The 71839-nt window shown below is 45.3% G+C and overlaps 1 protein-coding gene and 1 long non-coding RNA gene across 2 annotated transcripts; one reads left to right on the top strand and one right to left on the bottom strand.

Moving 5' to 3' along the window:
- Positions 1 to 21003: 21003 nt before the first annotated feature.
- Positions 21004 to 44767, bottom strand: LOC112412699 (uncharacterized). The gene is made up of 3 exons (XR_003005847.1): positions 44650 to 44767; positions 34906 to 35586; positions 21004 to 21136 (listed from the first exon to the last, which is right to left on the bottom strand). It is a non-coding gene; the product is annotated as an uncharacterized LOC112412699 (long non-coding RNA).
- Positions 44768 to 44885: 118 nt separating this feature from the next.
- INO80C (INO80 complex subunit C) lies at positions 44886 to 67201 on the top strand. Its single transcript, XM_024764361.1, has 5 exons — positions 44886 to 45189; positions 59647 to 59757; positions 60722 to 60833; positions 61585 to 61652; positions 66824 to 67201. The coding sequence occupies exons 1-5, from the start codon at positions 45034 to 45036 to the stop codon at positions 66953 to 66955; spliced, it is 579 nt and encodes a 192-aa protein (XP_024620129.1). The 5' UTR covers positions 44886 to 45033; the 3' UTR covers positions 66956 to 67201.
- Positions 67202 to 71839: the final 4638 nt, after the last annotated feature.

Here is a 71839-nt window from a genome sequence, read left to right as displayed (position 1 = left end):
CCGCCTGCCACAACTAGAGAAGGCCCATGCACAGAAACGAAGACGCAACACAGCAAAAACAAACAAATTAATTAATAAACTCCTACCCCCAACATCTAAAAAAAAAAAAAAGTCTAGTCCAGGGACTTCCCTGGGGGTGCAGTGGTCGAGAATCTGTCTACCAATGCAGAGGACATGGGCTCCATCCCTGGTCCGGGAAGATCCCACATGCTGCGGAGCAACTAAGTCCATGCGCCACAACTACTGAGGCTGTGCTCTAGAGCCCGTGCACCACAACTACTGAAGTCCATGTGCCTAGAGCCCATGCTCCACAACAAGAGAAGCCACCTCAATGAGAAGCTCATGCACTGCCACGAAGAGTAGCCCCTGCTCACCACAGCTAGAGAAATCCCACACGCAGTAATGAAGATCCAATGCAGCCAAAAAAAACTTCTAATATCAAAATATGTTTATATCAATGGACAAATCATGCAGACAGAAAATCAATAAGGAAACACTGGCCTTATATGAAACATTAAACCAGAAGGACTTGATAGATATATAAAGAATATTCCATCCAAAAGCAACAGAATACATATTCTTTTCAAATGCACATGAAGCATTCTCCAGCATAGATCATGTGCTAGGGCACAAAACAAGTCTCAATAAATTTAAGAAGACTGAAATCATATCAAGCATCTTTTCCAACCACAAGTATGAGGCTAAAAATCAGCTATAGGGAAAAAACTGCAAAGAACACAAACAATATGCTACTATACAACTAATGGGTCACTGAAGAAATCAAAGAAAGGAAACACAATAGTCCAAAATCTATGGAATGCAGCAAAAGTAGTTCTAAAAGTGAAGTTTATAGTGATGCAAGCCTACCTCGGGAAAGAAGAAAAACCTCAAATATACAACCTAACCTTCCACCTCAAGAAACTAGAAAAAGTAGAATAAACAAAACCCAAAGTTAGTAGAGGGAATGAAATAATAAAGATCAGAGAATAAATAAATGAAATAGAGACTAAAAAATGATAGGAAAGATCAATGAAACTAAGAGCTAGTTCTTTGTAAAAATTGATAAACTGTTAGCCAGATTCATTAAGGAAAAAAAAAGGAGGACCCAAATAAATAAAATCAGAAATGAAAGGGAATTCCCTGGTAGTCCAGTGGTTAGGGGACTCGGCACTTTCACTACTGAGGGCCTGGATTCAATCCCTGGTCAGGAAGCTAAGATCCCACAAGCCCGTGGCATGGCCAAAAAAAAATAAGAAATGGAAAAGGAGAAATTATAACTGACCACAGAAATACAAAGGATCATAGGAGATTACTGCAAACAATTATAAGCCAATAAAATAGACAACCTAGAATAAATTGATAAATCCCTAGAAATGTATAATCTCCCAAGACTGAATCAGGAAGAAACAGGAAATAGGAACAGACAAATTACCAGTAGTGAAACTGAATCAGTAATAATAATAATAAAACCTCCCAAACAAAACACCAGGACCAGACAGCTTCAGAGGTGAGTTCTACCAAATATTTTAAAAAGAGTTAACTCCTATCCTTCTCAAACTATTCAAACAACTTAAGAGGAAGGAATGCTTCTGAACTCATTCTATGAGACCAGCATCAGCATGACACCAAAACCAGACAAAATCATAGTCCAATACCCCAATGAACATAGATGCAAAAATCTCCAACGAAATATTAGCAAACCAAATTCAACAGCACATTTAAAGGCTCATACATGTGATCAAGTGAGATCTGTTCCAGGAATTCAAGGATGGTTCAATATTCACAAACCAATCAACGTGCTACACTACATCAACAATTTGAAAAATAAAAATCTTATGAACATCTCAATGGATGCAAAAAAGCTTTTGACAAAATTCAACATCCATTTATGATAAAAATTCTCAGCAAACTGGGTATCGAAGTAACATGCCTCAACACATGAAGAGCCATATATGACAAACCCATAGTTAACACCATACTCAACAATAAAAAGCTGAAAACATTTTCTGTAAAATCAGGAACATGGGGTGGGGAGAACCTTCAAGATAGCAGAGGAGTAAGACGTGGAGATAACCTTCCTCCCCACAAATACATCAAAAATACATCTACATGTGGAACAACTCCTACAGAACACCTACTGAATGCTGGCAGAAGACACCAGACTTCCCAAAAAGAAAGAAACTCCCCATGTACCTGGGTAGGGCAAAAGAAAAAAGAATAAACAGAGACAAAAGGATAGGGACGAGACCTGCACCAGTGGGAGGGAGCTGTGAAGAAGGAAAGGCTTCCACACACTAGGAAGCCCCTTCGCAGGTGGAGACTGTGGGTGGCGGAGGGGGGAACCTTTGGAGCCGCGGAGGAGAGCATAGCAACAGGGGTGCAGAGGGCAAAGGGGAGAGATTCCCGTACAGAGGATCAGTGACAACCAGCAGTCACCACCCTGAGACACTTGTCTGCTCACCTGCTGGGGTGGGTGGGGACTGGGAGCTGAAGCTTGGGCTTCGGAGGTCAGACCCCAGGGAGAGGACTGGCGGCGTGAACACAGACTGCAGGGGGTTAGTGCACCACAGCTAGCCGGGAGGGAGTCCAGGAAAAAGTCTGGACCTGCCGAAGAGGCAAGAGACCATTGTTTTGGGGTGCGCAAGGAGAGAGGATTCCTTCCCAGTGTGCCCACAGAAGGCAGAGCGCTTCCTAAGTAAGCTCCAGAGACGGGCGTGAGCTACAGCTATCAGCTCAGACCCCAGAGATGGGCATGAACTGTTAATGCTGTGGCTGCTGCCACCAAGAATCCTGTGTGCAAACACAGGTCACTATCCACACCCCCACCAGGAACCTGTGCAGCACGCCACTGCCAGGGTTCCGTGATCCAGGGACACCTTCCCCAGGAGAATACACTGTGTGCCTCAGGCTGTTGCAATATCACGCTGGCCTCAGCGGTGGTAGACTTGCCCTGCATTCCAATTATGACTGCCATACCCCTCCCTCCCCTCCAGCCTGAGTGAGCAAAAGAGCCCTAATCAGCCACTGCTTTAACCTCCTCCTGTTTGGGTGGAGAACAGATGCCTGAGGGTGACCTACACACAGAGGAAGGGCCAAAACCAAAGCTGAACCACAGGATCTGCGTGAACAAAGAAGAGAAAGGGAAATTACTCCGTGCAGCCTCAGGAGCAGCAGATTAAATCCCCACAATCAACTTGATGAACACTGAATCTGTGGAACACCTGAACAGACAATGAATGTTCCCAAAATTGCGGTGGTGGATTTTGGGAGCAACTGTAGACTTGGGGATTGCTGTCTGTGATGATTTGTTTCTTTTTTTTTTTTTTTTAATTTTTGGATTTTATTTATTTTTTTATACAGCAGGTTCTTATTAGTCATCAATTTTATATACATCAGTGTATACATGCCAATCCCAATCGCCCAATTCATCACACCACCACCCCCAACCCCTGCGGCTTTCCCCCTTGGTGTCCATACGTTTGTTCTCTACATCTGTGTCTCAACTTATGCCCTGCAAACTGGTACCATTTTTCTAGGTTCCACATACATGCGTTAATATACGATATTTGTTTTTCTCTTTCTGACTTACTTCACTCTGTATGACAGTCTCTAGATCCATCCACGTCTCAACAAATGACCCAATTTCGTTCCTTTTTATGGCTGAGTAATATTCCATTGTATATATGTACCACATCTTCTTTATCCATTTGTCTGTTGATGGGCATTTAGGTTGCTTCCATGACTTGGTTATTGTAAATAGTGCTGCAATGAACATTGGGGTGCGTGTGTGGTTTTTTTTTCTCTCTTTTTTTTTAACATCTTTATTGGAGTATAATTGCTTTACAATGGTGTGTTAGTTTCTGCTTTATAACAAAGTGAGTCAGTTTTACATATACATAACTCCCCATATCCCTTCCCTCTTGCATCTCCCTCCCTCCCACCCTCCCTATCCCACCCCTCTAGGTGGTCACAAAGCACCGGACTGATCTCCCTTGCTATGCAGCTGCTTCTCACTAGCTATCTATTTTACCTTTGGTAGTGTATATATGTCCATGCCACTCTCTCACTTTGTCACAGCTTACCCTTCCCCCTCCCCATATCCTCAAGTCCATTCTCTAGTCGGTCTGTGTCTTTTTTCCTGTCTTGCCCTAGGTTCTTCACGATCCTTTTTTCCCCTTAGATTCCCTATATATGTGTAAGCATACGGTATTTGTTTTTCTCTTTCTGACTTACTTCACTCTGTATGACAGACTCTAGGTCCATCCACCTCACTACAAATAACTCAATTTCGTTTCTTTTTATGACTGAGTAATATTCCATTGTATATATGTGCCACATCTTCTTCATCCATTCATCTGTTGATGGACACTTAGGTTGCTTCCATGTCCTGGCTATTGTAAATAGGGATGCAATGAACATTTTGATACATGACTCTTTTTGGATTATGGTTTTCTCTGGGTATATGCCAAGTAGTGGGATTGCTGGATCATATGGTAATTCTACTTTTAGTTTTTTTAAGGAACCTCCATACTGTTCTCCACAGTGGCTGTACCAATTCACATTGATTTTTCATCATTAGTGTATAGGAATGCAAGAGATTTTTGTACATCAATTTTGTATCCTGAAACTTTACAAAATTCATTGATTAGCTCTAGTAGTTTTCTGGTGGCATCTTTAGGATTCTCTCTATATAGTATTATGTCATCTACAAACAATGACAGTTTTACTTCTTCTTTTCCCGCTTGGATTCCTTTTATTTCTTTTTCTTCTCTGATTGCCGTGGCTAGGACTTCCAAAACTATGTTGAATAATAGTGGTGAGAATGGACATCCTTGTCTTGTTCCTGATCTTATAGGAAATACTTTCAGTTTTTCACCATTGAGAATGATGTTTGCTGTGGGTTTGTCATATATGGCCTTTATTATGTTGAGGTAGGTTCCCTCTGTGCCCACTTTCTGGAGAGTTTTTGTCATATATGGGTGTTGAATTTTGTCAAAAGCTTTTTCTGCATTGAGATGATCATATGGCTTTAATTCTTCAGTTTGTTTATATGGTGTATCACATTGATTGATTTGCATATATTGGAGAATCCTTGCATCCCTGGGATAAATCCCAGTTGATCATGGTGTATGATCCTTTTAATATGTTGCTGGATTCTGTTTGCTAGTATTTTGTTGACGATTTTTGCATCTATATTCATTGGTGATATTGGTCTGTAATTTCCTTTTTTTGTAGTATCTTTCTCTGGTTTTGGAATCAGGGTGATGGTGGCCTCATGAATGAGTTCCTGAGGTGTTTCTGCCTCTGAAATTTTTTGGAAGAGTTTGAGAAGGATGGGTTTTAGCTCTTCTCAAAATGTTTGATAGAATTCACCTGTGAAGCCATCTGGTCCTGGACTTTTGTTTGTTGGAAGATTTTTAATCACAGTTTCAATTTCATTACTTATAATTCGTCTGATCATATTTTCTCTTTCTTCCTGGTTCAGTCTTGGAAGGTTATACCTTTGTAAGAATTTGTCCATTTCTTGCATTTTATTGGCATAGAGTTGCTTGTAGTAGTCTCTTAGGATGCTTGGTATTTCTGCGGTGTCTGTTGTAACTTCTCCTTTTTCATTTCTAATTTTATTGATTTGAGTCCTCTCCATCTTTTTCTTGATGAGACTGGCTAATGGTTTATCAATTTTGTTTATCTTCTTAAAGAACCACCTTTTAGTTTTATTGATCTTTGTTATTGTTTTCTTTGTTTCTATTTCATTTGTTTCTGCTGTGATTTTTATGATTTTTTTCCTTCTGCTAACTTTGGGTTTTGTTTATTCTTCTTTCTCTACTTCCTTTAGGTGTAAGGTTAGATTGTTTACTTGAGATTTTTCTTGTTTCTTGAGGTAGGCTTGTATAGCTATAAACTTCCCTCTTAGAACTGCTTTTGCTGCATTCCATAGGTTTTGGATTGTCATGTTTTCATTGTCATTTGTCTCTAGGTATTTTTTTGATGTCCCCTTAGATTTCTTCAGTGATCTCTTGGTTATTTAGTAACGTATTGTTTAGCCTCCATGTGTCTGTGTTTTTTACATTTTTTCCCCCTGTAATTCATTTCTAATCACATAGCATTGTGGCTTGAAAAGATGCTTGATATGATTACAATTTTCTTAAATTTACTGAGGCTTGATTTGTGACCCAAGATGTGATCTATCCTGGAGAATGTTCCATGCGCACTTGAGAAGAAAGTATAATCTGCTGTTTTTGGATGGAATGTCCTATAAATATCAATTAAAGGTATCTGGTCTATTGTGTCATTTAAAGCTTCTGCTTCCTTATTTATTTTCATTTTGGATGATCTGTCCATTGGTGTAAGTGAGGTGTTAAAGTCCCCCACTATTATTGTGTTACTGTCGATTTCCTATTTTATAGCTCTTAGCAGTTGCCTTACGTATTGAGGTGCTTCTATGTTGGGTGCATATATATTTACAATTGTTATATCTTCTTCTTGGATTGATTCCCTGATCACTATGTAGTGTCCTTCCTTGTCTCTTGTAACATTCTTTATTTTAAAGTCTATTTTATCTGATATGAGTATTGCTACTCCAGCTTTCTTTTGGTTTCCACTTGCATGGAATATCTTTTTCCATCCCCTCATTTTCAGTCTGTATGTGTCCCTAGGTCTGAAGTGGGTCTCTTGTAGACAGCATATATGTGGGTCTCGCTGTATCCATTCAGCAAGCCTGTGTCTTTTGGTTGGAGCATTTAATCCATTCACGTTTAAGGTAATTATCGATATGTAAGTTCCTGTGGCCATTTTCTTAATTGTTTTGGGTTTGTTTTTGTAGGTCCTTTTCTTCTCTTGTGTTTCCCACTTAGAGAAGTTCTTTTAGCATTTGCTGTAGAGCTGGTTTGGTGGTGAATTCTCTAACTTTTGCTTGTCTGTAAAGCTTTTGATTTCTCCATCGAATCTGAATGAGATCCTTGCCGGGTAGAGTTATCTTGGTTGTAGGTTCTTCCCTTTCATCACTTTCAGTATATCATTCCACTCCCTTCTGGCTTGTAGAGCTTCTGCTGAGAAATCAGCTGTGAACGTTATGGGAGTTCTCCTGTATGTTATTTGTCATTTTTCCTTTGCTGTTTTCAATAATTTTTCTTTGTCTTTCACTTTTGCCAATTTGATTACTATGTGTCTAGGCATGTTTCTCCTTGGATTTATCCTGTATGGGACTCTTTGTGCTTCCTGGACTTGGGTGCCGATTTCCTTTCCCATGTTAGGGAAGCTTTAGACTATAATCTCTTCAAATATTTTCTGAGGTCCTTTCTCTCTCTCTTCTCCTTCTGGGACCCCTATAACGCAAATGTTGCTGTGTTTAACATTGTTCCAGAGGTTTCTTAGGCTGTCTTCATTTCTTTTCATCCTGTTTTCTTTATTCTGTTCCGTGGCAGTGAATTCCACCATTCTGTCTTCCAAGTCACTTATCCGTTCTTTTGTCTCAGTTATTCTGCTATTGATTCCTTCTAGTGTAGTTTTCATTTCAGTTATTGTATTGTTCATCTCTGTTTGCTTGTTCTTTAATTCTTCTAGGTCTTTGTTAACCATTTCTTGCATCTTCTCGATCTTTGCCTCCATTCTTTTACTGAGGTCCTGGATCATCTTCACTATCATTATTCTGAATTCTTTTTCTGGAAGGTTGCCTATGTCCACTTCATTTAGTTGTTTTTCTGGGGTTTTATCTTTTTCCTTCATCTGATACATAGCCCTCTGCCTTTTCATCTTGTCTATCTTTCTGTGAATGTGGTTTTTGTTCCACAGGCTGCAGGATTGTAGTTCTTCTTGCTTCTGCTGTCTGCCCTCTGGTGGATGAGGCTATCTAAGAGGCTTGTGCAAGTTTCCTGACGGAAGGGGCTGGTAGTGGGTAGGGCTGACTGTTGCTCTGGTGGGCAGAGCTCAGTAAAACTTTAATCTGCTTGACTGCTGATGGGTGGGGCTGGGTTCCCTTCCTGTTGGTTGTTTGGCTTGAGGAAACCGAACACTGGAGCCTACCTGGGCTCTTTTGTTGGACTAATCGCAGACTCTAGGAGGGTTCATGCCAAGGAGTACTTCCCAGAACTTCTGCTGCTGGTGTCCTTGTCCCCACGGTGAGCCACAGCCACCCCCGATTCTGAGGATACCCTCCAACACTAGCAGGTAGGTCTGATTCAGTCTCCCCTGGGGTCACTGCTCCTCCCCCTGGGTCCTGATGCACACACTACTTTGTGTGGGCCCTCCAAGAGTGGAGTCTCTGTTTCCCCAGTCCTGCAAAGTCCTGCAATCAATTCCCACTAGTCTTCAAAGTCTGATTCTCTAGGAATTCCTCCTCCCATTGCCAGATCCCCAGGTTAGGAAGCCTGACATGGGGCTCAGAACCTTCACCCCAGTGGGTGGAGTTCTCTGGTATAATTATTCTCCAGTCTGTGCGTCAGCCAGCCAGGAGTTATGGGATTTGATTTTACTGTGATTGCACCCATCCTACTGTCTCATTGTGGCTTCTCCTTTGTCTTTGGATGTGGGGTATCTTTTTCGGTGAGTTCCAGTGTCTTCCTTTCGATGATTGTCCAGCAGCTGGTTGTGATTCCGGTGTTCTCACAAGAGTGAGTGAGAGCATGGCCTTCTACTCCGCCATCTGGGTTCAGGGCCCTGACCAATTTGTTTCCGATTTTTATGTTTATCTTAGTCTAGTTTTCAGTCCTTGCTTTCATTGCTGGATTTGTTTATTGGTTTGGTTGCTCTCTTCTTTTCTTTTTATTTTATTATTATTAATATTTTTTTCTTCCTTTTCTTCAGAACCTTGTGGCTGACAGGTTCTTGGTGCTCTGGCTGGGTGTCAGGCCTGAGCCGCTGAGATGGGAGAGCCAAGTCCAGGACATTGGACCACCAGAGACCTCCTGGCCCCACGTAATATCAATTGGCGAGAACTCTCCAAGAGATTTCTGTCGCAACACTCAGACCGAGCTCCACGCAACGTCCAACAAGCTCCATTGCTGGACACCCCATGCCACACAACTAGCAAGACAGGAGCACAACCCCATCCATTAGCAGAGAGGCTGCCTAAAATCATCCTAAGTTCACAGACACCTCAATACCCACCGCCAGATGTGGCCCTGCCCAGCAGAAAGTCAAGATCCAGTCCCACCCACCAGAACACAGGCATCAGTCCCCTCCACCTGGAAGACTATACAAGCCACTGAACCAACCTCACCTACTGAGGGCAGACACCAAAAAGAACAGGAAATAGAAACCTGCAGGCTGTGAAAAGGAGACCCCAAGCACAGTAAGTTAAATAAAATGAGAAGACAGAGAAATATGCAACAGATGAAGGACCAAGGTAAAAACCCACCAGACCAAACAAATGAAGAGGATATAGGCAGTCTACCTGAAAAAGAATTCAGAATAATGATAGTAAAGCTGATCCAAAATCTTGGAAATAGAATGGAGAAAATACAAGAAACATTTAACAAGGAGCTAAAGAATTAAAGAGCAAACAGACACTGATGAACAACACAATAAATGAAGTTAAAAATTCTCTAGAAGGAATCAATAGAAGAATAACTGAGGCAGAAGAATGGATAAGTGACCTGGAAGATAAAACAGTGGAAATAACTACTGCAGAGCAGAATAAAGAAAAAAGAATGGAAAGAACTGAGGACAGTCTCAGAGACCTCTGGGACAACATTAAATGCAACAACATTCGAATTATAGGGGTTCCAGAAGAAGAAGAGAAAAAGAAAGGGACTGAGAAAATATTTGAAGAGATTATAGCTGAAAACTTCCCTAACATGGGAAAGGAAAGAGCCAATCAAGTCCAGGAAGCACAGAGAATCCCATACGGGATAAATCCAAGGAGAAACACGCCAAGACACATATTAATCAAACTGTCAAAAATTAAATACAAAGAAAAAATATTAAAAGCAGCAAGGGAAAAGCAACAAATAGCATACAAAGGAATCCCATAATGTTAACAGCTGATCTTTCAGCAGAAACTCTGCAAGCCAGAAGGGAGTGGCAGGACATATTTAAAGTGATGAAAGGGAAACACCTACAACCAAGATTACTCTCCCCAGCCAGAATCTCATTCAGATTTGACAGAGAAATTGAAACCTTTACAGAAAAGCAAAAGTTAAGAGAATTCAGCACCACCAAACCAGCTGTATACCAAATGCTAAAGGAACTTCTCTGGGCAGGAAACACAAGAGATGGAAGAGACCCACAAAAACAAACCCAAAACAATTAAGAAAATGGGAATAAGGACATACATATCGATAATTACCTTAAATATAAATGGATTAAATGCTCCAACCAAAAGACACAGACTGGCTGAATGGATATAAAAACAAGACCCATATATATGCTGTCTACAAGAGACCCACTTCAGACCTAGGGTCACACACAGACTGAAAATGAGGGGATGGAAAAAGATATTCCATGCAAATGGACATCAAAAGAAAGCTGGAGTAGCAATTCTCATATCAGACAAAATAGACTTTAAAATAAAGACTATTACAAGAGACTAAGAAGAACACTACATAATGATCAATCCAAGAAGAAGATGTAACAATTGTAAATATTTATGCACCCAAAAAAGGAGCACCTCAATACATAAGGCAAGTGCTAACAGCCATAAAAGGGTAAATCAACAGTAACACCGTAATAGTAGGGGAATTTAACTCCCCCTTTCACCAATGGACAGATCATCCACAATGAAAAAAAATAAGGAAACAGAAGCTTTAAATGACACATCAGACAAGATGGACTTAATTGATATTTATAAGACATTCCATCCAAAAACAACAGAATACACTGTGCTCATAGAAGTGCTCATGGAACATTCTCCAGGATAGTTCATACCATGGGTCACAAAGCAAGCCTTGGTAAATTTAAGACAATTGAAATTGTATCAAGTAGTTTTTCTGACCACAATGCTATGAGACTAGATATCAATTACAGGAACAATCTGTAAAAAATACAAATACATTAGAGGCTAAACAACACACTACTAAATAACCAAGAGAGCACTGAAGAAATTAACGAGGAAATCAAAAAATACCTAGAAACAAAAGACAATGAAAACATGACAATCCAAAAGCTATGGGATGCAGCAAAAGCAGTCCTAAGAGGGAAGTTTATAGCAATACAATCCTACATCAAGAAACAAGAAACATCTCAAATAAACAACCTAACCTTACACCTAAAACAATTAGAGATAGAAGAACAAAAAACCCTCCAAAGTCAGCCAAAGGAAAGAAATCATAAAGATCAGATTGGAAATAAATGAAAAAGAAATGAAGGAAACAGTAGCAAAGATCAATAAAACTAAAAGCTGGTTCTTTGAGAAGATAAACAAAATTGATAAACCACTAGCCAGACTCAACAAGAAAAAAAGGGAGAAGACTCAAAGCACAGAATTAGAAATGAAAAAGGAGGAGTAACAACTGACCCTGTAGAAATACTAAGGATCATGAAAGGTTACTACAAGCAACTATATATCAATAAAATGGACATCCTTGAAGAAATGGACAAATTCTTAGAAAAGCACAAACTTCTGAGATTGAACCAGGAAGAAACAGAAAATATAAACAGACCAATCCCACGCACTGATATTGAAACTGTGATTAAAAATCTTCCAACAAACAAAAGCTGAGGACCAGATGGCTTCACAGGCGAATTTTATCAAACATTTAGAGAAGAGTTAACACCTATCCTTCTCAAACTCTTCCAAAATACAGCAGAGGGAGGAACACTCTCAAACTCATTGTACGAGACCACCATCACCCTGATACTAAAACCAGACAAAGATGTCACACAAAAAGGAAAATTACAGGCCAATATCACTTATAAACATAGATGCAAAAATCCTCAACAAAATACTAGCAAACAGAATCCAACAGCACATTAAAAGGATCATACACCATGATCAAGTGGGGTTTATCCCAGGCATGCAAGGATTCTTCAATATGCGCAAATCAATCAGTGTGATACACCATATTAACAAATTGAAGGATAAAAACCATATGATAATCTCAATAGGTTCAGAAAAATCTTCTGACAAAATTCAACACACATTTATGATAAAAAAAAAAACTCTCCAGAAAGTAGGCATAGAGGGAACCTACCTCAACATAATAAAGGCCATATATGACAAACCCACGCCAACATCTTTCTCAATGGTGAAAAACTGTAACCATTTCCTCTAAGATCAGGAACAAGACAAGGTTGCCCACTCTCAGCATTATTATTCAACATAATTTTGGAAGCAATCAGAGAAGAAAAGGAAATAAAAAGAATCCAAGTGGGAAAAGAAGAAGTAAAACTGTCACTGTTTGCAGATGATATGATACTATACATAGAGAATCCTAAAGATGTTACCAGAAAACTACTAGAGCTAATCAATGAATTTGGTAGAGTAGCAGGACACAAAGTTAATGCACAGAAATCTCTTGCATTCCTATACACTAATGATGAAAAATCTGAAAGAGAAATTAAGGAAACACTCCCATTTACCACGGCAACAAAAAGAATAAAATACCTAGGAATAAACCTACTTAAGTAGACAAAAGACTTGTATGCAGAAAACTAAAAGACATTGATGAAAGGAATTAAAGACGATGCAAACAGATGGAGAGATATACCATGTTTTCGGATTGGAAGAATCAACATTGTGAAAATGACTATACTATCCGAAGCAATCTACAGATTCAATGCAAACCCTAGCAAACTACCAATGGAACTTTTTACAGAACCAGAACAAAAAAATTCACAATTTGTATGGAAACACAAAAGATCCCAAATAGTCAAAGCAATCTTGAGAAAGAAAAACGGAGCTAGACGAATCAGGCTCCCTGACTTCAGACTATAGTGCAAAGCTACAATAATCAAGACAGTATGGTACTGGCACAAAAACAGAAACATAGATCAATGGAACAGGTTAGAAAGCCCAAAGATAAACCCACGCACATATGGTCACCTTATGTTTGATAAAGGAGGAAAGAATATAAAACGGAGAAAAGGCAGCTTGTTCAATAAGTGGTGCTGGGAAAACTGGACAGCTACATGTAAAAGAGTGAAATCAGAACACTTCCTACCACCATACACAAAAATAAACTCAAAATGGATTCAAGACGTAAATATAAGGCCAGACACTATAAAACTCTTAGAGGAAATCATAGGCAGAACACTCTATGACATAAATCACAGCAAGATCCTTTTTGACCCACCTCCTAGAGAAAAGGAAATAAAAACAAAAATAAACAAATGGGACCTAATGAAAGTTAAAAGTTTTGCACAGCAAAGGAAAACATAAAGAAGATGAAAAGAAAACCCTCAGAATGGGAGAAAATATTTGCAAACGAAGCAATGGACAAAGCACTAATCTCCAAAATATACAAGCAGCTCATGCAGCTCAATATCAAAAAAAAAAACAACCCAATCCAAGAATGGGCAGAAGACCTTAATAGACATTTCTCCAAAGAAAATGTTCAGATATCCAGCAAACACATTAAAGGATGCTCAACATCACTAACCATTAGAGAAATGCAAATCAAAACCACAATGAGGTATCACCACACACTGGTCAGAGTGGCCAGCATCAAAAAATCTACAAACAATAAATGCTGGAGAGGGTGTGGAGAAAAGGGAATCCTCTTGCACTGTTGGTGGGAATGTAAATTGATACAGCCACTATGGAGAACAGTATGGAGGCTCCTTAAAAAACTAAAAATAGAACTACCAAATGACCCAGCAATCACACTACTGGGCATATACCCAGAGAAAACCATAATTCAAAAAGAGTCATGTATCACAATGTTCATTGCAGCACTATTTACAATAGCCAGGACATGGAAGCAACCTAAGTGTCCATCGAGAGATGAATGGATAAAGAAGATGTGGCACATATATACAATGGAATATTACTCATCCATAAAAAGATATGAAATTGAGTTATTTGTAGTGAGGTGGATGGACCTAGAGTCTGTCATACAGAGTGAAGTAAGTCAGAAGGAGAAAAACAGATACCATGTGCTAACACATATATATGGAATCTAAAAAAAAAAAATGGTTCTGAAGAACCTAGGGGCCGGACAGGAATAAAGACGCAGACATAGAGAATGGACTTGAGGACACAGGAAGGGGGAACGGTAAGTTGTGAAGGAGAGAGTACCACTGACATATATACTCTACCAAATGTAAAATAGACAACCAGTGGGAAGCAGCTGTATTACACAGGGAGATCAGCTCAGTGCTTTGTGACCACTTAGAGGGGTGGGATAGGGAGGATGGAAGGGAGGCATAAGAGGTAGGGATATGGGGATATATGTATACATAGAGTTGATTTACTTTGCTGTGAAGCAGAAACTAACACAGCATTTTAAAGCAATTATACTCCAATAAAGATGTTAAAAAGAAAAATCAGGGGCACGATAAGGATGCCAACTCTTGCCACTTTTATTCAACACAATATTGGAAGTCCTAGCCACAGCAATCAGACAAGAAAAAGAAATAAAGGAATCCAGATTGGAAAGGAAGAAGTAAAACTTTCAGTGTTTGTAGATGACATGATACTATGTATGGAAAAACTGAAAGACAGTACCAAAAAACTATAAATTCAATAAAGTTGCAGGATACAATATTAATATACAGAAATGTTTTGTGTCTCTATACAATAGCAATGAACACTATCAGAAGGACAAATTAAGAGAATCCCATTTACAATTATATCAAAAAGAATAAAATACCTAGGGATAAATATAACCAAGGAGGTAAAATATCTGTACTTGGAAAACTATAAGATGTTGATGAAAGAAGTTGAAGATGACAGAAACGGAAAGGTATACCATGCTCATGGATTAGAAGAATTAATATTGTTAAAATGACCACACTACCCAAAGCAATCTACAGATTCAATGCAATCCCTATCAAACTACCACTGGCATTTTTTTCACAGAACTAGAACAAATAATTCTAAAACTGTATAGAAACACGAACGAGCCCAACTAGCTCAAATACCTTGAGAAAGAAGAACAAAGATGGAGGTATGATGCTCCCTGATTTGAAATTATACTACAAAGCTACAGTCATAAAAACAATATGGTACTGGCAAAAGCAGACACAGAGATCAATGCAACAGAATAGAGAGCCCAGAAATGAACCTACACTTACATGAGCAATTAATCTATGATGAAGGAGGCAAGAATAATTGATGGGGAAAGACAATCTCTTCAATAATTGGTGCTAGGAAAGCTGAACAGCTGCAGGCAAAAGAACCAAGTTGGACTGCTTTCTCACTCTATATACAAAAAGAAACTCAAAATGGATTAAAGGCTAAATGTAAGACTTGAAACCATAAAACTCTTAGAAGAAAACATAGGCAGAACACTCTTTAACATCGGTCTTAGCAATATCTTGTTGGATATGTCTCCTCAGGCAAGGGAAACAAAAACAAAAATACGCCAGTGGGACTACATCAGACTAAAAGGCTTTTGCACAGGGAAGGAAACTATCAGCAAAATGAAAATGTTGCTTCCTGAATGGGAGAAGATATTTGCAAATGATATATCTGATAAGGAGCTATTATCCAGAATATACTGAGAACTCATACAGCCCAACATCAAAAACAAATAACTCGCTTAGAAAATGGGCAGAGGAGTCCAGACAGGAGTGGGTCAGAGGTGCAGTCTGAACCCCCCATGGAGCAGCTCAGGAAGGCAGTGGTGGTGACAGGGTTTGGCCCTTTTGGGGAACACACTGTGAACACCAGCTGGATTGCAGTGCAGCAGAACAGAGGGATGGGATCCCCGGGACTCTGCAGATGGGAGCGTGTCTGAGGCCCTGCTCATTGCACCCGCTCCCTGGAGCCCCAGACAAAAAGGCAACAGCGTGTTTCTGAAGACGTGTGTGTCTGACTTTATGCGAGTTTCAGACAGGATTCTTCACGGGGCTGAGTGGACCCAAAGCCGTGTGTCTGAATTTCTGGGCCCCAGACACTATGATCTGCATATAAATAGGAGAAAAATCAATTAAACAATCTTTGGAAATCTCTCCGAGCTTTGGGACTCGGATGGTGGAAGATGGCAACTTTTTATCCTCCTGCTGGCGAGGAAATGCCCCTTATATTTCAGTCGCCCATCTCTCCAGACATCACCTCTAGAAGACTTTCAGTTTTCTTCCTCAACTTTATCAGACAAGAAGAGAGAATTCTCCACCATTCCCTAGCTTAAAAGATGCCAACCTTCCCAGATCCAATTGTTTCCCTTAAAAGAAACAGCAAAAACCTGGAGTTGCACATACACACGCTGAGTGTGCACAGCGTGTCAGTCCATGAAATTTTACGCATGTGCACCTCCGCAGCACCTGAGTCCAGATCAAGACCTAGAACATGCTCAGCCCCTTCTCTGTTCTTCCCCATTGCAGAAGCCCCTTGTGTCCTTTCCCAGCTACTCCCACCGCATCCCCCCACCCCCACTCCCAGGTGGAAACCTGCTGACTTTATGGCTGCCATAGGTGTGTTTTACCTGTTCTAGAACTTGGTGTCAATGGAATTGCACTTGGGTCCCGTGCCTTCTGTGCAGCAGAGCATCTGCAGGATCCACCCATGGGGTGGCTAGGAGCTGCTGCTGGTGCTACTTTTCAGTTACTCTGGATAAAACAGATTTGCCCATGGGGGAAAAAAAAAAAATGGGCAGAGGACCTGAATAAACATTTTCCCAGGGAAGACATACAGATGGCCAACAGGCACGTGAGAAGATGCTCAACATCACTAATAATTAGGGAAATGCAAACCAAAACTACAATGAGATATCACCTCACATCTATTGGAATGGACATCATCAAAAAGACCACAAATGACAACAGATGGTGAGATATGGAGAAAATGGGACCCTCATGCACTGTTGGTGGGAGGGTAAATTGATGTAGCTACTATGGAAAACAGTACGAAATTTCCCCCCCAAATTAAAAATAGAACTACCATATGATCCAGCAATTCCACTTCGGGGTATTTTTTCAAAGAAAACAAAAACACTAATTCTAAAAGATTCATGCACTCATATGCTCATTGCAGCACTAGCTAAGATATGGAAGCAACTTAAGTGTTCATTGATAAATGAATGGATAAAGAAGATTAGATAGATAGATAGATAGATATGAAATAGATACACAATAGAATATAACATAGCTTTTCAGCCCTAAAAAAGAATGAAATCTTGCCTTTTGTGGCAACATGGATGGATCTAAAGGGTCTTATGGTAAGTGAGGTAAGTCAGACAAAGAAAGAAAGACATATGCCTTCACTTATATGTGGAAGCTAAAAAACAAAAGAAATGAACAAACGAAACAAAACAGAAATAGACTCATGGATACAGAGGACAAAATGTGATTGCCAGAGGGGATGGAGGGTAGGGGGATGAAAAGAAAAGAAAAGAAAACAAAACCCCAAATGGTAACTATGTGAGGTAATGCTAATTAGCTTGATTGTGGTGTGTATTTACACAATGTGTATTTATATGAAACCATCACATTGTACCCCTTAAATGCATACAATTTTTGTCAATTATACCTCAATAAAGCTGAGAAAAGAAAAAAAAATGTATCCTTCACCTGGATTAAGCTCCTCTCCTGGTTAAGACCATACTTGGCTAGGAGACATGCAGTGGCTGAGGGTAGGTGTGGAGACCAGTTTTTTCTTCCTTATCTCCCCATCTTGTTGCCCTCTATTGCCCCATCCTGCCTCTAGCTTCTCCGTGGTTGGCTCAAGGAGAGAGGAAGGTAAGCGGAAGAGAAAAGTTCTTACTAGATCTGTACTACTGTCACCTGGTTTGGTGCCTTCTGTGTGTGACTCGTGTTCAGATGCTAATTTTCCCCCTCACAGATCTCTTCTGTGGGTTTGCCTCTAACCACAGTTTTCTGTCCTGGACTATGCTTCTTCCAGCTGGCTACTTATGACTCCTTCCTGGCTCCTAAGTCTGCCCCACACAGACCCTCTGTTGTGTCATCTCACTCCTCCGGGCAGAGTCCTGTTCAAGACTATACAGTTGACTCCCTCTCAGGGAGCTCATGGCTGACCCGTGGTGAGACCTGTGTTCCTTTGCTACTAAAAGTGCAGTTGGCTTCTCTTCTTCCTCCACCCTCAGGAGAAGCTTTAATTATAAGGTCTCACCTTTAGATTTTTCTCAGACAGCAGCCCACCACCTTCGAGCAGACATGGGCCAAATTCTCTGCCCCGCTCCCTGCTACCTCTGCCTGGGAAACAACTTCCAAAGAAGGGGCCCCCAGTAGTTTTACTTGATCTTCTCTTATATATCCTAGAAGGGGGTCTTGAGCTAGTGGTTGCTTTTGTAGGTATAGTCTCTTAGTATGTACAGCGCTGCTGGTGTGGCCCCTGCTGCTGTGGATGCCAGGAAATGTCTCATTTACCGTCCTGCTATGCACTAAATTTCAGAATCAGAATCTTCTGCATAACATATTTTTCAAGTTGAAGGTTCAAGGCTTGGAACCAACCCCACACTCGCGGGTCCTGCTGAACTAGCTCAGGTCAAGTCCCCATCTGTGTGTGCTCAACTTTCTTTTCTGGGCCCCAGTAGGGACCTGACTTTCTCTCCCTACACTGTCCTGCTCCCAGCCCTTGGCTTGCCTAACACACATTCCAGCACATCTCCAGTAGGCCACGGAGAGGGGAGAGGACACTGAAAGCAGCCAGTGCACGGTTCCTTTGCCGGGTCAGTTTCCACCTGATGATGCTATGATATTGCTCCTGTTAACAGCGTCTGGTGAGACCTGGTGCCTTAGTGTCTCATTACTGCTTATATGAACTTTGGAGTGTTGAGCCCATGACTTCTGGTTTGGTTACCAGCTGTGCAGCCTGATCATTAGGTAACCTTGGTATCTGCTTCTTGTGCTCAGCTTGAATCTTGATGCTGCCTCGTAGAACTTTGCTCATGACAATAACTGGAATATGGCAGTTACTCTTTAGCGAGTGTGTACCGAGAACTACTTTAGGCCCTTTTACGCGCATTAGCCCATTTATTCCTCCCAACAACTTTGAAAGATACACTGCTGAGATTCAGAGAGGGTAAGGAACCTGCCCAAGCACAGCTAGTTCATTAACAGCGTTGAGGATAACACTCAATTCTGCCTCATTTCAGAGGGCACATTCTTTCCTTTGCACCAGATCTAGGATTTTTTGCTCAGGGCTTGGAGAGGATGCTGAGTTCTGGGTGTTTTGTGCCTATTTTCACAAGCTCTCACTGACACTTGTGGGCAGGACAATTTCCTTGGGGCAGGTTTCTGGTTTGCTCCCACCTTCCCTGTGGGGCACCAACAGTCCCACCTGAGCCACTTCCCTACTCAGTATTCACAATTCAGCTCCTGTCAACGCCCCTGCATGAATACAAATGCAACTTGTCCACCCCTCACTAAGTAAGCCAGGTACGCTCCATGGAGAAAATTGTACTGATGTATTCAGAATTAACTAAGTTGATGACATTATATCTTAAATTATTCAAAACACATCAACATAGTTGATATAAAAGAGATATGGCTGTTTAAAAACATTTAAAGATGTCGGAGAGCCTGGGGCTAGAGTTTCGCTCAAACACGGCAAGTGGGGAGGAGCAAGATGTAGAATGCAGATTTCTATGAAAAATGTAGGGGAGAAGTGACTCTGCTGAAAAGCCTTGGTAGCCACGGGTTGCCATGGTAATGCCGGAAAACCGGATCTGAATTAGGAGGAAATTCCTATAGGCTGGACTTTAGGAGAGGGAGAGGAGATCTTGTGTGCGAAGGGGGATGGGAGAGGAGGAGGAAAGGAAGGGCTGGGCTGAGAGGAGAGGGAGGGAGGGAAGTAGCTCAGGACAGAGAGCAGGAAAGGAAGGGAGGGGCTGGGGACCACATCCAGGTAGGGAGCCATCTCTCCAGGGTTTTCTCTTCTTCTTTTTACAAAATGTCTATAACTGAAAGTAGAAAAGACTGGTCCTGGCCTGGCAGGTGAGGTCGTTTCCTGCCTCTTGGACCCCGTGACTCCCTCACTCAGCCAGCCCTGTCTGCAGGCCTGTTGCTCAGCGCTGGGACAGGAGCGCCCGCGAGCCTCCCAGAGCCTCCCCAAGTCACCTGCAGCCTGGAGCTGGGCTGGTGTCAGCTAAGCGCTGGCTGACAGTTCTGGAAGGCTCTCATTCAGAAGCTGCCTGGAGGGAACAGGTCAGGCTCTCCTATTTGTTTTGAGCTAAAGCTCAAAGATAAACCAAACTGGAAGTAAAGTGCTGTGTTAGAAGCACTTCCAATCCTCTAAGAGCAAAAACAGCAGAAGGCAAGTTACCACCTATAAATAAGTGCTGGGCTGCAGGGACACTGAAGTTCTAGAGTGGGAGGAAAGGAAAGGAGTCCAGAGAGTCTCCCAACAGTGCTATTAACAGGCCAGGTCTAAAGTGGTCCAAGCTTTACGAAAGATAAAAACGAAAACACTACGTATTAGCTGTGTGACCCTGGGTGAGTTACTTAACTTCTCAGTGCTTCGGTTTTCTCATCTGCAAAAAGGCATCATAGTAGTTCCTATCTCACGGGGTTGCTGAGAGAATTGAAAAGAATAGAGTGTTTAAAACTGTTAGCACTTAAATAATAAGCACTCAATACCCAGTAATCCATGACTGGGTGTGTGATTACTATAACCCATCCGAGGAGCCAGGGTCAGGCCCTTGGCCATCAGGCAGGGTGTCACAGAACCTCTGGAGGACACCAGGCATCACTGCCTTTCTTCCACCACGGTCTGAGGTCTTGATGTTGAGAATGAGGCACCCAGGACTCAGCTGCACGGAGTTTCGTCACATCTGGAGTTCGATGATTATACCATTAAGGACAATTAATTTTTACTTGTTTTCTTAAGGAAAGTTCAGTTTGGTTAAGAAAATATAAACTTAAAGACTTGGGAAATTGTCTATACATTTGTTCAGGAAAATGAGCCCTAGAACAGGAGCTCTCTAACTCACCACTCTTCTTGTTGAACTTGAGCCAGGAGACGGTCAGACGTGTTCTGACGCTTCAGACTAGAGCCCCTTGAGGACCTGGTGGGATCAGGCTTGTTCATTTCCTTAGTCCCCAGCCCACCACCAGGCACGTGGTGGGTGTTCAGTAAACACTAGATAAATGGAAGGAATGATAAAATGTGAGAGCTCACCTCCAGAGGCTGCATCTCTCTTCCCAAAGGTAACCCCTTCCTGCTACTCCATCAGCTGAATCCAGCATGTGATGGCCAAGTTAGTGCATAGCTAAGTTGTCCTGTGAGAAAAGGGGATTTCATGATAGAAACTCCACAGAGTTAAGGTAGGCTAACATGAACTCTGATATCACCCAGTTGGCTCAGTCCAGGTTTTAAGCATGAAACAACTTTCCCAGGCACCCCCAGATCTCCATCCTCTCTGAAGGCTAGGCCTGGCCTCCTTCAAACTCCAGCTCTCAATATTCTTTTTTTTTTTTTACTTTATTTATTTTTTTTTACTTTATTTATTTATTTTTTTGGCTATGCCTTGCAGCTTGTGGGATCTTAGTTCCCCAATCAGGGATTGAACCTGAGCCCTCGGCAGTGAAAGCATGGAGTCCTAACCACTGGACTTCTAGGGAATTCCTCGACATTCTTTATTCAAGTTGTTATCATCAAAAACAAACATTTATTGAAGACTGACTGTCATGTGCAAGGCTGAATTCCAAGAATTCAGGTAAGGTGGGTCATAGCGCAGCACCTGATGGAGTTTATAATGTTGTATTTGTTAGCTTTTGCTGCATAACAAACCATCTCAAAATGTCCTGGCACGTAAAAACAAACATCTATTGTTTGTTCACAATTCCTTGGGTTGGCTTGAATGCTTTTCTGTCCAGGATGGCTTAACTGGGGCTGGATGATTTAGGATGGCCTCATTCACACATCTGGCAGGCTGGTTGGTCTAGGATAGCTTGGCTTTGGTTGATCAGCTGGGAAGATCCATCTCTGCTCCTTGTGTTTTCTAATCCTTTGCTGGCTAGCCCAGGCTCCTCACACGGTGGCGAGGATTATCTAACATTCCAATGGCCAAAACAAGTCATATTTACATTCAAACTCAGACTCAAAAGAGTGAAGACAAAGACTCTGCCTCTCGAAGGTAGAAGTGGCCAGGGCAAGTCATGCTGCAAAAGGACACACATCTAGGCAGGGGAGAAACTATTGTGGTTGTTTTGCAAACTATCTACCATAGGTCTTATTGGGACAACAAGGGTGATACATAAAAACATAAATAAGAATATAAAATAGCACAGGATACCTGCCAGGAAAACTGCACAGAGGAATACAGATCTGAGTTGGGAAGGAGAGATGGAACTGAGATTGGATGGAGGTTGGGGGATATTCCAGCTGGAGGGAGTAGCATGGACGTGGAAATGCATTTGACATGTTCAGGGGGCAGTGAATGTATGGCTGTGGGCATAGCAGGATGCTCACTTAGGGGAAAGGGGAAACTAAGGACACCGGCATAGTCGAGACAGGGTCTCAAATCTGGCCTGGGTCTCGATGTAAGGCATTTGGGCTTCATTCTTTAGGCAGTAGGGAGCAGTGCAGGGTTTGGTCCAGGGCGAAATGATACTTTACTCTGGAAACAGTGTGCAGATGGAAAGGAAGTTCTCTGATTTTGTCCACGTCATCCTGCATAGATGCACATCGTGCCACGTGATCAAGCACAAGAGGGACTTTTTCGTGGTGGGTGGAGTGTAGCTCTTTGTTGTCAGGGTCTGCTTTGTTGTTGTTATTGTTTTTTACTCGATGGGTACCTGGGTTACCCCACCATCAAAATGAAAACAATACTATACTTACCTTCTAGGGCTCTTTTAAGGGTCGACTTCGTGAATATATGTAAAGTGTTCAGCACAGTGCTTGGGTTTTGGTAATAACACAGAGTACAAAGATTTTAGAAAGGGAGTCACAATAAGCAGGAAAGAAGCTTGTGTGTATTGTGGCTACTCCCCTCAGAAGGTCCCAGAGACCCTCTGTCTGCATAGGGGAGACCCAGCCATCTGCCTCTCTGGATAAGCTTTCAGCTCTCTTCTGGGTGGAGGGGCAGGCCGGGACAAGGGAGGGGAGAACTGGGGGAGCAGAAGTGACTGAGAACATGGGGTAGCGGGACACAAATAATCTCACAGAACACCAACATCAGAAAAGGCCACTCTGAGACCATGACAAAGTGAGACAACACAGGGCCACTTCGTACCTTTGTCCAAGCCAGGGCAAACCAAAATCACCATGCCACCACAAACTTCCAAACAACACTCCCGTCAGCTGAAATGAGTGACTGCAGCGTCTTTACCAAGCATAGCTTTATCCCTGCTCTAGTTAGCCCTCCCCAGAGAGAAGGTATTTGTTGAGATAAACATAGAATTGTCTCACTTTCTGTCCTTACTTTTTTGTGCAATCCATTGCTTTCTTGGATCCTTCCCAATCACCCCCAAAGCCCAAATTCTATAATAGGTTCTTGCTATTCTTACAGAGATGCTCCACAGTTCCCCACAGTGAATGTTCTCCCTCAGTGTGATGCTGGTCACCCACAGGTGTGTTCCTGGGGGCCGTTGGTTGAAGGGCACTGACATCCTGTTCATCGTTATGGGCACTTTCAATCCTAACTGCACTTTTTTTGGATAGACGGGGTGCATTAGTTACAGTTCTCCAGAGAAACAGAACCAATAGGAGATTATATATATATATATGTAAAAATATAAATACATAAAGAACAAAGGCTTTTTAAAGATTGATACATAGGTAGGTGGGTAGGTAGGTAGACAGATAGTAGAAATTTATTATAAGGAATTAGCTCGTGAGATTATGGAGGCTAAGTCCCACAGTCTGCAGTCAATAGCTGGAGACCCAGGAGAGCTGGTGGTGGAAGCTCCAGTCCCCAAGCAAGCAGTTTCCATACCCAAGAAGAGCCAACATTTCAGTTTGAGTCCAAAGGCGGGAGACCGATGTCCCAGCTCAAGGGAATCAGGCAGGGTGTGTTTTTTTCCCTTAGTCTTGAGAGGGTCAGCCTTTTTGTTCTATTCAGGCCTTCGACTGATTGGACGATGCCCACCCATACTGGGGAGGGCAATCTGCTTCACTTAGCCTGCTGATTCCAATGTGAATCTCATCCAAAAACACCCTCACAGACACACTCAGAATAATGTTTGACCAAATATCTGGGCGTCCCGTGGCCCAGTCAAGTTGACACATAAAATTAACCATCACAATGGGGCTTAATGTTGGCTAAAAACCTAAAGAAAGGCCTGGGTGCAGCCAGCATGCTGAAGTGTAGACCAGTGAACAAGTAGATGCTGAAACAGGAAGAACCCAGTGTGACCCCTGCAGCCATGTCTGTTGCCTTTGTCCCGGGGTGCTGTGTTCCTATTTTTGAAAGTTTGTCATAGAGGAAGTTTTGTGCAGGCACAGTGTGAGATGGAAAGTGTGTGCTGGTTTAGAGACTGTCTGCTTAGCCAAATAGTGGTAGGACCCTGGAGACAGAGGGCGTCTCTGAGGCCAGGACCCAGAGGTGCCTTTCTTAGGGGCCCTTGGCATGGTCCACACAATAGAGGGAGGCTAAACGAAGGCACCTGGGAAATATGGACAGGAAATGGGACATGACCCAGGAGGGTCAAGGCTGTCCAGCAGGTGGATGCCACATTCAGGGCCGGCGTCATGAATATGTGGCCTGTGCAGTAACACAGTACGGTCGCTCCATGCTTGATTTAATGCTCTGTTCCTCTGGGTTAGAACCTGGCAACTGAGGACCTGCTACTTTCCTTTTTTGCAGTTAAAGTATCTTAGTAAATTTAAAAGTAGAAATGTCAACCCCTCTGCCCCCTAAATCGTAACACCTTGTGTGTGGCCCTCATCTTTGCCAGAAGAAGATGGGGAGGCGTGTTAAGGGTGGGGTGGAGCCCCACCAGGAAGTGGTCGGTGGACACAGACGGTGGAGGGAGCCTAGCTCCGGGAAGTTCTAGAGGAGAAATGTGTGGGTTGCTCTGACTTGCTAGGAATTCCATCACAATTTTCCACCTCCCCTCCTTGTCTGCTTTATGCCCAGCACAAGGCTTCGGGATATAGGAAACAGCAGCATTCAAGCCTATTAGTGGAGAATTTTAAAGGACCTGGATTTAAGCGAGTCAGTGTACCATTCACCAGTCAGTTTTAATATAATATTTTTTCCGTTTGGCCTCATTACCGCATTGTAACAGTATTGTTTTCTACTAGCTTGACTGCACATGAATCACAGATTTTGTTTTAGCACAGTTTTCATGTGAAACTGAATTCTGAGAGCCAACTATCCAACCTGCAAATCTACTTTTGGAACACAACTTGTTTGTAAGCTGAGACTATGCATATTTAAAATTAGTAGGATACTGTATTGCAAAATCCCAAAGACAGTTACAAAGCAAGAATGCCCTAAATACATCCTTCGGAGAATTACAGAGGTAACCAGTCTCCATAAGGGACTCAGTAATTGGCAATGGTGACAACAAGGGATATTTTGGGTTCAGGGTGGCTTCCTGCAGTTTTCAGAGTTCCTCCTTCATGTAAGGCCATGAAATTGTATTTGATTTCATGCTACTTGGTGAGGTCACTGGAACCAGCTTTTGGTATCTATTTTGACAGTGGGGAAAACCGAGGTCCCTGAGAGAAAGATTCGCTGGCTGGTCCACAGGCCAAGGGCGTGCATGAGCTGAAGGAGCCATCAGATCCCCGCCCCTTAAGGATTTCAGGAAGCCAAGGATGCCTCCTTGCTCGAGCAGCCCTCGCCCTGATCTCTGAGTATTTTTTGCTTTTGACCGGTGCGTCTGGGCTAAGGTTTTTTTTTGAGTAATCTCTACACATTTTTTGCTTCCTATATTTTCCCTCTTCCCAGCTTCTCGTCTGAGCTGGGGCTGGCCCTGTCCTCATTCCCTTTGGGAAGGATGCAGTGGGCAGGCGAGTACAGTAACCTCTAAGTCAGACTAGCTCTGTCTTCCAGAGATCTATGTTCTCGGGTCAGACCCAGATCGTCTAGAATAAACACAAAATGAGAAGGCTTTTCCCCAGGGTAGACAGTGTCTCCTGGGGCTGGAGGAAGTTGATCTATTTAGTAGCTGAAACTGCTAGGACATAAACAGGAAATGGCTTTACTTTACCTTCTTTCTCTTTCTTTAAACATATTTAATTGAATTTCCATTCCTGACGTCTTGACATCTCAAGATTACTTTTACTTGGAGGGTGATAAACATCTAAGGCCACTTAATTTAAGATGCCAACCCCTCTCTCCCATCTAATCCTTAATCTCTCTGCTCAGGGCCGACATCCCAGCATCATAGGGAGAAAAGGAGAGTGGACCGTCTTCACTCTCCCTCCTCCATCTCTCAGTGTGCTCCAGAGCAAGCAAAGGCCACTTCCCTCTCTGGTCACTGACAATTCTTCTCCTTCAATAGACTCTCCCATTTGAATGTCTGTCCTTCTCTTTCATCTGGACATGGGGCTGAAGGTGTATGGCCAGTTTACCTCTCTAGGCGGTTCTAGGGGGATGCCCTTGAGGATGTGAATGTGTGGAAGGGAAGGCAGGAGAGATGCACACACAGCACTCTGTGGAGGCCTGAAACTAGAGGGAGCTGTGCTGAAATGCTTGGCATCCTCTGGAGATGAGGCTGTGCCCTAAATATATCCTTAGGAGAATTACAGAGGGAACTAGTCTGTGTAGGGCTTGAATCTTTCCTCCAGAGAAAAAGCTGGCAACTGGGGGCCACAAGCCAGACTTAGTTTTAGATAGAGATGTCTTGTTTAGCATGGTGCTGTGAACAACTTGAATGTCACTCCAGTTTGTCCTCAACCCCGAGCTCTTTAGAGCTTGGCCCAGTGGGCCTGGCTCACGTCCACTCACAGCCTGGATCCTGGAGGCCTAGAGCATGTGACCCCGCTCGGGAAACAGGACCACAGGCTGCCACGGCCCGGATGCCCACTCCCCGAGGCACCCCGGAACAGATGCTACAAAGGAACCCAGGTCCTGAAGAGGCCCTTTGGGGACAGAGGACAAGAACTGGTTCTCCCCTCCCCCACTACACATACCCTGCTGCTGTGTAACGTGGGACAAGGACATTCAACATGGATAGCTCATGTTCTCCACCAGCCAGGAAGCTGTGAGACCAGGAGCCAGCAACTAATTTAGCACTAAAAAAATCAAATGACTTTTCTTTGCAGACTTGAGTTAGTGAGAGAAAAAAATTAGAAGGTAACAATTTATCAGGTTATCTTATTCCTTATGCCATCCCTCACCCATCCTTTCAAACATCTAGTTTTTGTGGTCATCTTCACCACTAATCACAGTCATTGCTTTTAATGAATGGATCTGTTGATCCATTCGTTCTTTCATCCATTCATTAAAACCAGGCACCCACCACCTGCCTATGATAAGGACTTAGGGTAAAAACAAGCGAAACATCAAAAAATAAAAATAAAAAAGTCAGAAAGCATCCCTGCCCTGGATGAGTCCACAGCTGGAAAGAGGAAAAGGTATGATCCTCAGAAACACGCTCGCCTCGGTCACAAGCAGACACATCCTAAATCATGGCCATTCTGCTTCTTAATCTAAAAGTTACTTATTTAATAGCACCTCAGTGTGATGGGGATGAACTGGTCCAATGGCCACTATCCCCTACCCCCAACTTCCCATCGAAGGGAGATGGTGGGTGGAAAGGATTGAACCAGAACTGGTGCCACTCTGCCTGGCAACAGAGAGAGCCACGGTTAACGGTTGGTTGTGTAGTTTGTGAGAGTGTATATATATATATGTGTGTGTGTGTGTGTGTGTGTGTACGTGTGTAAGATGGAATATGTGCACGTTGTGTGTAACTGTGTACACGTGTGCATAAGTGTGCATGAACCTGTATGTATTATGTGTATAGAGGTGTATATGTATTTTTGTGCATGTATGCGTGTGTGTGTGTAAGATACGATGCCAAACCTTGGGATGAGGTGGGTCATGGAGCGTTAAATGCTTCTCAGTGCACAGAAATGCAACCTGGGGCGGGGCTGCAGGGTCGGGTGAGGGTTAGGAAGGGCTGGGGTTGGCCAAGACTGGAGCTGCCAATAGGAGCAACTTTTTCCCTCCCCCTGTGGGGTCAGCCCAGTGGCCTCTGAGAGCACGATTACTTCTCTCTGTGCAGCTCGTGTCTCTGATGCTCCGAGGCCCGGCTTGCAGCTCTCCTGGAGGCCTAGCCGAGCCGAGCCTGAGTGCTCTGCATTCCAGAGAGCGCTGTTGGGAACCTGGGGTGGGCACCCTGGCTGAGGGGGGCTGCCCGTTCCAGAGGCAACAGAGGCGCTCCTGTGAGTGGGGTCACGAACCCAGGGCAGGAAGGGGTCAGAGGGCAGGGCAGGCCTCGAAAGGCGGCCTCCTGATGGGGCTGCTGGAACCTCCAACTTCCTTCTTCCTTCACTGGGACAGCGAAGTAAATAACACTCACACAAAAACACGTGCCATAATGCGACGGGGGGAAGGGGGCTCTCCAAAATTCAGGGCTGTGAAACGCAGGGTGAAGTTAAGAGAAAATAACCAGGGAATCGGGGTGGCCTGTGAAGCCACCTGACATGGGTTGACCTGGCTCAGGTCTGCAGGTGCAGTCCTGGGCTGGGGAGGGGCCAGGCAGGGGCTGGGGCTGGGGACAGGGTGGCCCGGGAGGGGCAGAGGGCTCAGCTCTGCACAGCGGCTCCTGTGGCATTGCCATGATGACAGTTGGGGGGTGATGGGGGGTGCCTGGAGCCACCCCAATGCCTCTGTGTAGGAGACACAGCAAGATCCTACTTCCTGTTTGCTCCCTGAACTATAAAGTCACCCGGTGAGCAGTGAGAAAGAGGAACACTCATCTCTCCAGACACCATTTTCCCTCCATGAGACTCAACAGACGGGGCACTGGGCCTCTGAGAGGCCTATCACATGCTGGCAGGGAGCGAGTCGCCGGGTATCGTGGGGCAATCCTAGGCTCATAACTTGGTCACCTTGGCAGGTGAGGTAACCCGTGGGAAGGCCCATGTGAGTGATTAGTGGCGTCTCCTGCATGTCCCCTTCCAACTGAGGGGCTGTCTGCTGGCCTTGACAGCCTGCGGGGACACCGTGGAACCGGGGAGCCCAAAGCATAGAAGGTCTGGGGGCAGGTGAAGGAGAAAGACCAGCAGCCCCATCACAGGACTGAGCTGAGGATGGATGAGACCCTGCACGTGACACGCTGGGTGCAGGGCCTGGCATGCAGGAGGTCCTCAGGACACAGAACACCTGGGGACTTGCAGGTTAGGTTCTCAGGCTGAACCCCCGCCTTCCCTAAACTTCACCAACTGGCTGAGCAGAGGGGAATGGAGTCGCTTATACTGGTGGCATAAAACCACAACCTGACTTCTCCCTACACGGAGAAGCAGGGAAGAGTTTAAGATTGCCATGATTCCAAATTCCAGGGGTGATTTAAAACACGTTTTGAAACAACTTTTATGGTATTTACTCATTTCCCAGTAATTCTGCAATCAAAGCCATTAATCAGTCCCAACACAGGATTTGCAGTAATAGAACACTGAGTTTTATGGTCATTACAGGACGGTTGCATTAAAGAAATGCTGTATTTGAGATGCAGCTGCCTTGAGTGAAATCAAAGGGTTTCTCACCCAGGCTCCCACTTGAGTCAGTCGCTCTCCTTTGTTATGAGATGTCTAGGTGTCTGCACCCAAATGTGGTTTGACATTGTCAACGTGCCATTACCTCTGAATGAGGATTTCAAACACTTTTTGAAATCTATCAGCAGGAAATCAACGGCACAGAGTTAGGAAAACTCATGAAGGATTCAATAAAGGAAGAATTTAAAGCGGCGCGGTTGGGTGTCAGGAAACCAGAAGGGAGAGTGCAGCTCCGAGGGTTGCTACAGAAGGAGAAAGCTTCACAGAGAAGTCTTCCTTGAGACGACCTGGGTCCTCCATTTGAGAGCTGTGACCTTGCCCTGAGGGAGTTAGGGGAATAAATACCCTATGTCCCTCTCCCCCACCCATCTCCTGCTCTGGTTCCCAGTTGGCTAAACCCACCTGGACAGCAGAGGGCTAGAGAGCCCTTGATCTGCCCTTGATCTGGGTCAGCCGCCCAGGGAAGAAAGCAGGAGGAAGGAGAGCAGAAGAGGGGCCTGGAAGATCATCTGTCAGAGGAAGGTGTGTTTTTCAAATTTAGATACACATATTTGGGATGTAACATATAACACTTAAAGAAAAACTAAAAAATAACCTGAGTGGCTGGTAAGCTGAAGAGTTGCAAAAATGCAACATGGAACTTTAAAGGCTAAAGTGTTATTTTAACTCAAACTAAACTTCAATCTAATGGGAACAAAAATATAATCACATAAAATTCACATGAACATAATGTCAGTTAATCAACACTGTGATCTGGTACCCACTGGGCCTGGGTGTGTGTGTGAGCTAAGTGGCTCTGACACTCAGGATCCAGGGGTCCAAGGCACCTGCTGTGTGTTACTCAGTCTTAGGCTGACAGCTGGTCTCCAGGGATTAGGTAGGAAGGGAATAATTATGCAGACACGTTGCTGTGCTGGATTTCTCTGAGGCAAGAAGTGAAGATGGGGTGCCTATCACAACACCCTCACTAGGGCTGGGCTCTGTGGCTAGGCAAGTTTCTGAGAGTCACTGTCATTCTTGACTCCTGATTGCCAAGACCTGCTGTGACCTAATGTCCAGCCAGCCCAAGTTATGACAACAATAAAAGAATGAGGAAGGCAACAAAGAAAGGCAAGAAAAGGGAAGAGTAAACAAATAGCCAGGAGCCCTGGGCCAAGGCAGAGCCACAAGCAGATACAAAGAGACACTTGAGACTACAGCCAGGGAGAAACAAGGGTCACAAGAATGGGGAACTGGAAAACAGTGAGACAAGACGGCACTTACAGACTTCCTGGGTTTTGGTAGTAGACGTGTTTATTTTAACAGTTGCTAACAGCTTGGGTTTGGGCCTTCAGAATCAATGCTCACTGCCCTTGGAAATACTGACAAACTCTCCAATGATGGAAATGACTATCAACCTATTTATTTTTGAAATGAAGGCATATTTTATTAATGAGTTTGATTAATGAGTTCTAAAGATTTTAAAAAATAGAATGTGATGAAGCAGATAAAAAGGTGGCTTTTAGAAATTTACACTTGAGTAATTAATTCTGCTTGGGGGTGGGAGTGGATAGCATTCACTTGAGGATATGTTTGAATTAGACCCCGGTGGATTTCCAGGCCAAGTGCACAACGCGAGGCCTGGGGCACGGAACAGCATATGGGTGTGGGGCTCAGGGAGTGAGTGGTGAGGCCAAGTTCAGAGGAGGCAGGGCAGGGCCAGGGCTGGAAAGACAGGCCTCTTAAAATATGAGCATGAGACTTTCTATTTCCACCTCATGGGAGAGTGTAATGAAATGTAGGCAGAAATGCTTCCGATATTGAGACACTAACCTGTCATCCACGCTTCTAGAGTTTTCATGAAGAGAAAAAACTCAGGCCCGCCATTTTGCCAATAGGAAAACCGAGTAATGTTTAGGAGATATGCAGAACTGACATAGAACATATGCAGCCATTTGTGAGACAAAGTTGTATATGAAAAGATGTTCTGCCTCGTGTTTGTTTCCTAGCAGAACCACTGCTGAATGAGCAGACATCGTGAAGTTAGAAATTCATGCGCTATGCTGGGATGACTCGCCCTACGTCAGTCAACCCTCCATCATACGCCATATGCTGGGATGACTCGCCCTACGTCAGTCAACCTTCCATCATACGCCATATGCTGGGATGACTCGCCCTACGTCAGTCAACCTTCCATCATACGCCATATGCTGGGATGACTCGCCCTACGTCAGTCAACCTTCCATCATACGCCATATGCTGGGATGACTCGCCCTACGTCAGTCAACCTTCCATCATACGCCATATGCTGGGATGACTCGCCCTACGTCAGTCAACCTTCCATCATACGCCATATGCTGGGATGACTCGCCCTACGTCAGTCAACCTTCCATCATACGCCATATGCTGGGATGACTCGCCCTACGTCAGTCAACCTTCCATCATACGCCATATGCTGGGATGACTCGCCCTACGTCAGTCAACCTTCCATCATACGCCATATGCTGGGATGACTCGCCCTACGTCAGTCAACCTTCCATCATACGCCATATGCTGGGATGACTCGCCCTACGTCAGTCAACCTTCCATCATACGCCATATGCTGGGATGACTCGCCCTACGTCAGTCAACCTTCCATCATACGCCATATGCTGGGATGACTCGCCCTACGTCAGTCAACCTTCCATCATACGCCATATGCTGGGATGACTCGCCCTACGTCAGTCAACCTTCCATCATACGCCATATGCTGGGATGACTCGCCCTACGTCAGTCAACCTTCCATCATACGCCATATGCTGGGATGACTCGCCCTACGTCAGTCAACCTTCCATCATACGCCATATGCTGGGATGACTCGCCCTACGTCAGTCAACCTTCCATCATACGCCATATGCTGGGATGACTCGCCCTACGTCAGTCAACCTTCCATCATACGCCATATGCTGGGATGACTCGCCCTACGTCAGTCAACCTTCCATCATACGCCATATGCTGGGATGACTCGCCCTATGTCAGTCAACCTTCCATCAGGCGTCTGAGGCAACAGAAGACAAGTGACTTATAATCTAGTTAGAGAGAAACATATAGAAGAATCAACAGGAAAATAACACAAGGCAGAATTTCACAAAGAGCTTAACTGGGTAGTTCTGGCTGTCAGGGTGACAGGAATTCAAAGACAGGCCCGGGTGGGGTGTTGGCAGATTCTCAGGGAAGTCAGAAGAGATGCCAGCTAAGCCGGGAAGGATGGAAAGAATCTGAACGGTGCAAAAGAGGTCAGTCGCCATATGCTGGGATGACTCGCCCTACGTCAGTCAACCTTCCATCAGGTGTCTGAGGCAACAGAAGACAAGTGACTTATAATCTAGTTAGAGAGAAACATATAGAAGAATCAACAGGAAAATAACACAAGGCAGAATTTCACAAAGAGCTTAACTGGGTAGTTCTGGCTGTCAGGGTGACAGGAATTCAAAGACAGGCCCGGGTGGGGTGTTGGCAGATTCTCAGGGAAGTCAGAAGAGATGCCAGCTAAGCCGGGAAGGATGGAAAGAATCTGAACGGTGCAAAAGAGGTCAGGGTCTGGAAGAGTTAGTACTAATTCTCAGAAGCCATTGGTTTCTGAAATGTTTGGGTCGAATGAGAAAGAAGGTCTTGGTGACTTCAGCCCCATAAAGTACCACTAGAGCGTCATTCGGATGCCAGCTTCATTCCTCCCGGGAGTTGTCAGGGATGATAAACAATAATGATGCCATCTGTTGCTGGTGAGGATGCTGATGCCAACAATAGCCATTGGGATTGCCTGATGTTGACATTTTCTGGATTATGTTTTTTTTAAATCACAACCAAAAAGTATCAAAACAGCCACAGATAACTCAACAAAACATTTATGGAATAAATAATACACAAAGTCTTCTAGAAAATTGAAGAGAAGGGAATACCTCTAAACCCAATCTATGAGGCCAGTGTTACCCTAATACCAAAACCAAACAAAGAAATGACAAGAAAAGAAACTACAGACAAATTATGAACACAGAGGCAAAAATTCTTAACGAAATTTTAGCAAATCAAATCCAACGATATACTAAAAGGATAACACATCCTAACCAAGTGGGATTTAACCCAGGAATTCAAGATTGGTTTAACGTTCAAAAGGTACTCAATCTAATTCCTCATATTAACAGCTTAAAAAGAAAAACTATATGATGACCTCAGTAGATGCAGAACAAGCATTTAACAAAATCCTACTTCTGTTCCTGATTAAAAACTCTCAGCGAACTAGGAATGGAAGACAACTTCCTCAACTGATAAATGGCAGCTATGAAAACCCCACAGCTAACATCAAACCTAATGATCAAAGATGAACACTCTCCCCCAGTGATCAGAAAAAAGACAAGGGCGTCTGTTCTCATTCCTTCTGTTCAACATTGCACTGGAGATTCTTGCCAGTGCAATAAGCAAGAAAGAAGGATCAAAGCTTTGAGTGGCTCAGACCTGACACTGGAAGAGGGACCGGGTCCTCCAGGAATGCCTCTGATGTCCTCCAGCACCCGACCAGACATCTGATAAGTTGTTGACTCAAAGCAGCTTGGCCACTATGTAGCTGTGAGACCTTAAAACATCCCCTCCCTCCCCTCCCTCTGCCTTTGGATATTATTTCATTTTATTTTTAATTCTCTTAGAGCTTCATGTTCCTAAGTGATGGGGTGGGCATAACAGCCACCCACTGCAGATTTGTTGTGAAGACTAAACGGGATAAGCATATGTGTAAACTGCAAAGCGCCACTCCAGCACCTGGTTTTGCTGAGTACCAACGGGAACTGTGATCTGCTGAGAATGCAGGCTGGTAGGTGTGAGGGTTTGGGACTTGAGGGGCAAAGTGTACAGTAGGAAGGGCTGGGGCTAGAGGTGTGGGCCCAGACAGGAGCGGGCTCTGGGGCAGCCAGCTGGAGCTGTGCCTCTTCTTCTCCTGGGAGGTGGGGGTGGGGTGGGGCATGGCGGCCAGTGGGAGGAAGGGATGGGGACTCCGGAGCCGTGGATCAGATCTGTTAGCAGGTCTCCTCCTTACTCCTCGGCTCCCTTTGCTGACCTTTAGAAGCTCCCTCCACCCCTAGAGACTCCTCCTAATTCAGAGGAAAGTGATCTGATGAAAATAACCCACAGTAGAACACCAATGATGACTCAACATCTGACCTCTTCTGGGAGCATCTGCTTTTTAGAAGAGCCCCAGGACGAAGGCAGTGCCTAAAGTGACTCACCAGGAACGTGCGGAGGGCGAGGGCTGGGCTCCTGCCCATGAGATATTTTAGGCCGTATTCTTCTGCACCGAGTCCTCTCCTCTCAGACTGAGTTGACTGCCTGCCTGCCCTGTAGCAGGAGCCGGGGGAAAAGACCTCAGGAGAAGGGGATGAGGCAACTTAGCCAGAGGAAGCAGCATGAAGGGCAAAGGTCAGGATGCGGAGAGGAAGATGTGTCTGTTTCACCGTCCATAACTGGTCGGGTGAGGGGGACTCAGTGATACAAAGGCCAGCCGGGCTGCCCAGCCACAGGGGAGTGGCCAGGAGGGCCAGGGGCTAAGGAGGGTGACACTGGCGTGTTTACGGCATGTGTGCATTTGTCAGTGCACAGCTGCGCGTCTGGGCAGGTGGGAGGAAGCAGATTTCCATCGCTCTTAGAATGAGCTGCCGATCAGGTCTTTGTGTGAAGGAGACAAACCTTTAGTCGAGGAATCATGAACCACTGTGCTCCAGATCTGGGAACAAACACTTGTCCTGTTAGACGGCTGCTTCCAACAGTGGGGAGCTGCAGGGCCTTGATCTGTCCACCACTCAGTTCAGCCAGTCGTCCTGCATACCTTGCGTGGTTTTGAGAAGCTGTGTCACTTCTGAACATGTGACAATTGTGGCGTGGATCTAAGGTGTGGATCCTGGGAGCTTTAACTGTAGAAAACAATGAGGAATAAAAGAGTGTTTTAACCCTCTTTGGCTGTGATCTTTTTTAAAAACTACAGGAAGGATGACAACTGATAATTGCTTCAGCTCTTGTTATCATCAGTAACCATAGTTCTAGTGGTCCAATATCCAAACCCCTTCCTGAGCTTGGGGGCCCCTACCCTCTGCAGAAACTGAAAATGCCAGGTCCTCATTCTCCAAGTCTCTCGTGCAGCTCAGGCCTGAGTACAGCCACAGGCTCCATCCACCCAAAGACAGAGCTCAGACTTTGATGCAGTGGAGCGTCAAAGGCAGGAGGATGACCGAGGTGATAGCAGCCACCTTCTTGCGCGGGCATAGAGGAGGTTGGTGTGTGTTGCCAAGCAGTGAGGTGACTCGCCCACAGTGGCCCCAGCATTGCCTCGTCCTTGGCTCATTTTGGACTCGGACCGTTTGTTCTGGTAGCTCAGCCGCGCTGCCTGGAACAAAATAACACCACTCTGGGCCCAAGAACTCTTCTTGCAAATGTCTCTTGCTCATTTACCACCCGCCCTTCCTAAACCCTTCAGCGGTCAGCATCCTTGCTCCAGTTTAACCTGTGCACGTGAAGCTGGGCATCGATGGCCCACGTGTATACATCTGTTGTTTAGCGTCCACCCAGAGCTGGTCCTGGGCCTGGCACAGGGAGACACCAGAAAGTACATGGCGAATGAAGCACTTCTTACGAGAATCACAAAATAAGCCAACAGTGTTAAAGATGAAAGTGGTCTTAGAGGTCAGCTCTGCTTCAGAAATGAGGACTTCATGGTCCAGAACGATTTCACGCTTCACGTGAAGTTTCCCTTTAGCATGATTTCTGCCACACTCCACTGCTTCCTACTAGGGGCATTTATTTGGCAAACACAGTAATTCATTATAAAGTTCAACGAAAAGTTCCTTGATCATTTGGAGTAATTGGAACTCTTATTTGCTGCTGGTGGGAAGGTAAATTGGTACAATCACTTGCCACAACTATTGGCAGGATTTATTAAGCCATAGCCTATGATCCAGCAATTCCATTCTTGGGATTAATGACAGAAAAGTGTACATGAGTGCATCAAAAGATATGTACAATGTTCATAGCAGTGTAATCCAACAGAACCCCCAAATCCTGGAAACCACTTAAATGTCCAGCAGAGGAGTGGATACATTGTAGTGTGTTCTCACAATGGAAAACTATACAGCAATGAAAATGAAGCATGGCTACATGACTCAAAGATGAATCTTTGAGTAGTGGGGAGTAGAGAGGATTGGCAATGGGCATAGAACAAGCGGCTTTAGAGGCACTGATGATGTTCTATTTCTTGAAGGATTACCAGGTGTTTACTCTGTAAAAATTCATCTCACTGTACACTTATGATTTGTGTACTTTTTTATGTGAGTTATGCTTTAATAAAAATGTTTATTTTCTAAAAATCTCTGAAAACCCAGGTAAACAAGATTGGTTAACCCATTTTAGAGATGAAGCCAAAAGAATGTATAAGATTAAAAAAAAGAAAAAAGGTCTTTGATTCACCAAACGAAATCAAAGTCCATACACTGAAGCACATGGCCCTGGTCCCTGAATGCTCACCCAAGGCCTCACTCACGGGCATCTGTGATGATTTTAGACATACTTCTAACACCTTTGGGGATCTGTCACTTTAGTCCACGGCATATTGAAAACAGAAAATCTGCTAAGTGTATGGATGTGCTAGGAGAGAAGTCTAAAGCCAACACTTTAATGGCAGAAATGAAAATCAGAAGGCAAGAACTCCAAGTGCATATTGGTCAGGGCCATTTAGTACAGGGAAAATGCCTTATACACCAGCTACAAGTCATGAGAAGTTCCTTGTCTTAGAGAAGAGTACAAATGTTCAGATGTTCAATTCGTACTGACGATTCCCAATCCTTACAAGAAGTTCAGATCCTTAGTGTAGTAGGTGGAGAACCAAATAGATCATTTCAGAAATTGCTCCACAACAGGATCAGAGAACTGCAGAGGTGAACACGGGCTAAGGCAAGAGGCCAGGAGCCATTCTGCACTCAGGTCCAGGGATGGGCTCAGAGCAGCCATGGCAGAGCTGGGGGGTGCGGGGTGAGGGCGTCCAGGAGCCCTGAGAGAAGCGAGATGGACTTGGTCAGGATCCATTCAACATTCAAGGGTGCCCTAGTAAGAGTTAAAAACAAAAGATAACGAGACCGGTCATAGGGCATCATAGGTAGTTTGAGATTTTATAGAATGTCTAGTTTTCTAAAAAATTGTGAGCGCCATCACACATTCCATTTCTTGCTCTTGTAAACAATGGCAGGTGGAGCCCGCATCAGCAAGCCAGGCTTCCTTGGACAAGGCTGGGCTGGAGGCTTCCGTGCCCTACAGGCCTCTGGGCCTCCCCGGTGTTCCACCGATGAGGAAGGTGGCCGATGCTATTCCTTTGCCTGGAATGGGTTTCCCTCCCTCCGCAGGCCATGCGCTTTTCTGGCCCTGCCCCTGTCCCCAGGGCTAGGCACACTCTGGGACCTGGGCTGGCTGGTTCACCTGCCTTGGGGCAGGAGCAGCAATGACTTGTGAAGACGTGGAACAAAAGGCACCTGAGAGGAGGCCTCCGCTCCTCAGTCTTTTGAGGATTTCTTTGCAAGCTTAGAAAATGAACATCCCCGAGTCTCCATATCATCACTGTTTTATTCCACAACCAACTGTCCCCAAAGCTTTTGGACTGTCTCCACTACTATCTCAAAGTACAAGTACAGCTGACGGAAAAGAAAATGTCATGTGTGAATGAAAGCAAACAAAACTCAACAACGTAGTGGCAGAAATAGGAACAATGACATGGGGGGAAAAATTGAAGCAGGCTGCCAGTTTAAGAAGGGAGGTGTTGTCACAGCCTGGGGATTAGCAAATTTGAGGTTTGCAGACAGCAAAATAGGGAGGCAACCTCAGAGATGGCAGAATTATAGTAATTACAATTGTTTTCTTTCTCTATAATATGCACAAAGAGTAAATGCTAAAATAATAATTCATTTTAAGTAATGGGTGGGGCCTCGAGAGACAAGAGAAGGACCAGTGCTCAGAGGGGGTTTACAGGGGCAACAAGGATGAGGAAAACACCATCCCGGGAGCATGATCCTGGCTCTCAGAATTAAAGGGAAGTACCCCACTATTCGGGGAGAATTTTGTCAGCGTTTGGGGGCCACATTTGTAATGTTAAATTAGTGTTTATAGAATAGGCATGGCTTTACGGAGTAATTACAGTAAGCATGGGGGCCCTTAAAACTATTTTCTCTTATTCAGACTCTGCAAAGCAATATTAACTGTTGAGGTCAAAATTCAGAGAGAAGATTGCGTGAGCCTGGAGCCGCCAGGTGTGACTGCGCTGGAGGTGCAATGCCTGACTCAGTGCCCGGCTTGAGGGGTCGCCATCACATTGTCGTCGATGTAGAAGGTGCATCTGGAGTTGAGCTGTGCGCAGCCTGCCCACGGGTAGGTGGCAGCCGCAGCAGGCCTGTGGCGCGGCCAGTTTCCTCTGAAAGTTTCCTTATCTGTCCTTTCTCGTGATACCATTGAACGTAGCCTTTTCCAAACTTTCCCATGACCCTTCTCCAAGCCTCCGGCCCCCACCTGCCACCGAGCAGAAGACGTCACCTCCCCCTTCCCGGAGAAACCCTGGCTAAAGGATGGAAATCATGTTAACTTCCTGCCACCTCATCTGAATACGGCTCTCCACCTGGACCCGCCTCTGCCTGTCGTTCCCCCACCCCCCTGGCTTCAGGGGCAGCAGCAGCCTGCCCCTCACTCGCGTTCCTCATAGAGGCCTTCTCAGGACTCAGACCACAGTAGCAGGCGAGTCCCTGGCCTGCACGAGAGGGCCCTCTCCTGGCCATGCCCTTCTGCTCCCAGTGGAGGCAGGGACACACGTCCACCCTGGTTCTCGCCACCCCCCCTTCCTGAATGTGCTCTGGATACCAGGGACCCCAGGACCTCCTGCACAAATGGCCCCAGATGGCCTCTGTGGGCCTCGTCCCTGGGCTCCACGTGTACACCCCCAGGCCCAGGCGTGGTGAAGAGGAGGCTGTTCGTGAGGGTCGGGGGGAAGATGGGCACACGTGTAGCCCCACGATGCCCAGTGCAGCAAGGGGTGAAAGGGAGGGGGCCCGGCGCCGGCATGGCTGTCCCCGTGCCACCACGTCTGCAGCAGAACTCCACGGAATCTGAGAATTCTAAATTGAGCTCTGGTCTTCTGAGATGTGAAGGTATGTTTGCTGAGGTAGAAGGTATTTTATTTTACAGTTCATTAGCTTGGTTTGTGCATGTAAATAGCAAGACACCTGGTAAGTAGGCCTCCATTTGTACTCTTGCCCTGGACTCTGCAAATGTTAGCATCAGGGCTATTTTCAATTTCTCTCTCTTTCCCGCCTTTAAATATTTCCATGCATCTGTCAGGTGAAAAATTAGCAAACAACTATGTGAACCAGGGCCCCGGCCCACCCCTCTCTGGCCTGAGCTCTCTCCTAGACAAGGATCGTTTAAACAATAAGGTCCTCCGCAATCATCACTAGGGCCTGCAAGGCTCGGGAAAACAGTGATGGACCAGAAACTGCCTCTGCCCAAGTGAGCCTGCAATCCGCATGACATAAGGTGTCTTGTGGAGGAAACAGGCCCCTGGGAGCGCCGCCTTGAGGGACATCGCACTTGGTTTAAAGGTGGGAACAGAGATCAGAGAAGGTTCCTGAGAGGTGATGTCCAAAGAACAAATCCAGACGAGACTGTGATCATCTCTGAGGGGCTCCGTCAGCTTCTGGTTGTAGTGGGGCTAATTCGGCCTGCACATCCCTATGAACAGGCACTGCACGCTCTGCTCCTCTCGTGGCGGCAGTGGGTTGGGGATTTTGAGGGTCTCGACTGCAGCTTCAAGGTTACTTCGCATCATCAAGGAGTCCCATACCAACTGGAGCAGCCATTGTTCATACAGTGAACAGTGCCCATTGTACTTCACACAAGTTATCAAGAGAAGGGGGCAGTGTGTCTTCCATCCAACAGCATGATCCCAATACCCACTACTTTTCCTGAAATTGATGAGACAGTTGAGTAGATGCTTTACATCTCAGGTGTAACAAGCACATTAGAACAACATGGGGGTTGGGGGCCCACCCACATAAAACTGAAAATCTGCGTATAACTTTACAGTCAGCCCTCCAGATGCACGGTTCCACATTCATTGATTCAACCAGCCGAGGATTGTATAGTACTGTAGTATGTATTTATTGAAAAAACTCCTTGTGTAAGTGGACCCACGCTGTTAATTTATCTCCAGCAATAGATATGGAAGCATGTGAGCCACACCTGAGGCAGCGCGTGTGGAGTCCCTGCCTGTGCTCACGGTGTGCAGTGATGGTGCCACCAAGGTGGACGTGGAACATGTTTCTCCCCAGCCCACAGCTTCTCCTCCTTGAGTGGATGTGCTCCCGCATTTCTCTCACCCTCTTCATTGCTAATCATCTGTCACTGCTCTGCCACTCAATCCTTGATGACTCCGGCAACTGCCCACAGGGAGTTTCTGTCCAGCGGAAAAGACAAATCCATTGTCTCTCTTCCCCTGCTGGACAGGGGGGCTTCCTGAGAGCAGGGACTATTCTGTTTTGTTTGTCCTTGTCTCTATCCTCGGGGCTGGGCATACTACAACTGCTTAATTGACAGCAGATGACTAAGAGTGATGGGAGCACGGAACAGGAGTTTTAACCAAACCAGAGGGATGGGGAAGGCTAAAATAATAGCATGTCAGCCAAGACAGGAAAAGTGGGTGGAAATAAATGAGACCCCAGGAGGGTGGTTTGGGGAGAAAAGCAGCTTCCAGGCAGAAGCAGTAGCAACATGGGTAAAGGCCCTGAGGGAGGAGGGAACACAGCTGGTTGGTGGAACTGACAAAAGTGAAAACTGGACTGGAGTGCAGAGAGCTGGGTGAGAGGCAAGGTTGGAGAGGTGGGCAGCTCTCTGAAGGCCTGTAAATCCATGTTGTGGACATTGGACTTCATTCTAGGGAACATGGGAAGCCACTGAAGGGTTTCAAGTAGAGGGCACGATCTAAACATTGCACATCTGTATTGTTGAAGAGGTCATATGGAATTGTATGTGGGAACTGGGTTGGAGGGACAAGAGGTGAACCAGAAAGATAAAAAGGCAACGTAGGAGTCCTCAAGGGAGATGATGGTGGCTGGAGTGGGGTTATAGTGTGGAGGTAACCGAAGGGGAGGAGTCAAGGATGACACCCAGGTTTCTAGTTTGAACAACTGGTGAATAATGGTGGCATTTGCTGAGATAGGAAGTGCTGAAGGAGGAGTGTGTTTGGAGGAGCAAGGAGGAGGATGGATTCTGCCTTTGCCAAGCTGAGTGTGAGATGCTGAGTGTGATAAGCATCTGAATTTATATCTAGGCAGTGAATTTTATATCTGGCTATGCATCTTTGGAGAAAAATCCAGATAAGAGATGCAAATCTGAAAGTGATCTGCATTTATATATATATATTTAAAATTTTTGGCTGCCTCGGGTCTTCGTTGCTGTGCACAGGCTTTCTCTAGTTGCGGCGAGCGGGGGCTACTCTTTGTTGCAGTGTGCAGGCTTCTCATTGCGGTGGCTTCTCTTGTTGAGGAGCGTGGGCTCTTGGTGTGCGGACTTCAGAAGTTGCAGCAGGTGGGCTCAGTAGTTGTGGCACGTGGGCCCTAGAGTGCACAGGCTCAGTAGTTGTGGCTCGTGGGCTCCAGAGCACAGGCTCAGTAATTATGGTGTGTGGGCTTAGTCGCTCTACGGCACGTGGGATCTTCCCAGACCAGGGGTTGAACCTGTGTCTCCTGCATTGGCAGGTGTATTCTTAACCACTGGGCCACCAGGGAAGTCCCTGATCTGCATTTAGATGGTACCTGAGGCCCCATGAGTTGGTGAAATGTCTGGGGAAAGTATAAACTGAGGAGGGCAGAGGGCCTTTGACCAAGCAACAAGGAACCCTCGACATGTAAGGACTGAGAAGGAAGAGCTGGTTCCAAGCCTGGCTGATCATTAGAATCACCTGGGAAACTTAAAAAACATATCTGCTGGGGAGGATGTGTCTACATAACCTGTATATATATATTTTTTTAATTTTATTCATTATTATTTCTTTTTTTAATATTTATTTATTTGGTTGCGCTGGGTCTTCATTGCGGCATGCAAAGTCTTAATTGCAGCATGCATGTGGGATCTAGTTCCCTGACCAGGCATTGAACCCGGGCCCCGTGCATTGGGAGCACGGAGTCTTAACCTCTGTGCCACTAGGGAAGTCCCACATAACCAATATTTTGAAAAAACTATAGTGTGATTAGAAACCATTTGGTAGAAGGAAAAAACTGTCAAAGAAAGGATCAGTGGTTGGTTAGGAAAAAGGAAAATAAAAGAATGGTGATGTTCCAGATCCCAAGGGAAGGAGTTCGGGAAGAAAGGGATTAGGCAAAATCAGGACTGAATTTTGCTCTGGGAAGCCAGATGGTGAGACACCCACTTGTCAGATTCCTCCGTAGTAGGGGATTGGTGTTTGAACTCAGAAAAATTTCCTAAGGGATTGTGGAAAGGTGCCCAGCAGAACACCCTGTGTTCAATGCCCTCATACACGCATGCACAGGGTGGGTGCAGGGGAAGGGGAGGGAAAGGAAGGTGCATCAGGTGGCAGGGAGCTTTTCATTGGAAGTAGCATCTGAACTGCAGCATTCCTAGGAGAGGAAATAATGGGAAAAAAACTATGATGAGTTAAGAGAATGATGTACACTCTAGGCAAGAGTTAGTCCCTGGCTGCAGGGACTTAAGTGTTGGGAATGGAGCAAGAAAAGGGGGCAGAGCCCAGTTATTAAGGACCTTATATGCCAAGGTAAAAGAGCCCTGAAGAACGTAAGAAAGTAAGTGGCACGATTAGATTTGTGATTTAGACCATTCTGGCAGCCAGTGTGAAGAATGCCCTGGGGTCAGGGAGGATTAGGAAAAGATGGAAGCTCAAACTTCCATCAAGAGGCTGTGACACAATATTGTAAATCAACTATACTCCAATATAAAATAAAAATTAAAGTAAAAAAAAAAGAAATTAAACAAAACAAGAGGCCGCAAGAGATGTCTTGCAAGGATCCAGATGAGGGGCGATGGATTCACCAGGATAGGAAGAGAAGTGAGTGGGGAGCTGACTGGAATGAGAAGAGAGTGGACCCAAGAAGCCAGGATCAACACCTAGTTTCTGGCTAGGTGAGTAGTTGTTGGGAGATGTCAGTCTTTGAGATAAGGAATAAAGAAGACTAGATTTAGGGGAAGATAGGGGTGGAGACTGGAGTACAGGAGGGAACATTTCAACACTGGTAGCTTATTCCTTTCTCCAAAGGAGAAAAGATGTCAGTAACATTATTACTGGTTTCCTATTCTCTTTCTCTCACCTGTAAGTCATTCTGCAGCCTATTTCCTTCAAGTACCCAGGTTCATAAATACTACTTTCCTGTATCAGAACACAGAAGCTTCAACCAATTAATGCAAGGGGTTTTCATTGTTTAATTACTTCATTTAAAAAATACTTATAATGTACCAATGACTTGCAAGGTACTCGTGAACCTGGAAAAGAAAAGTAAGCAAAACATAACTGGCCTTCCCCTTTTAGAGCTTACTTCTAGCAGAAACCAAATAAGAAAGGAACCAACCAATTATAAACCATGTAATTTATGTCATGAAGATTTGAAGAAGTACAGTGTATCATGTGGCAAATAACAAGAGGGACGGGTGTTCCACTGAAGTTCATAAATAGGCTTTAGCAGATCTGTGAACTGCTGAAATCTGTATGTAAGATTTTGTCTGTGCCTGTATAATTTGGGGGGGGGCGGGCAGAAAGGGGAGCTGAGATGCTCAAAGGGGTCCGTGACCCCTTCAAGGTTAAGAACCACTCTACCCTTCAAATCCATCTGGGCACCAGGGTACACAAACTTCTGCGCGACAAGGCCGCGACTAAGGGGAATGCTGGCAGTCTGGCGGTCTGTCTAGTCCACAGAGAATGACCTTACCTTTACACTTAGAGACATCAAAAGCGATCAATCTTCTGACTTAACGTGAGAAGAGACAACGTGGTGATTAACTTTTTAAAAATCCAGTTGTTTTAAAAAGATCACGGGATGTTCTAATCCTCCATCCCTGGGGACGTCCAAGCACGTGCCCGGGTCCGAGCTCGTGAACAGCAGCACTCCGCCCGCCAGACGCCCTCCCGCCCGGAAGGAAGAGACAGCTCCGAGCTCCGCCTTTTAGATTTGGCCGAGAGAAGTCAACGAAAGCTTTCGGAGTCCAGGCCGGGTTTTCAAAAGCATTAAGACGGAAGTAACGGCGGGCCGGAAGTTCCAGGGCCTGCACTGGGACCAAGTGGGGAGGGGGTAGGAGGAAGAGTCGGGGTAGGAATGGCGGCTCAAATTCCAATTGTGGCCACCACTTCCACTCCTGGGATAGCCCGGAACAGCAAGAAGAGGCCGGCCAGTCCTTTCCACAACGGCAGCGGCGCCGGGGGCTATACCGCCAGTAAGAAGAAAAAGGTGTCGGCCTCTGGCTTTGCGCAGGTACGCTGTCACTCCCCTAGTCTGCGCGTTGCCGGGGCGGAGAGCGCGTGCGCCGGGCTGCGGGGCGGGGCACTGGGAGGCGGGGCGCCTCGCGTGGGCGGGGCCCTGCAGTCGTACCTCTTGGGTAAACGCAGGTGTCTGGTGCAAATGAAACATTTTTTCCCCTTAGTTTGCATACGTGGAGTTTGGTTAAAGAATGACCCGCGTTGCATTGTCCATGAGGAGAACTGGGGAGGTGGGGAGGTTGTTATTGCCTTACTAGTAGGGACGCCCCTTCCCGTCGGGGTCGCGATTAGAGCGAGGCTCGGGACTTTTCTTTATGTGAGTTTCAGTCAACCAGAAGTTCTCCTGTCTCACCTTCGTCCATTCTGCAGACATTTACCGAGTGCCTGTGAGGTGCAGAGCGCCCTAATGAACGGTGTGGAGGAACACAAAGATGTATTGAGACAGATGATTTCCTTCATCCTCAGAAAAGTTCAGTTTCCCTGTCCCAAAGTGGATTTGGTCTTACCTCATGCGGTTGTTATGAGGATTCAATGAGATCATGGTCCTAAGCTCTGAGCACAGCGCCTGGCACAGACTTCACAGCATCTGGGCGATCGGGGCTCTGCAATTGCTTCATTTTATTTAAAGCAATGAGAAAGCAAAGATGGAGTGTGTTATTTTGTGCTCTCCAACACATGGCGTGGCATCCTAAACCCAGAACGACGTTCTAGAGCTATTAACTGTCTATGGCTTCCTCCGTCGATAATTGGTAGTGCATTTTTTCCTTTTAAAATACTTTATTGATGTATGATTTGCATACAGTACAATGCCCAAATCTTAAGAGTACTGATCAATGACTTTACATATGTATCCACCGATGTGGCCACTATCCAGATTAAGATAGAGAGCATTTCCAGGAGCCCCAGAATATTCCCTGGTGACCCTTTCCAGTTAGTACTCTCTTCCCTCCCTGCCAGAGGTAACCAGTACTCTGACATCTCTCACCATAGATTGACTTTGCGTTTTTGAGCAGAATATAAATGGAATCATACAGAGCATATTCTCTTGTGCCTGCTTGGATTTCTCTGTGAAAAAATGTTTGTGAGAGTTATTCATTAATATTATTACCTGTATCAGTACACAGAGTATATTGTGTAAATATACCACAACTGATGGACATTTGAGTTGTTTACAGTTTTTGCTCTTATGCATAAGCTGTTCTGAACATTCCTAAAAATCTGGGTAGATACATGCTTTCATTTCTCTTGGGTAAATGGATAGTAGTGGAATTGCTGGATCATGAGGTAGACACACATTGAACTTAGAAATTGTTAAACAGTATTTCCCAAAGTAGTTGCACTATTGTGCATTCTCAGCAGCAGAGTATGTGAGTTCCAGTTGCTCTACATCCTCAACAATACTTGGCATCAAGTCTTTCATTTTAGCCGTTCTGATGGTTGTGTCATGGTATTTCTTTGTTTTAATTTTTGTGTCTCAGATTACTAATGATGTCATCACTATTTAATTTGCTTTTGACCATTCCGATATCTTCTGTGAGGTGCCTGATTTTTTTCTCATTGTGTTGTTGTTTTTTGGGTTTTTTTAAATTGTTAATGTATAGGAGTTCTTTATATATTATTGGTTGGAGTCCTTTGCCAGATATATGCATTGCGAGTACTTTCTCCCAGTATGTGCATGGTGCATGTTGATATCCAGCTGGGCTGAGACCAAGGAATGTAGTCAGTACATATTGGGAGGAATGATTGTTTTGACCCTAAAGGTAGCGTTGATCATCAGCTCCTCCACAGCAGGCTTCAGAGGGTGGACGAATGCCTTTAGGTTGCTGGGAATTCCCAGTAACCCAGCTTCGTGGAAATCACAACTCTGGTGGCCTTAGAGCTCTCAGTGAGGGGATGGGCTGCCTAGGTACTCCCTGTGGGTCTTCTCCATCTCATCAGCCTCAGCGAGTCCTCAGGCTAGAAAGAGAAGGGCATTCCCTGGAAAGGTGAATTCTTTTCTTTGTTCTCTTCCCAGCTGGCATTTAACTAATGAGGTATACAGTTACCTGACTGCCACCCTCAGCATCTCATGAAGAAGGAAAAAAACTTGACTTCTATCTCCAGAAAGGAGTCTTAGCTGTTTTTTTTTTTTTTTTTTTTCCCTGCTCTAACATAGCATTCCATCCTAGTTCCCTTGTCCACAGCAAATGCAGGCATTTGCGCAATGCTGCCCTGAGGGCTGTCTGGAGTCTTCCTGAATGGACCCTTATCTGTGTTCCCTCCTCAGCCTTTCTGTCCCTTTTCAGTTGAGCTCAGTCAGCAAGAATTTATTTCTGTTATGTCTCCAGCAGTATGCTTAAGACATTTCAAGGGATTGTAGCTTGTCCCTGCCATCCCAAAATCCTTCCAGGAGGAGAGAATGACCTACACATATTGTATTAGTTTTCTATTGCTGTCGTAACAAATGACCACAAATTTAGTAGCTTAAGTAACACCTATGAGTTCCTGGTTCTGTAGGTCAGAAGTCCTGGCACAACAAGAGTGGTTTGGTTCCCTGCTCAGGGTGTCACCAAGCTGAAATCAAAGAGTTGGCTGGGCTAGTTTGTTGCCTGGATGCTCTGGGGGAAAATCTTTTTTTGAGGCTCACTCAGGTTGTTGGCAGAATTCAGTTCTTTGCAGTGGTAGGGCTGAGGTCCCTGTCTCCTTGCTGCCGATTTGTCACTGTCCACATTCCTAGCCACATGGCCTCCTCCATCTTTATTTATTTATGTATTCATTATTATTGGGGTATAGTTGCTTTACAATGTTGTGTTAGTTTCTGCTGTACAATGAAGTGAATCAGCTATGTGTATACATATATCCTCTCCCTCTTGGACCTCCCTCCCACCCTCTCCCCTTCCCACCCATCTAGGTCACCACAGAGCACCCAGCTGAGCTCCCTGAGCTATACAGTAGGTTCCCACTAGCTATCCGTTTTACACATGGTAGTGTATATATGTCAATCCCAATCTCCCAACTCATCCCACCCCCCTTCCCCCCACCCCCTGTCCACACTTCCATTCTCTACGTCTGCATGTCTATTCCTGCCCCACAAATAGGCTCCTCTGTACCCTTTTTCTAGATTCCACATATATGCCTTAATATACGATATTTGTTTTTCTCTTTCTGACTTACTTCACTCCATATGACAGACTCTGGGTCCATCCACGTTGCTACAAAATGACCCAATCTCGTTCCTTTTTATGGCTGAGTAATATTCCATTGTATATATGTACCACGTCTTCTTTATCTGTGAAGCCAGCTATGGAGAATCTCTTTTGTGTCTAATCTCTCTCACACCTCAAATGTCTCTGACTTCTCTTGTCTCTGACTCTTTAGAGAGCTTGTGTGATTAGGGCAGGCCCACCAGGATAGTCTCTTGTTAAGATCAGCTGACTTGATACCTTAATTATATGTCAAATATAAGATATATATTGTAAATCCCTTAAATATATCTCAGATCCCTTCACAGTGGTATGTACATTAGTGGTGCATTTGCTTAAAAATGGGGAGAAGGGGTATGTACACCAGAGGCCAGGAATCTTAAGGGCCATCTCTGAATTCTACCTATCACATATCTGAAACAGTTAGGAAAATCTCGTCATTTCTAACCATGTCCCAAAGCCAATTATAGGTCTTCTCTGGTATTGGTGCCTCAGTGGTGGGACACAGGAAGATGTGGATTCAGCGTAGGTGATGGTCATCAGAGAAGGAGAGGTGGGGAAGGAGAAGCGGGACTAGAGGTGGCCTTTGAGAGGTGGTGGGTTTGGATGGGGAAGGCCTTCCAGAGTCGGCGCTGTGTACATGTATGAGATTGCTCAAGGTTTCATCAGTGAGGAGTGAGTGGGTTTTTTAATATAAATGATTGTAGTTCTTGAGTTAAAAGGGACTTTAGAGGTCTTTCAGTATCGAAATTTCAGTAGTTTCCGCTATTTTGTGTCTTACAAAAAAGCAGTGTCTGTAAAACTTTCATGGGGTTTAAAAATTTATAAAGGACATTTACATAGACATTAGAGTGCTTTTTGAAATTGGTAAAAATAACTCGATGGATTCTTAAGGTGGGTTTTACTTTCCAGAATGTGCATGCCATTTCTAAAGTAAAATTGAGTGACTAGATGAAATTTAGAGGGCTTTCTGCTTGAAGGCCTCAGGGGTTGAAGGGAATATTTTTGATCTAAAAGTATTCTGAGCAAAGCATTTATAGACGTCTCCTTTATGTCAGCCCTAGAAAATGGTATTAAATAGTTTAATAGGACTAAAACAATATTGTTTTATTATTCCATCAAGATGAATCTTTAGTTCAACAGAAATTATTGGTGTTTATGCTTGCTAAGTTGTACACATTGTCACAGAATTACAATTCTGTGTTTGGATTTGTATTTTCAGTATAAGTAATATAGTTATTGATTAATTACATCATAATCTGGAAAGTGCCATCTCCCATCCATTCTGGTCACGATATTTTGAAAACGATTAGTGTTAACTTGGGCTGGAGAACAGATACACTGTGCTGTGCTAAAGTGACAGCAGTCATGATAAATAACAATAATATTTATCGGGCATTTAGTGTGTACCAAATGTTGTTCTAGGCACCTTCTAAGTACTATCTCATTTAATTCTCTGTGAATTGTTATTCTGCAGGTAAAAAGACAGGAGCATAGAGAGGTTAAGTCACTTTTCCATGGTCACACAGCTAACAAGTTCGTAGGGTCAGTATTGGGACCCAGACAGACCGTCCAGAGTCCACATTTTTTTTTTTTCTTGACTGCCTCTCTTAATATCACTCTTACCAGTCTCTACCTTAGAAGATGTAATTGGATCTCTAATGTAACCAAATCCAAGGTGCAGAGAAAAGCTTTGGGGGGGAATTTTATTAGCTCAATACAGGGCATTTTAGACTTTGCAAGCGCCTATTCAAGTTAATAAAATCTACAGAGAAACCTAATTGACCTATAGACTGAGTGTTACCTAACAGGCTGATTGTGATGGTGAAGCAGTTAGCAAAGCGTCTAAATAAGTTGAGAGGCAGCAGGTGCTTCTTTCGAAGGTTAGTGCAGAGCGCAGGTGATGGTACAATCTTCTGTAATTGGAGGCATCCAGAGAACACTGGACTGATTGGATGTATTCATCTAAAAAATAATCATTCTACCCCACCTTTTAAAAAAACCATGATAATGTTAGTTTTCTTTTTTCTATTTTTAAAGTGGACACAAAACGTCAGCCAGTCTTCTTCCCCCACAATTATTATAATTTGTGTTTTCTATAGTGTTGATATAGTTTTTCAGAAACTGTATTTGGTGTATAACATTGCATGCCCTGCTTTTCACTTAGCACTATTTTCTTTTTGTTTGTTTGTTTGTTTTTGGTTGCACCACACAACATATGGGATGTGGGATCTTAGTTCCACAACCAGGGATCGAACCTGCGCCCCCTACCCTGGAAGGGCAGAGTCTTAACCACTGGACCGCCAGGGAAGTCCCACTTAGCACTGTTTCTTGACCCTTTCTCTATGTTGATAGTCTTCTCAAGGAATTAAGTGCTTTTAATTGACTTGATCGAATGTTCGGTTGCATCTCACTTTTTTGGTGTTTCAAGTAACCCTACAGTAACCCTGCAGTTTTAGACTAGGGTCAGGTATTTGAATCTAGACTACTATTAGATAGATGTAACTGGGCATTGGATTCATGAATGATAAGACAGAAGACATTTGTCTCCCTTCTGTGTAACCACAGACAAAAGGCCCCCTTTCAGTCTGAGTCAGGGCCCTGCAGGCTGCCAAGGAGACACGAAGTGGTGCATTTGGGCTCTGGTCGGGTGAGCTGAGGCCTTGCTGACTCTGGAGCAGTCCTTTGATGGCGGGCTGGGTTCCTCTTCCTTGGGGCTTAATTAGCTCTTTTCGTGCTGCAAAGAGGGGACAGCCCTTAGGGCCGGGCGTCATTCCTTTCCTCTGATCTCAGGGCTTTTGTGTCTTGGGGCGGGACAGTTCAGCTCCTAAAGTCTCTTAGTGTGAATAATGGTTTAGTAACATGGAAACTATACATCATTTCAGATTGTACTTCACTGCAGCCCAGCCTCACAGACTTGAATCTCCCCTTGACAGTACGTCCCTCCCTCTCATCCCATCACTAACAGACCCGGGCGTCCAGCTTGGCTGAAGCCCAGGGGAGGGGAAGAACGAGGGCGCAGTACCATGGAGGGTGGGTTTAAAGAGGAAAGAAAAGCAGAAAACCCCACTCAGGGCCCAGAGTCGGGTGTTCTTTTGCATCTGGTCAGAGAGGGAAGCAAGCCTTCACTGTTGCAGAGGCAGCGGGCGACCCCAGATTGACGTGGCCTAGTTGGTGTCAGGATGGCGTCCTTTCCTGTCCCATCCTCAGCGTGACTCCTCAGCGGGGGTTTGGCCTGCTGATGAGGGAGGAGATAAGGATGGGGTGACCAGACGAACAGGAGGGTTCGGTTGTGGAAGTCAGCGCTTGAGCGCATCACCCTCACCCGCTTCTTGCTGCTGGAGCGGCTGATGCAGACTCCTGACCCTCTCTTCCCATTGCCTCCCGTCCTCTGTCCTCTGTCCGCTGGCATGTCCTCTCCCGGGGGCGGGCGCCCAGACCTGCCAACCCATGTGGGCTGCAAGGCACCTGCTTTCCTCCGCCGCCTCTGGGGCCGCACCCCTGCCCAAGTCCAGCGAGGTGTTCCTGTTGCATCCCCCTGGGTCTCCCGGGACCTGGGAGCAAACAGCCGACCTCAAAGGATGCCCTTGTTCCCTCCCGGGATTTCACTGTGCACCCGGCGCCTTTGAGCCCCCCACTAGGAGTCAGGGAAGAAGCAGACGGAGAGAGGGAGGAACGCAGGCTGTTCTGGCCCACGAGAAAAAGCCGAGGTCCCTGCTGAGGATGGTGGCCTGCAACCCGGGCGTGTTCCATGGGTAGTTCTGGAATCACCGTAGCAGGCCTTGGGGCCTGGTTCTTCATTTCCCTCTAGTATCTCCTCTTTGCTTCTGAACAGTTCCGTTTGTTTATTTTCTCCCAGATGGAAACAACATTATGTAAGCAGTCATTTTCTTTATGAAAAACTCAAATGAAGTTGAAACTTACAGTGGATCTGGCCCTGGGAAACCTCTTTCACATTCCACCTGTTTTTCCTGAGTTGGCCCTGGCTGGCTTGGCTTTTCTGCTCTGACGTGATGCTCGCTGCATAGTTAGCAGGGTTGATTTTCCCTCTCTCCCTTAACTTAGGCTGCCCTGTAGGCCCAGCCTCCTGGCAGCCCCCACCCACCGGACTGCTCCTCGCTGGTGTCTTGTTGTGCCCTTGTGAATTGTCGGATTCCTGGGGAAAATAGCCCCTATCCTTCTTCTGACACTGGCAGGTGCCACCACCTCTTTTTTTTTTTTTTTTTGCGGTACGCGGGCCTCTCACTGTTGTGGCCTCTCCCGTTGCGGAGCACAGGCTCCGGGCGCGCAGGCTCAGTGGCCATGGCTCACGGGCCCAGCCGCTCCGCGGCATGTGGGATCTTCCCAGACCGGAGCACGAACCCGTGTCCCCTGCATCGGCAGGCGGACTCTCAACCACTGCGCCACCAGGGAAGCCCGCCACCACCTCTTGACAGAGCAGGTCCCTGTCACTCTTCTCCATCTGCATGCCAGCCATTGCTTCCTCCCCAGGGCCCGTGGCTCATTCGCTGTTAGGTTGGCAGCTGGCTGTGTGCAGGGGAGGGTCTCACATGGCCACTGTATTTTTTTAATCCTCTAAATATTTTAGTGTGGATTTCCTAAAACCAAAGGCATTCTCATACATATATAACAGCAGTACAGTGGTCAAATTTAGGGAATGAACGTTGAAGCGACACTGATACCTCATATACAGACCTTATTCTCGTCCTTTGTCTGGTCCAGGATCCAGCCTAGGCTCACACTTTGCACTTAGTTGTCATGTCTTTTTAGCCTCCTGTCATGTGGAACAGTCTTTATCTTTCATGACCATGACACTTCTGAAGAGCACCGCTCATTGTTTCATAGACTCTTCCTCAGTTTGGGCTTGTCTGATATTTCCTCGTGATTAGATTTGGGTGATACATTTTGGCAGGAGTAGAGAAGGGTGCTGTTCCCTTCTCCGCGCTTCATGTCGTGGAACTTGATGTCGATCCCTCCCGTTGCGGGTGATGTGTCTGTGAGCACTTAGTAAGTTAGTGTCTGCCAGTTTTCTCCACTATGAGGTTATTATGTTCCTGTCTGTATTAAAGTATCAGTGTCTTGAGACTGTGTATATCCTGTTTCTCTTCACACTTTTGCCAACCACTTTTAGTGTCTGTTGATGGTTCCTGCCTGCAACAGTTACTATAGTGCTGGTTGCCAAACGGTGACTTTCTAATTCCTTCTTTCCTTCTACAGGTATTAGAATCCTGCTGTGAGCAAGAGCTTTCTCTTCTCTCCCATTTCCTTTGCATTCTTACGATCAGTGTTTGTATTCGTCCATTCTCATTTTGTTCTCTGGGTCACAATCCATTACTAGCCTTCTTCATTCAGTCTTTCATACATGTATTGGTTTTTTGTAACGGCTTTATTGAGATATAATTTGTATACCGTAAAATTCACGCCTTTAGAATGTACAGTTCAGTGGTTTATAGTAAATTTACTGAGTTGTGCTACCATCGCTACTATCTTATTGTCGAATATTTCCATGACCGCCCAAAGCAACCCCCTCCGCATTACCAGTCACTCCCCATTCCCCTGTCCTGCCAGCTCCTGATAAACCCCTCATCTACTTTCTACCTCTATGAATTTGACTACTTTAGGTACCTCAGATAAGTGGAATCATACAATATGTGGCCTTTTGTGTCTGGCTTTTTTTAGTTAGCATAATATATTCAAGGTTTATCCATGTTGTAGCATGTATCAGTACTTCATTCCTTCTTACAGTTGAATAATACTCCATTGTATGGATAAGCCACAGTTTGTTTATGCATTCGTTAGTTGATAGACATTCAGGTTGTTTATGCTTTTGAGCTATTATGAATAACGCTTCTATGACTATTTATATATGTATTTTTGCATAGACATATGTTTTCAATTCTCTTGGGTATATACCTAGGAGTTGAATTTGGGGGTCATATGATAATTCTATGTTTAACATTTTGAGGACCCAGCAGACTGTTGTTTTTTTTATTACATCTTTATTGGAGTATAATCGCTCTACAATGTTGTGTTAGTTTCTGCTTTATAACAAAGTGAATCAGCTATATGTATACATATATCCCCATATTCCCTCCCTCTTGCGTCTCTCTCCCACCTTCCCTATCCCACCCCTCTAGGTGGTCACAAAGCACCGAGCTGATCTCCCTGTGCTATGCAGCTGCTTCCCACTAGCTATCTATTTTACGTTTGGTAGTGTATTTATGTCCATGCCACTCTCTCACTTCGTCCCAGCTTACCCTCTACCCGCCTGCTCCCCCACCCCGTGTCCTCAAGTCCATTCTCTACGTCTGTGTCTTTATTTCTGTCCTGCCCCTAGTTTCATCAGAACCAATTTTTTTAGATTCCATATATATGTGTTAGCACACAGTTTCTGTTTTTCTCTTTCTGACTTACTTCACTCTGTATGACAGACTCTAGGTCCATCCATCTCACTACAAATAGCTCAATTTCATATCTTTTTATGGCTGAGTAATATTCCATTGTATATATGTGCCACATCTTCTTTATCCATTCATCTCTCGATGGACACTTAGGTTGCTTCCATGCCCTGGCTATTGTAAATAGTGCCAGGAGACTGTTTTTCAAAGTGATTGCACCCTTTTACATTCTCACAAGCAATGTATGAGGGTTCTAGTTTCTCCACATCCTCACCAACACATTATTATGTCCTTAAGTGTAGCCATCCTAGTGGGTGTGAAGTGATATCTCATTGTGGTTTTGATTTCTGTTTCCCTACTGACTCATGATGTTGAGGAAATTGTCCAGATTTGGCCAGTGGGAATCTCTTCAAACTGACTCCTATGTCCTTTAATTTACGCCCATCACTTTTCGAGTGCTGTAATGGACTTGAACTGTGTCCCTTCAAGGTTCATATGTTAAAGTCCTAACCCCCAGTATGCCTCAGAATGTTACTGTATTTAGAAATAATGCCGTTAAGGAGGTAATTAAGGTTAAATGAGGTCGTAAGGGTGGAGCCCTAATTCAGTATGACTGGTGTCCTTATAAGAAGAGGGAAAGGGATGGGGTGGGGAGGGCGTGTATACAGAGAAAAGACCATGTGAGGACACAGTGAGAAGATGGCCATCCACAAGCCAAAGAGATAGATAGAACAGACTTGTGGTTGCCAGGGGATGGGGTGGGGGAGGATGGGTTGGGAGTTTGGGGTTAGCAGGTGCAAACTATTATATATAGAATAGATAAACAACAAGGTCCTACTGTATAGCACAGAGAACTATACTCAATATCCTGTGATAAACTGTAGTGGAAAAGAATATGAAAAAGAATGTATATATATGTATAATTGAGTCACTTTGCTGTACTGCAGAAATTAATACAACATTGTAAATCAACTATACTTCAATAAAGTAAAATTTTAAAAAACAATTTTAAAAAAAGAGAGAGAGAGACAGGTCTCAGGAAAACCCAACCCTGCTGACACCTTGATCTTGAACTTCTAGTCTCCAGAACTGTAAGAAAATAAGTTTCTGTTATTTAAACCACCCAGTCTGTGGTATTTTGTTAGGCAGCTCTAGCAAACTGATACCAGCGTTTTCTTACTTTCTGGCGCCACAAGGCTCATCTTGTACTTTCCTGCCCCAGCCCTGGAATCAGCCATTTCTTCAAAGATTACTAGTTCTTGGAGAACAATATTTAGAAACCAGGATCTATACCTGGTGTCCCTATTGTTTATTGTTCCCAGCCATCTCCATGGAAGAGCTAGGAAATGTAGGGGGGTGTGTGTGTGTGTGTGTGTGTGTGTGTGTGTGTGTGTGTGTGTAAGCACCCCGCATGCTTTGACATCATACAGAATTTAAGAAACTTATGAGGCTAATGATAGTCTATTATATTTACCCCAGTTTTTTTCACTCATTCCATTTTTCCCCTTTTCTTTCTGAAGTTCCCAGTCTTCTGTTATTGTTTTTTTATGTTTTCATAACAGTAGGTGATATCTGGACTTTCCAGTGCCATTGGATATGAGTTTCAGGAAACACTGAGCCTGGATCACTTAACGCCTCTGTATCCATTTCTGTGTTTGTCTGTATATATGTTAGAAACCATGAATTCCTATTGCTAACCTGTGATTTCCATCCAATAGCACGAGGTTCATTCTAGCCGCCCCTCATTCCTTATTTGCCTCATCTTAGAAGATGTGTAGTTTCAGAATTATTAACTGGTACCCTTGTGAGAAACAAACCTACCAATTGTTCCTGGTTCTTTTTGCCTCTAACCTTAGGTTATATGGTAAGAATACTATGTTCACATCACTAACGTTATTTCTCCCTTCCTCCCCTTCAGTGTGGTTGAGTTATTCATTCAAACCTCAGTTAAATTGGTTTTTGTTTGTATTCCATTTTCTCTATCTGCTGCCCGATCCTTGCTGGTTGGTTTTATTTATTTGTTTGTTTGTATGTGAAACTTTAACATGGTTCAAAAGGTCAAAACTTTACAAATAACTATACTTGGAGAAGTTTACTCCTCTCTCATCTTTTCCCATCTCCCCTTCCTCGCACCCTGTTCCCTTGTGCCCTGTAGGTAACCAAGCCCAGTCATTTCTGAATTATCCTTCCTGTGTTTCTTTGGGTTTGGCCACTGCATCCAATCCAGAGACGATTCCTTACAGTGAACTTCAGAGCATACACATCTCAAATACTGATGCTGGCATGGAGCGACGCTGCGTTGTCTTATTCCTTAACTCCAATCAGTTAATCAGTCAGTGATTATTTGGGGCTTACTCTGTGCCAGGCACTGGGTTAGATGCAGGGCACGGAAGCCTGGGCCAGATGGTGAAGCAGGCTGTTCTGACCCCCTGTGCCTTCTCACCCTTGGAATCTGTCCCTTCCCTCATCTGCTCACCTCTCTCCTTTGTCTCTCCTTCTTCTGGTCTGTTGTTCCCTGCCTGTTTCACAAAGCTGTTGTTATTTCAGTGACTAACCAAGACTTAAATACTATCAGTCATGTATCCAATTTATGATATTACTCTTACAAATAGTCAACACTAAATAACATTGACAACTGGCCAGAACTACTCAAGCTAACGTTGGTTACTGATTAAATGTGATGGGAAAAATCAAATCTTCCTCATCATATTGGGTCTCCCAGGACACATGTATGTGCAGAAATACTATGACCATGAAGGAAAAATCCCAAGGGCAATAAAAAGTTGGTTATGTACAAAATGCTAAATCTAATCTTTGTTGCAAAAGTAAAACTGACATGGACTAATCCCAATGGAAATTTTAGTGGAGCATAAATAAAAATGGAAACTCTTTATGCTTACAGAAAATGACTCCATGGATTCTGGACCAGAAAATACAAAATACAGGAGGGAGGGGGAGCAAGACGGGAGGCTGGAGAGGAGGCCAGGGGGCCAGACTTGTGCCTAATTCCCAGGACAGTGGGAAGCACTGATGAGCTGTAAATAGGGGAGTTACGTCAAGTTTACATTTAGAAGTGTGTCGCTGAGTGTGCTGTAGAAAACGGAGAGGGCAAGATGTGTGCTTCTGAGGCCCTTCCCTGAACCCCAGAGCTGAGGAAGGGCCAGATAAAGGCGAAGGACTGGGGAGGGAGGGGAGGATAGGAAAAGAAAGAGAGAGGGAACTGTGGCTATAGATGGTGTGAAAAGGATGCGAAATTGGAGGCGTCTTAGTTCTTAGAGAGCTAGGCCTTGGAGGGGAGAAAAGTTAGGAAAGACCGTGAATAGGGGGAGGATAAGGTGAGGGGCAATCCAGATAGAAGAGGGGTTGTGGGCAGAGGAGAGGGAGCACAGGCCCACAGGAGAGACCCTGGAGAGGAGTCTCAGAAGGTATGTGAGAAGAAACTGTTCGGGGAACTATTGCAGCAGGGTGGGTGGTCCCTGTCTCCCCCACCCCCCAGAACTCTCATACACTGCTGCTGGGAGTGTCAAAGAGTGCAGCCATTTAGGGAAATGATCTGTCAGTTTCTCATAAAGTTTATTCACCCTATAACCCATTCCACTAGTAGGTAGTGGAGACACATGGAGAAGTAAAGACACATGTCCACATAAAGACTTGTACAGAATGTTCACAGCAGCTTTATTTATAACAGCTGAAGACTGAAAATGACCCACATTTCATCAACAAGAAAATGGACAGACACATTGTGGTACATCCATACAGCGGAATACCGCCCTGCTGACTGGTATACGAATTCTGTGAAACAATCTACCAGTCTATGCAGCGACATGGACAAACCTCAAAAACTTTATGCTGAGCTAAAGCCAAACACAGCAAACAGTACATGCTGTCGGATTCCGCTCATATAAATTTCTAGAACAGGCCAGAGTAACCTGGTGGAAATCAGAACAGTGGCTGCCTGACGTTGGAAGGTATTGACTAGGAAGGGGCATGAGGGAACTTTCTGAGATGATGGAAATATTCTGCCTCGTTAGGGACCTGGATTACACAAGTGGAAGCATTTGGCAAAACTCATGAGACCTACACTTAAGATCTGCACATTTCACTGTATATAAATTATATATCAATTATAAAACAGTCTATTGCGGTCTGGGAAGATTGGAAGTAGCATTACAGATCAGAAGTGATTTCTTCCTTTGGCTTGTATTTTCTTCCTGATTCTTGGCTTCAAAGGTTCTTTGTTTTAAAGTGCATTAGCCTGCTTGTCAGGGCTCTCTCTGACGCAGCCAGCTGGCCGTGGCCCCCAGCCTGCTCTCCCTTTATTCTCCGTGCTCAGAATGCCCACATCCTCTTGTGCCCTTACGCGTACCAGCTCCATCCTGGGTTCTCCAGCCAATGAGACCCTTAAAGGGGCTGGACCTTTTTTGTCTTAATGTTTCAAGACACAATTTGACAAGATGGGCAGGAGTAGAGGCCATGTGGTGTCACGGAGATGGTGGGGCCTTTGGAATTGCCTCCACCTGGCTTTGAATCCAGAGGTAATCCCTGTGTGGCCTTGAACCCGTATACCTGAGCCCCAGTTTTCTTCTGTGTAAACTGGGGATAATAGCACCCATCTTGTAGTAGTGGGACACCTGTGCGTGGCACTCGGGAGCCAGGAAGCCTGGCGGCTGGGGTCCTGGCTGCCTCTGCTGTGGCTTCTGCCCAGTGGGTGCTGCTTCCAGGCTCTCCCCCCCTGCAGGCCGCCCGCTGGGGCTCTGGGCGCACCGTCTCCCCTCGCGTGTCCGGTGCTGTCATCTTACGTCTTGTTGAGAGCTGAGTCAGGAAGCTCAGCTAAAGGACACTGACCTCGTACTATTCTCGTTATGTTTTAAGGGTATCAGCATGGAAGGCGTGAGTGAGAATAAAATGGTGCCCTCTGATTTTAGCACAGGACCTCTTGAAAAAGCTGCCAAACCTTTGCCATTTAAGGATCCCAACTTTGTGGTAAGCATCTAAGGTGTTTTAGAAATAAAAACCCAAACAACTATACCTCGGCCCCTGATCTTGCTGGGCCTGCAGCCCAGGCAGCACTGGTGCCCCGTCTCCATCAGCCCAAGTCACCGCCTCCTCCACCGTGGGCTGTTGTAGGAGCGGTAGGGGCAGGAGAAGAAGGCCCTTCCTGTTGACCTCCCAGTGTGCCAATTCCCAAGGATTTTGGTGTCCTTTGTGGAGCTCGTTAAAGGATACCATCTTGAGAGTGGGTCACTTCCACGATGACTGCTCACCTTCCTTCTTCATAAGATTTAGATGAGGCTTGAAATAATTAACTAAAAGAGGAGTGCTTGAGGGGTAGGATAAATGACATGATTCAGATTATACCATTGAAGTTTATTTTTCATTAATTAGCTTTGAAAATACAGCGTTAACAGTTGTAACAGATTTTTGTATTCCTTCCATTTTATTTTGTCATCGTCATAAGACAACAAAGAAAAAAAAATTTCCAGAAGGCTTGCTGTGCCATGATTGAGGCTTCCTTGGGTTTTCCTGGAGCACCAGTAATTTACAAGGTGGAGACTGGCCCTCAGAAAGGAATTTGGAGATGTGGTCATGAGTTTAAATCTAACTCTGTAGTAAATTTATTTTAAAGTAGTGGGAAATTCATGAGTGAATTCCATAAAGTTAGACCCAATAAAGGATGTGATTTTCTATGTGCATATAAAAAAAAAATAACCTTTTGTTTCTACTCCATCACCAACTAACTCATATGTTTTGACAGTCCAAAAGCTGTGGTTTTTTTATAAGTAAGATTGAAGTGTACGGTGTAATACTTTTTAAAAAAGCCTTAGGGTACACTGACTGCTGATTGAATGAGGGGTTTACTACAGTTATGAATATGCATAAATGTCAGGTACTGAAGTGATCATCTCCCCTGATTTCTGTTTCTTCCAATCCGTGTTTTCGCCTCGAGCACTCCGGCCATGGTGGCGCAGCGGCTGGCAAGAAGAATAGAACCTGGAAGAACCTGAAACAGATTCTGGCTTCTGAAAGGGCACTGCCATGGCAACTGAATGATCCTAACTGTGAGCTGACTAGAACCTCCGATGTGTTTATAATGTCAGACTAGGAACTTTCTTATAACAAACCCACATTATTGTGTTTGCATTCATGTAGAAACAATTTTTAGCTTGGGAATTTTACGGTGGCATCCACATAGGGAGATTATGTGTATATTTCCTCATAGCTATATTCTGTGTCGAACCTGTGTGTTTGCGTTGTCATGGATGTGTGGTTTTTAGTGTCACTGGTAACATTTCAGTCTGCAGCAGTAGTACGCTGCAGTATTTCCAAATCTGTGTTACGTGTTCTGCTCAGCTTCCGTGGAAAGTACAGGTTCGAACTTCCTTCCATCTCTTGCCCCACTGCACACGTCTTTCATGGGGGTGACTCAGACGGGTGACAGGTGAACTAGTCAGTTGCCTGGGTGTGGACATTCCGGTGTCTGGATGCTCAGATCCAATTAGTGGGTTGTTTGGCATCTCATCACATCAGGCCATGTAACTGGAGACAGCGAAAGTAGCTTGTGGGCAGATGAGCTTTCCCGTGGTTCTGCTGGAGTGGAGGGTCCCTGGGGACAGGGCAGAGCTGGATCTGGAGCCTGCACTTGGTCTACGACATCCTGCATTATTTCCCCAGAGAATTCTCTGAGTACTGAATCGCAAAGTAAAAAGTTCAGGAACATTATCAAGCAGTATTTTAGGGGAAAAAAAAAAAGGGAAAGGGTCTGAACGTTTTAAAGCCAGTTTAGTTCTTTTCTTTTTTTCTTTCCCCCAGACTTCAGTATTGATGCTCCTCCGTCCTTTAAACCAGCGAAGAAGTATTCTGATGTTTCAGGACTTCTTGTGAGTATAATTACATCTCTGTGTCTTACAACATCGAACTGAAAAGGAGATTTCACGGTACTGTCTATTTAGAAAGTGTTGGATATTGACACTGGTCCTGCCGGAGCCCGTGTACTCTGAACAGGTAATGGGTTTGTGCGGAAGCATTCACTCAGTTATTTAAGAGTGGCTGCAACCTGGGGCATCCATGTGGGCAGCCTGGAGCGAGGGTTGCTCCCGAAAGCAGGAGACCTGAGTGTTAGTTTCCCTTCCTCTGCTTGTTAACTATATGAGAGAACATGAAAGAAACAACAATTTCCCATTTTTATTGCTGAAGTTTAAAAAAAAAATCCTGCAATTTAGAGATGATTGTATTGGGTTGGCCAAAAAGTTCGTTTGGGTTTTTCCGTAAGATCTTATGGACAAACCTGAACAAATTTTTTGGCCAACCCAATACTTTAAAGAAAAAAAAATTAAACTTCTTTAAAGAGGCACTATGGTAAAGATAGTGATTTTCAAATTTATTTTTAAGCATCAGAATCCCTTTTCGAAATGAAATCTTTTACAGAATCCCCTGGAGCCCACCTGCCCACTGTGACCCCGTGTGGATCTGGTCCTCTGCCCTTTCCCCCACTCCCCACCCCAAGGACCCCTACGGTGCTTCTAGGGAAAACAGTTTGAAAACCAGCAGTGCAGTTGGACAAGTGGGACTTGGGTAAGTCCCGGAACCTCAGCGACCCCAGAGAACCTCGTTTCCTTGTATGCAGAACGTGGATGAAGTGTGGAATTTTCCACTCGCTTTCTTCATCCTTTTTCATTATTATTAAATTTGGAAGATGGGCTTCTTTTCATAACTGTAGAAATAATGAGACACCTCACTTTTTGAAGCTCATATACATCACTTAAATGCTTTACCTTTGGGCTTCCCTGGTGGCGCAGTGGTTGAGAGTCCGCCTGCCGATACAGGGGACACGGGTTCGTGCCCCAGTCTGGGAAGACCCCACATGCCGCGGAGCGGCTGGGCCCGTGAGCCATGGCTGCTGAGCCTGCGCGTCCGGAGCCGGTGCTCCGCAACGGGAGAGGCCACAACTGTGAGAGGCCCGCGTACCGCAAAAAAAAAAAAAAAAATGCTTTACCTTTTTATGAAAATGTGTGACTCCAACTTCTGTAACACACTAAATTAATGATATTGGGAAAGATTTTTTATTATATTTTTGAAAGTAATGTTAGTTTTCCTCTCTGAGTTAGTCATATGTTTTAGCTTTTCCTCCAGAGAGCACACACTCTTCAGAGTACTACAGACTTGTTAACATAGACCTTAAATATAATGATCCTAAAAAATAGGGAGAGTAGAAGCACTATAAAGTGACGTCTGTGTGTGTGTGTGTGTGTCTGTGTGTCTGTGTGTGTCTGTGTTGTGTGTTGGGTTCTTTTTGCGTCCATTCATGGGCATGTATCTTTTTCGAAAGGTCCCCTGAGGGGGCTTCCATTAGAGAAAAATATTGTAGTCTTATGCTATCTCTTGTCTACTGCCTGAAGATAGTTGCCTCATATATTTGACCCATTTTAATAGTTGTTTATGGAAGGAGGGCTCATCTGGCACAAGTCATTCTGTTATGGCCCAGAGTGGAAATTTCTCCCTGTACCATTTTGTGCTGAGCTTGTAGAAGCCATGGTTTATGGCCAGACTTGGAGGGTGGCCCCTTAGAATGTAGCTTTATCCTCACCACTATCAGGCAGCTCATCCGCTAGTGGAGTGGTTTTCACACATTAGGAGGCATGGAAATCATTTTGAGAAGCATTGTTCCAGGCCCATTTATGCCATCGGCAAAGGACTTGTCATGTTATACATAACTAACCTCTTGCCCCACTGTGTGTAAGAATTAAGACATTCTGAATAGACAAAGAACTCTACCAAATCATTGAAAGACAATCCCATAGAAGAATCAGCTACAAGAATATGAATAGACAATTACAAGGAGGAAATACAGATGACCAATGAGCAGATGTTCAATGATAATTAGGAAAAAGACTCATCAGGTAGGAAAGAAATGAAGACATTTGGTTATATACCTTGTCACCAACATAGACAATGGCCATCCTCCTACATGGCTCTCTTGAGGCGGGAGCCACATTGGTACACATTCTCGGGAAAACGATTGGCACGACCTATCGAGACAAAAAGGTAGAGGCCTACAACCTAGCAATTTGCCTTCCAGCCAGCTCCCTAGAGAAATATTGTGTACAAGGAGCTTCATGCAGAAATGCTTATGAGAAAATGTGTTAGCAAAATATTGGAAACAACATAAAGTTCAACCAGTGGGGTAGGGCTGGGGGGTTCATACTATTCTGTGAATTTGATGTATAGGTAACAACATGGGTAAACTTCCAAGATGTGGTGCAAAGCAGGATAAGTAGCATGGTACCACTTCAGTAAAACTCAGTACACAGTCACAAAAACTACTGGGCATTTCTCTGGTGTGTTTGTATGTGTGTGTGAGGGTATATTTATAAACAAGGTCTGGAAGGGTGCCCACCTAGCAGCGCTTTCCTCCGGGGAAGACAAAGGACTTCTGGATGGTAGATGGTAGTAAAAGGAGACTTTAGTCTTATTTGCAGTGTTTTCTTTTTTTAGAGAAGAATATGTTCACCTGTTACTTGTATAAATTAAACTTACGTAATTAAAAAGTAAAGCCGGGGGCTTCCCTGGTAGCGCAGTGGTTGAGAGTCCGCCTGCCGATGCAGGGGACACGGGTTCGTGCCCCGGTCCGGGAGGATCCCACATGCCGCGGAGCGGCTGGGCCCGTGAGCCATGGCCGCTGAGCCTGTGCGTCCGGAGCCTGTGCTCCACAGCAGGAGAGGCCACAACAGTGAGAGGCCTGCGTACCGCAAAAAAATAAAAAATAAAATAAAGCCAGGCTCATGTTTACACTGACCCATCTGTTCCAGCCAGTGGCCATTTCCCCTGTGTTGGGGCCTGGCCGGAAGGGATGCAGGGTCACACCTGTGTTTAGCCCTTGTTACAAGGCTCTGGGTGAGATGGGGGAGCAGCATATACTGCCTGTCCCCCTGTAACAAAGGAGGCGTGAAAAGCCGTGTGCTGCCTGCCCTCTGGGCAGGGGCCCTTTGCTTCATTCAGGCTGGAGGGACGGAGCGCAGAGGAGGGCAGACCGCAGGACTCCAGTTCTTTACTTGTTCATCTCTGAGGTGTCACCCAGCCTCCTTCCCTCTGTTCAGAATACTAGGTCAGGTCTGGTCCGTGCAAGTTTTTGTTTGACCTCTTTGTTGGTGCAACAGTTCTCTGTATTCCGCATTATTTGTTCAGCAGCCTTCTTGGCAGTGAGGCCTGAACCTGGGCGGGCGGGCTTGGCACAGTTTGGTGGTGGGAGTGAGGCAGCCACAGAGATGGAACCGGGCCAGGGCTGGTTCATCCATGGAGGCCAGATAATCAAAGCCAGATGCACATGCCTGCACCCCTGCTCGGAACTGCAGGGCAGCTCCCCTGCCAGTTAGTACATCTAACTGCCTCATGGCCAGGAGCCCTCAGAAGGGACCTGCTGCTGTCTTTCCAGTTAAGCCTTCCTTTATATGAGTAGCACGAAAGGAAATGTGGTACAGAAAGGCAATATCTAGATTAAGCCAAAGGATCAAAGTTTTGTTTTATATAGAACTTTAATTAATCTTAGCTTTTTAGGAATAATCTCATTTTCCTGACACACAGACCTCAGATACCTTAGGGAGATCCCCAGTGATGGAACTGAAGACTTTTGAGAGCGTGAGAAACCCATGACTAAGTTCCCTTCAGCTTGTTGCTTCTTCACCAAGCCTCCCTCCCTCCTTAGATCCCAGCGCGTCTGGGTCCATGCAGAGACGACCGGCACTGGCGCAGACAATCCACACCTGAGTAATTGGCTGTTACCTGTCTAAACGTTAATGGCATCTTTTATAATTTTGTAAAGGAGCTCCAAATGACTCACCCTCATGTTTTCTGTTTCAAAATCTGTAGGAGCCATGTGCCTTGAGGTAGACAGTAAGTGAATATTTTCTCCACTCTGCACCTGGGGAGAACAGACCAAAAGAGAATTTTGATATATCAGTGGGAAACAAGTTCTCTTTTCTGTGACTCTCCCCATCATTCATTTGTTTGTTCATTAACTCATCCCTCGTTCACGGTAGCCGAAGGCCCACTGTGCGCTCTGCATCGCACTAGGAGACAGTACAGCCAGGATCCAGTGATAAGCAAGCCACAGGGTTCTTGCCTCGTGGAGACTCACAGCCTAGGCTTCAGGCAGAGTCACACAGATGATAAACGTAAGAGCAACAGAGGTAAGCATTCCACCGGAGACAGGGGTGCTGAGGTGAACGTGAGGATAGGGTCCTGACTGCCTGTGGGGCAGATAAAGCTTCCCCGATGATGCGACTTCGGGATAAGCAGGTGGTCACTGGGCAAGGAAAGGGCAAATGGAAAGGACGGGAGGGAGGCGCTTAGAGCCGGGGTGGTTGGAACCAGACGGTGGGGACACGTGGCTGAGGCAGGGGCTGGAAGGAGGGGCCCAGGCAGGGCCTGAGGAGCTGTGCTGCGGACTTGGGCCCTTGAGAGGTTTCAGGAGGAAAGACATGATCGGAGCTACAGGTTGTAAAGATGCCCCTGGCTGCAGGTGTCGGATGGCAGCCCTTTCCAGTGGAGGAGGGTGGGTGGCCAGTCCGGCACTGCAGGGTAGCCCAGGGAGCCATGGAAGTGACCTGGGGGCGGTGAGGGGAAGCAGGAGAGCAGCGCACTGGGAGTAGGTGGTGTGGGGATGGGGTGCCCCCCGCCCCCCGGCCTTGGGTGACAGATCGGGAGCATTTGCTTGAAGCAGGTGGAGTTTGAAGGCAGGGATCGGGGAGGGATGATCGGCATGAATTCAGTTTGGACCTGTTGCTGGTAGCCCTGAGGCACCAACCACAAGGGTCCCGGTGTCTGATGTGGTTATTCACCCTTCCTCCTGTCCATACCCTGAAGCCTTTCTCAAGTCTGGGAAGACTAATGTGTCTTTGCCAAACTGAGCGATTTAGCGTTCTTGGTGACAGAGTCAGACATGGTGAAGACATTTTTCAGTTTCAGTAAAACAGAAAAATAATTTTTATCTTGATCTGAAATCTCAACTCCGACAACAACTTTCTGCCCTTCTCTGTGCCTGTGTCTCACCCAGGCCAGCTACACTGACCCCCAGAGCAAGCTGCGCTTCAGCACCATCGAGGAGTTTTCCTACATTCGGCGGCTGCCGTCCGACGTGGTCACGGGCTATCTGGCCCTGAGGAAGGCCACGAGCATCGTTCCCTGAGCCCGGAGAAACGGAGCATGAAGTGGAAAACTGTTTCAAAGGCAGACTTTGGACTCAAGATTTTGTTTTATGGAAACAAACTCATTCTGTCAATCTGGAAATGTCAGTGTTGGGCCTTGGAAAGAATGTTTGGCTTTAATTTAAGGAGGTTTTTTTGTTTTCCCTCCAAGTGTGATATTTCCTGTTGAATTAAATTATACTTCAGTTGTTGCCCCAAGTAAAGTTGTTTGACAAGAAAATATAAAATTGTGCTTTTAATTTAACCCAAGTAAGTCCTCGAACTTTTGCTTCAAAGCTGTGGACTCTTGTAACATGTTTAAAGACTCGACAGTGAGTCCTGACAATGAGGCTGAGTTATTCCTGATCCCGGGGACTCCCTCTCTGAGCGTGTTCAAATTTGTCCCTGATCGAAATGCTTGGAAGAGGTCCAGAATTGGGGCTGGAGAAGAGAGAACTGAGGGACTCACCCTGTCACACTGGGTCAGTCCTCGTTCTAGGCCTTGGCCTCTGGATCAGCCTCTCTTCCCTTCCCGGCCTCCAGAACCGAGAGAGATGCATCTGTTAGTTAAGCCACTGAGTGGTCTGTGGCATTTACAGCAGCCTGAGCTGACTAAACCAGCAGCCCTGGCCCCTTTCTGGGGGTGTGGGGTATGACCATCATCACCCCTCCCAAGCAGGATGTCTGTCCTGGTACAGGATGCTGTCTGCTCCAGAACAGGGCCTGCCTCCCATCCTCCGAGAAGAGGAGGCGCTCATGGGCCAGGAGAAGGAGATGTACTCCAAGCTTCCCTGAGCCCCATTCCCACAGGTCTCTGGGGGGCGACAGTGGAACCAGACCCTGGGGCTTCTGGGCCAGAGCTGCCTGTGCTTTGGGTGGCTTAGGCCCCCAGGTGCCTTTGATTTCTGAGGGAAAGCCCCTCCTGCACCCCTCTAGGCACAGAGAAAGGAAAAACAAAGCCGAGAGTCAGCTGGGGGCCAGCCTGCTGGACGGGTGGCAGCTGCCGGGAACTTGGCTTTTCCTTTCCTCCGGGTGGGCGCAGCAGCCCCTGTGTCATTCAGCCCCTTCCCAGCTGGTGGGGAGAGTGGGAGGGGTGTGGTGTGGCTTCTCCCTCCCCCACGGAAAGGGACTGAGGTGATGGCCAGGAGAGTGAGGACCTTCTCTAAGCCCGTGAGCACTGAAGCACTGGAGCCTGCGGCGCGGGGTCCTCAAGCCTCAGCGCTAACAGAACCACCTGAGGCCCCGCTGTAACACAGACAGGGGCCCATCCCCCTAGGGTCTGATCCAGAGATTGGGGGTGGGGCCTGAGAATCTGCATTTCTAACAAATGATTCTGATGTTGCTGGCCCCAGAAACCGTACTTGGAAACCCACTGCTGACACGGAAGTTCTCTGCAGGACCAGAGGCTGCTTCCTGGGTTCTCGCTCCTGCGTCCCCTGCCTGCACTCAGCCTAGGGAACCCCCATGGGGCGAGTAAGTCAAGGGCCCTTCTTGCCTTGCTTCCACCTTCTGTGACACAAAGAACACGTGGGGCAGGTGCACTTCTCTTCCGTGAAGACCCCCCGTTTGGACCATGCCCCACGATCCTAACCATTTCTAGAAATGGAAATTCTAATCATTTCTAACACTGCTTGCTGGCCGCTACCTCAGTCCTGATTTCAGACTCCCCTGGGCCAGGGCCAGGAGGACAAAGGATCCCTGCCTGGCACACGGCCACCGGGGGTTCCCACAGACCCCTGCAGGCCTTTCAGGGTTTGAGGGGGGTGGGTGTGCACCAGAGCCCTCCGTCAGAGTCACCTGGGACCTGTTAAAATGCAGATTACTGGGCCACACCCTACACCTTCTAATCAATGCAGGGAGTGGGGCCCGAGCATCTGCATTTGACAAGTATCCCGGCGTGCCTGTGACGCACAGGAGGTTGAGACCACTGCCTTCCGCAGGCAGAGGGGAAGCACGTGTGCTGGACACCTGGCTCCCTTCTTTCCTTTTCCCCTGCCAGGCCTTCCTTGCCAGCCCTTATTTTGGCCAGAGAGCTGAGTTCTGAAGGTCAGGTCACTTCTCTCACCCCAAGCAACAGGGATCCAGGCTGAGCCAAGCTAAGCTTCGTGCTGTGAGCAGCTCCAAGGAGTCCTCCCACAGGTTCTGAACAGGAAGGTAATTTGGTGCTGAAACAGCCCTCGCTGTGCATGCCTGGTCCAGTGGTTCTCAGCCCCGCTGTACGTCAGCATCACCTCTGCAGGGAGACAGAGGGGTGTAGAGGGAGGTGTCAAAATACACAGGGATTCGGACTCAACTGGCCTGAGCTGGGAGGGGGCGGGAGTGTGCTGCCGGGCATAGTGTTTCTTAAACTCCCCAGATGATGGTGATGTGCAGCCAGTGTTGAGACCCTTGTTGCAACTACAAAGAGAATATTTCCCGTGGGGTATGGGGTATGTTTTCTTTTCTTTTTTTTTTTGCGGTACGTGGGGCTCTCACTGTTGTGGCCTCACCTGTTGCAGAGCACAGGCTCCGGACGCGCAGGCTCAGCGGCCGTGACTCACGGGCTCAGCCTCTCCGCGGCATGTGGGATCTTCCCGGACTGGGGCACGAACCCGTGTCCCCTGCATCGGCAGGCGGACTCTCAACCACTGTGCCACCAGGGAAGCCCAGGGGGGTATGTTTTCTAATTCACAGGTCAGCTGGCTCTGTACACCCAGGCTCATGGGCAGTTTGGAAGGGGGTTCTTCTGTGTGTGTGTGTGTGTGTGTGTGTGTGTGTGTGTGTGTGTGTGTGTGTGTGCAGGCCTGTGTGTGTGTCTATTTAGGATTCTTTTTTACACAGCTCCCCAGCACTGGAGTCAGAAACACAAATGTCACTGAAGATTCCTCCCTGCTCCATATTCATCCCTCATGTTCAATCCAACCCAAGCCCCCTTTTTCTCACACTGATACTTTCTCTTCTTTCAGCTCTGTTCCTGCCTGACCTCACTTCCTGTCTGGATGTTTTCAGTGTCCTCTTAGGTGCTCTTTCCAACAGTCTGACGCCCACCCCTCTGCTTTCCCCTCTGCTGTCAGAGGGCCTTTCCACAACTTTGGATGAACTTGACTTTGCCCATCACGGCACATCCACTGGTGACTTGTCTGAGATACCTTGTCATTTCTGGCGCTGACCTGTAGTATCCAAAGGATGAACTTGGTCCTTTAAAAGGGAAAACATTTGAAAAACCAGATTGTTTTCTTAAGACCAAACTGAGGTCCAATCTGCTCTGAGTGGAGTTTGGCTCTTTCCCAATATCTGATACTTGTCTTTAATAGGAAGAAAGCAATCTACTATTGGGAACAGTTTAGAACTAACTACCTGTAATGTTGGACAAATGCTTTCGAGAGCTGAGGGCAGTCTGTGTGGATGAGAAGGACCCATTTTGTCCCCATCTCCCAAGTTAAAGCACGCATCCATCTGGATTTTGAATGTGTTTTGTAATTGGGCTAAAAGTATTTTCAATGAGAAATGTCTCACTTCTGAATCCATGGCCATCATAAAGCAATACCAGATACTTGATGCTGTTTCCAGCGACCTATAACTGCGAGTTGGGAATGCTTAACTTAGCAAAAACAAAAGGTAAGGAAAGAAACTGCTGGAGTACAGAGTAAAGAAACCAGAACAAAGAGGATAGATACCTTGGGAAGAGACTGAAAATGATGTCCTCTTGCAAATGCATGAAATGATTAGTGATATTTAAAATAATGTTCTATCTGGTAGGAATGTGCAAGCCTTATTTGGATCCTGATTCAAACAAAAAGAAATTAAAACATTTTTGAAACAATTAGAAATTTGATGTTTGATGATTTTTAGGAATTCTTATGAATACTTTTAGTTGTGATAACGGTCTTGTCATGTTAAAAGAAAGGATTCATATCTTTTAAAAAAACACATACTGAAATATTTATGGATGGAATGATGTGTTATCTGGGATTTGCTTCAGGATAATATGGGAAAGAGGAAGTTGGTGTGAGGAGTGCTGAAACAGGATCGGCCAGTAACTGTTGAAGCTGAGTGATGGGTACACAGAGGTTCATTACACTATTCTACTTTCATAGGCGTTTGAATTTCTTCATAATAAAAAAGTTTTTTTTAGAATATGATGTTTTTATTACTAAAAATTGTGATGAATTTTTACCTAAAATTGGTGGTCTGCATGAGCATAAAGGGATTTATGGAAGCTGAAAGTTTGAGAAATGCTGCTGAATGGTACATGGTCTTAAGTAGAAGGAATACCCAATTCCCAAAGCATTTCACAAAGAATAGGTTGGAAGAAAAGAACAACATGTCAGGTGAAGTTGTCCTCAAGACATTGGTTAATAGAGGTCTTCGTTGTGAGTTCCATTGTCCTGGAGGACTATAAGAGTATTTCCCGTGTAGGGGTAGGCGTGGGAGTAGAGAGACTAAAGACATCAGCTTCTAGTTCCTTCTAGAAGGAATAAATAAAAGGAAGGAATAAATAAAACGTACTAGAGTGGGTTTGGGATGCATTAAAATGACTGTGGTTTGAGAAAATACCTGTTGATCTACTTCCTGATAGAATCTGCAATGTTTATACATCTATACAGAGAAGAAAATTAGATCTTCAAAGAACTAAGCACCTGGACAAGCTGTTTTAGTTGAAGGAACTGCTTTCGCTGAATTTTAACTACATTTATGCTTCTGTGCCTATATTTAGGAATTGTATTGAAAGAAATGAGGAGACACAGTCCTACAGAAATCCCTGTTGCATCTGTTGCAGAAATAGCCCTGAGGGCCCCCCACTGCCCTGCAAGGTTAGCCTCCTAGTTTGGCACCCAGACATGGAGGCTGATAGCCTAGGTTTGAATCTCATTTCTACAACTGACTAACTCTGGTCTTGGGCAAAC

This window comes from Neophocaena asiaeorientalis, unplaced genomic scaffold (assembly GCF_003031525.2).
Source record: "Neophocaena asiaeorientalis asiaeorientalis breed wild unplaced genomic scaffold, Neophocaena_asiaeorientalis_V1.1 scaffold210, whole genome shotgun sequence".
Taxonomy (NCBI): Eukaryota; Metazoa; Chordata; class Mammalia; order Artiodactyla; family Phocoenidae; genus Neophocaena; species Neophocaena asiaeorientalis.
This window is presented reverse-complemented; position numbering and strand designations above follow the sequence as displayed.

What these genes read in the sequence shown, in the direction of transcription:
- INO80C (XM_024764361.1), top strand. Translation starts at nt 45,034, where the DNA reads ATGGCGGCTCAAATTCCAATTGTGGCCACCACTTCCACTCCTGGGATA. An exon ending in CGGCCTCTGGCTTTGCGCAG is followed by an intron (nt 45,190 to 59,646) that starts GTACGCTGTCAC and finishes TTATGTTTTAAG; the next exon opens with GGTATCAGCATGGAAGGCGT. An exon ending in GCAACTGAATGATCCTAACT is followed by an intron (nt 60,834 to 61,584) that starts GTGAGCTGACTA and finishes TCTTTCCCCCAG; the next exon opens with ACTTCAGTATTGATGCTCCT.